The 66,577-nt window shown below is 41.8% G+C and overlaps 2 long non-coding RNA genes across 2 annotated transcripts; both read right to left on the bottom strand.

Annotated features, from left to right (window-relative positions):
- Nucleotides 1-21,838: 21,838 nt before the first annotated feature.
- On the bottom strand, nucleotides 21,839-53,803 carry LOC123583280. Its single transcript, XR_006704817.1, has 3 exons — nucleotides 53,756-53,803; nucleotides 24,074-24,362; nucleotides 21,839-22,472 (listed from the first exon to the last, which is right to left on the bottom strand). It is a non-coding gene; the product is annotated as an uncharacterized LOC123583280 (long non-coding RNA).
- An 18-nt stretch (nucleotides 53,804-53,821) lies between these two features.
- On the bottom strand, nucleotides 53,822-60,589 carry LOC123583282. The gene is made up of 4 exons (XR_006704818.1): nucleotides 60,459-60,589; nucleotides 59,240-59,369; nucleotides 56,550-56,737; nucleotides 53,822-53,868 (listed from the first exon to the last, which is right to left on the bottom strand). It is a non-coding gene; the product is annotated as an uncharacterized LOC123583282 (long non-coding RNA).
- Between the last annotated feature and the right edge of the window lie 5,988 nt (nucleotides 60,590-66,577).

Below are 66,577 nucleotides of genomic sequence, written 5' to 3' on the forward strand. Positions count from 1 at the left end.
GTTGCCTCTCCCACTAGATGGTTCAGTGAGCTATGCTGTATGGCATCATTATTACCTTTGTGTTTGCTAAATTTCCTTTAGGTCTTTGTTTTTCCTTTGTTAGTAAAGACAGTTCCCAAAATGCCAAATGAATTTCCCATTCACACTGGGCTCTGTGGGGGTTAATGTGGCAGAGAAAATGAGACAGGGGTAAATGGAAACCAAGGGAACAATTCACAAGGGTTCAAAATTAATCTGATTAAACCTGAAAGAATTTTTCATGGTAGTAATTCTTTTATACCTCTCATAATAAATATGTCTAAGACTTCACTAAGTTATAATTATGTTTTAACATTTATAAATGTTTGTGCTGGGAGAACTAGACAGCAACATGCAGAAGGTTGAAACTAGACCACTTTCTCACACCATTCACAAAAATAAACTCAAAATGGATAAAGGACCTGAATGTGAGACAGGAAACCATCAAAACCCTAGAGGAGAAAGCAGGAAAAGACCTCTCTGACCTCAATCGTAGCAATTTCTTACTTGACACATCCCCAAAGGCAAGGGAATTAAAAGCAAAAATGAACTATTGGGACCTCATCAAGATAAAAAGCTTCTGCACAGCAAAGGAAACAACCAACAAAACTAAAAGGCAACCAACGGAATGGGAAAAGATATTTGCAAATGACATATCGGACAAAGGGCTAGTATCCAAAATCTATAAAGAGCTCACCAAACTCCACACCCGAAAAACAAATAATCCAGTGAAGAAATGGGCAGAAAACATGAATAGACACTTCTGTAAAGAAGACATCTGGATGGCCAACAGGCACATGAAAAGATGCTCAACGTCGCTCCTCATCAGGGAAATACAAATCAAAACCACACTGAGATATCACCTCATGCCAGTCAGAGTGGCCAAAATGAACAAATCAGGAGACTATAGATGCTGGAGAGGATGTGGAGAAATGGGAACCCTCTTGCACTGTTGGTGGGAATGCAAACTGGTGCAGTCACTCTGGAAAACAGTGTGGAGGTTCCTCCAAAAATTAAAAATAGACCTACCCTATGACCCAGCAGTAGCACTGCTAGGAATTTATCCAAGGGATACAGGAGTACTGATGCATAGGGGCACTTGTACCCCAATGTTTATAGCAACACTCTCAACAATTGCCAAATTATGGAAAGAGTCTAAATGTCCATCAACTGATGAATGGATTAAAAAAAATTGTGGTTTATATACACAATGGAGTACTACACAGCAATGAGAAAGAATGAAATATGGCCCTTTGTAGCAACGTGGATGGAACTGGAGAGTGTGATGCTAAGTGAAATAAGCCATACAGAGAAAGACAGATACCATATGTTTTCACTCTTATGTGGATCCCGAGAAACTTAACAGAAACCCATGGGAGAGGGGAAGAAAAAAAAAAAAAGAGGTTAGAGTGGGAGAGAGCCAAAGCATAAGAGACTCTTAAAAACTGAGAACAGGGGTGCCTGGGTGGCGCAGTCAGTTAAGCGTCCGACTTCAGCCAGGTCACGATCTCGCGGTCCGTGAGTTCGAGCCCCGCGTCAGGCTCTGGGCTGATGGCTCAAAGCCTGGAGCCTGTTTCCGATTCTGTGTCTCCCTCTCTCTCTGCCCCTCCCCCGTTCATGCTCTGTCTCTCTCTGTCCCCCAAAAAATAAATAAACATTGAAAAAAAAATTTAAAAAAAAAACTGAGAACAAACTGAGGATTGATGGGGGGTGGGAGGGAGGAGAGGGTGGGTGATGGCTATTGAAGAGGGCATCTTTTGGGATGAGTACTGGGTGTTGTATGGAAACCAATTTGACAATAAATTTCATATATTAAAAAATAAAAATAAAATAAAATAAAATTTCTAAATGTTTAATTATTTTGAGAGAGAGAAAGAGAGAGAACGAAGCAGGGTAGGGGCAGAGAGAGAGGGAGACAGAATCTGAGCACAGAATCCAATGTGGGGCTCAAACTCATGGACCATGAGATCATGTCCTGAGCCGAAGTCAGACGCTTAACTGACAGAGACACCCAGGCGCCCCTAGAATTATGTTTTAAATTGTTAAGTTCCAAGTAACTGATTAAAATTTTAAAATAATATTTGTTTAATAATTTTTATGCATCAAGCTCTGCTATTCAGGGAACACCATCCCAGGGTCCTCCCTGGATTGCTCACATCTGCATATAGAGACCCATAACGCTATGGAATCTTAAGGAGAGGCTTTCTGGACCTGAAATGCTCACCAACATCAGGGAATAGATGTACATCAAGGAAGAAAGGCTTCACAAAATTCCACATGGGCTAACTTCTTCATTCTGCAACTTCTTTCACAAAGCCCCTCTCAGTTCAGACTATTCTCATTCCAACAATTCTCATATCAGAAGAAGCATGGAGAAGAGTGGGATATAAGCTTTCCTGCTTATCCTGGAGAAGGAGGACTAGAAGAGTTTCTTTATGTTATTTTTGTGGGCCCTCGGGCCATCAAAGTAAATGGTATGCTCTTTCCATTGGTATTTGAAAGCTTCTACCTGACAAGGCCCTTGTAATTATTGGCACCACAAATTCTGTTCAGAACTGTGTAACCTTCCTATTGTTCAGGTTTGTTGCCTAGTGTGATACCAAAATTACATTGACACTGAAGAGCAAACATGGGAAGAATCTCAGCACCCAAAGGGGATCATGAAATAAATCAAAAGCATTTTCCAAAGTTTATCAGAAACCATGGGGAAAAGGGGTTCCAAGACCTAAACAGTTAGAGACAAAGAACAAAATAAAGTTAAACTGAATTTATAACAGAGCTTTCCATGTTCTAACACACATTGTAAATATCTTAGAACCAACCATGATCACCAGACTTTTAAATTTTTTATTTTATTTTATTTTATTTTATTTTATTTTATTTTATTTTATTTTATTTTATTTTATTTTATTTTATTTTATTTTATAGGAGAGAATGAGTGGGTGAGAGGAGCAGAGGGGGAGAGAGAATCCCAAACAGGCTCCACACTCAGTGTGGGGCTCAACACACAGCTCGATTCTACCACCCTGGGATCATAACCTGAGCCGAAACCAAGAATCAGATGCTCAGCCTACTGAGCCATCCAGGCGCCGCAGCAGACTTTTTAAACTTTTCTTAACACAGACGACCTACTCTTTCCCCTCAACAGAGCATCCAGTACTACCAGTGTTTCTGCAATAGTATTCCTCTAAGATATAAGAGGATTAGTGGTCTTTAAACCATTATCAGGAGAACAAAAAGGAAAAGAAATGAAAGTCAAAGGGACAAAAGGTTTTATTTACTTTTACCTCCTCTGAATGGCCTTACTGACATTTTAATTATTCTTTTTTTTTTTTAATTTTTTTTTTCAACGTTTATTTATTTTTGGGACAGAGAGAGACAGAGCATGAACGGGGGAGGGGCAGAGAGAGAGGGAGACACAGAATTGGAAACAGGCTCCAGGCTTTGAGCCATCAGCCCAGAGCCTGACGCGGGGCTCGAACTCACGGACCGTGAGATCGTGACCTGGCTGAAGTCAGACGCTTAACCGACTGCGCCACCCAGGCGCCCCGACATTTTAATTATTCTTTTTAAAGCCTTAACCCATAACTAATGACTAATGTGAATTAGAAAAACTTACCTAATCCTTTTCTCTCTCCATAGAGGACCTGGTGGAACCTTCTGTTCCCATAATACTAATCTTCTGAGATAACAGGGAATTAAAGACCTTTGAAGTTCACTACATAGGAAAAGAAATGAAATGCAAACCAATAGGTGCTATGGTTCTATGCTATGGTTTTAACCCCCCTGGATGGTTGACTGTCTAGGTAGCCTTTTGCAAAGCCTTCTTAACCATAGTTGTTATGCATTAGTGTGCGGTGGGATTAAACATTCCATCACACCGCCAGTTTTCAGAGAATTCATTAGGATACCTAAGATACTCATAAATGCATTTTCCAACTTCCCTTAAATCATGTCCCCACTTGACTACTGGTCACATGGAAACCCCTGAGATAGTCCACTGAGTAAAAAAACAAGGTGGTTCTTGTCAGGATATACTGAACTGGCTAAAGAGCGGACTCCCAAGGAGAGTGGCCAGAGTGCAAAGTAAAATGCCCTGTTGATTCAGGCTGATGTCAGAATTCTAAAAGAACCAGGGGCATCTGGGTGCCTCAGTCGGCTAGGCATCCAACTCTTGGTTTCAGCTCAGGTCATGATCTCATGGTTGGTGAGATCCAGCCCCCAGTCAGGCTCTGTGCTGACAGAGTGGAGCCTGCTTGGGATTTTCAATCTCTCGCTCTCTCTCACTCTCTCTCTCTCTCTCCCTCTAGCCCCCCACACATGCTCTCTTTCCCTCAAAATAAAGAAACAAACAAAAAAAAATTCTAGAAGAACCAGCCCAGTGGGAGGACAGGTTTCAAGCACTATCTGACTCTATAAGTCAGGTGGGAACTGTGGCAATATTTACAGTGAAGAGCCTGCAGAAAGAAGGCTTCTGCCACCAGTCAAGGGTCTGGAACTAAGGAGGCAGCTCTTGACAGGAGAGCACTGGTAAGAGATTTGAATCTCTAGGGTTCTGGTCCTGGTGCCAGTCCTAGAAGACAACTAGAGTTAAAAATAGGAAACCCAGACAATCAATGAGATATAGAACAGAAATTAGTATCACATATAATTGGTAGAATATTCTGATTTATATACTTATTGATGTTTAGCACACTCAGTGTACTGGGTCAGATGAAAATATGTCCTACCATTCATCAATCAAACATTTCTCAGCATGGACTCTGTACCAGGTAATAAGGATTCAAAGACACACCCCAGTCCCAGGGAGCCTCCAGCCTCATGGACTCACTAGATATGGCCACTCATCTGCCTCCATGCACAGCAAGACCACAGGCATTATGGGAGAAAGTGTCTCTCACACTGGGAGCTTTATCTTCTCATGGAGTCTTTGCTCATACCCTCTTATATCCTCCCTCCCTCCTTTTTTCCTCTTCTTGTCTCCTTTTCTCCCTTTCAGATATTCCATATCCCTTGACCTATTTCAGTACATGGCTCACTCACATTTGATTACAGCACATGTGTTCTCTGTTTTCAACAATATGTGCTGAACTGGAACATTCTAGAGATCATTATCTGGGCGTAATCTGGCTTGGATATTATTAGTGGACCTTCACATATTTTTACTTAGTAAACTTTCAGACTATTGGAGAATGTTCACACAGGAGATCCTGATAGAGTCTCCAGAGCTCTATCTCAGAGAAATCAGGAGCATCTGAATTTGTGATGATGCACAATTAGTGAGAACAAAAAGATGCATTCTAAGGTTGTTCACTTTTAAAATGATTCCATATTTGCATAGAATTATCTTCCCAAATAACAAGATCTGTTAGCAAAAGTCTATAGCACAGTAACTCTTTTTAATTTTGAGAGACACAGGGAGAGCACAAGCAGGGAGGGGCAGAGAGAGAGGAAGAATCTCAAGGAGGCACTGTCAGCACAGATCCCAATGCAGGGCTCCAACCCCATGAGACCATGACCTGAGTCAAAATCAAGAGTAGTCAGACGTTTCACCAACTGAGCCATCCAGGTGCCCCTGTAGCACAGTAAGTTCTAATTTGAGGCAATAAGTTGGCTCTCAGGAATGTTGCCAGAAACTTCCCCATCCCCACATTTTTGAGACTAAGAAAGAGATGCTCAATCATCAGAAAACCAGTTCTCTTTCTCAGCTCACCTCCCCTGTAACACACACACACACACACACACACACACACACACACACACACACACACCAAAAAGCCTCCTTTAAGTTTAGATGAGGTTAAGAAAGAGCAGCTGAGGGGCACAGTGCATGCCCCTGCACAGTGCACCTTTGCAGAAACTGCCGCAGTTCCCAGCAACTGGATCTCACGTTGCAACTCAAGGTAAATTTGAAATTACAGACTGGATACAATTACGTCATATTCTCCCTATTCTGAGTCCTTAGGTGGAAAGAGCACAGAGACAGTGCTCAGAAATTTTTCAGTAAGAAAATTAAAAGATAAATGCAAGGCAGAATATTTTTCTGAGATCTTACTTTTTCTTTCTTCTCTTATATTTTCCTCATTCCCCTCATTCCAACAGGAAGCCAGATGTTTTGTATTTCCTTGGCTTGGGGATATCTGTAGTCTTTTAAAGAGGGATGTATTTGAAGTCATACTTAATTTTATTGGGTTGTTTTTCTTTTTTGAGAAACCCGAATTCAGTGTAAAGTATTAGTCTCAGCATGCCTAGGTGACTCAACGGTTTAGTGTCCAACTGTTGATTTCAGCTCAGGTAATGATCCCAGGATCATGGGATCGAGTCCCTTGTCAGGCTCCTCAGTAAGTGTGGAACCTGCTTAAAATTCTCTCTCTCTCTCTCTCTCTCTCTCTCTCTCTCTCTCCCCCTCTGCCCCTCTCCCCACTCTCTCTCTCAAATAATTTTAAAAAATAAATTCAAAAAAGTAGTAGTCTCTTAGAAAGTATGGGAATGTTGAGCTTGGGGAGAGACCATAAGAGCAAGGTTGGAGGGAAGGAATGATCACCTGGGGGAAGCAGCATGGGTGAACCTAGGAAGGCTGACCCCAGGCACAAATAATCCTCACCTCCAGGAAAATCCCTGTGTTCTCAAACTATTGTGGGTACCCTCTGGTCTGAGGAGAGGGAGCCAGGAGCAGGTCCAGCTGGACAAGCAGCAACATGGAGCCCAGGTCACCATAAGGCTGGCCATTTCCTGCTCAAAAATAAAGAGAGACAAGGCAGGAGTCTAGGTTGCTGATCTCATTGTGCTCTGCAGAGAGGTGCTCTCCTATTATTGCATTTTCTTTTTTAAGAAGAGATCAAGGCTCAATGTGCAAAATATTCTCATCAAAGATACAAATTCAAGCATGGTTTGTTATTATTATTTGTTTTTAATGCTCATCTCCACAACCACAGACTACACCTCAACTCTTGCTTGCTAGAGGTCCCACTCTCCACATTGTCTTCATTACTTCAAATTTCTTTGGTTTCCTTTTCCCTTAAGGATGATGTTCTCTCCAGCACCAGCACATGACTGCAGCTTGGCCTGGCCACGTGAATCACCACCCATCCCTGGAAGGCAAATTCTCCCCTCAACCCTGACTTACACTAGTCTTTTCTATCCAAAACCTTGGTACCCAGCTTCCATTAGGAAACAAGTATTTCTTTGGGTGCCTGGATAGCTCAGTCCATTAGCTGAAGTTAGCTGGAGTCCAACTTCAGCTCAGGTCATGATCTTGTGGTTCATGGGCCCAAGCCCCATGTCAGGCTCTGTGCTGACAGCTCAGAGCCTGGAGCCTGTTTCAGATTCTGTGTCTCCCTCTCTCTCTGCCCCTCCCCCACTCATGCTCTGTCTCTGTCTCTCAAAAATAAATAAATGTTTTTAAATTTTTTTTAATAAAAAAGGAAATAAGTACTCCTTTTATTTGCCTACATTTGGAGGCCTGATGCCAACAAAATAAGATTTTCCCCATTCCTACCCTGTAGGATTTCTTACATTTACCTACAAAGGTAATGTAGGTAATGCCTCCTCCACAAGAGGTAGCCTGTGGCTCAGTCCACCTTCCAAGTCCAAAGGATAGGAAAAATCAAAAGAAAAAAGGGAGAGTGTTTTTCACACCTTTGAAAATTATCTGGAGAGAGTAAATTCTCTAGAAACTCCCTGGGTCTTTCCATTTTATGTTCAGTGCATCTCTTCTCCTTTTGTCTATAATGAAACTCTCTTGACCTAAATGCTATGCTCCAGACACTATCCCTCTCAGCCTTAAAGATTTACTTCTGTTTGATACGTCATATTCTATCATCAGAATTATAGAAACTGCCACAGGCCAGTTTCTACAGGATGATAAGTACAATTTATTTTTTTCCAGCTTTGAGGCATAACTGGCTCACAAAAACCTGCACATAATTAATGCAGATCATTTGGTACATGTGGACATAATGTATATAATCAAGTTACCATCACACAATCAAGGTGTGATTTATCAAGGTAATAAACATATTCATCACCACATCCAAAAGTTTCTTTGTGTCCCTTTGTTGTTGTTACTGTTGTTTTGCGATAAAACTTAACCTGAGAGATCTATCCTCTTAACAAAATTTTAAGTGCACTGTACCTGTTAACTGTATGCACTATGTTATACAGAAAATTTCTGAACTTGTTCATCTTGTATGACTAACTTTATGCACATTGAGCAACTCCCCATATTTTCCCTCCCTCATCTACCATCCTTTCATTTACTTCTATACATATGACTATTTTAAATACTTCATATATAAGAAATCATACAGTATTTTCCCTCTGTGGCTCATTTATTTCACTTACAAAGTTTTAAAGGTCCATTCACAGTGTCACAAGTGGCAGGATTTCCTCTTTAAGGCTGAATAATATTCAATTATATGTATACACCACATTTTCTTTATTCATTCATCTGTCGGTGAACATTTGGGTCATTTCCATATCTTGGCTATTGTAAATAATGCTACAACGAACAGGGAGTCCAGATATCTCTCTAGGATCTTGACTCCAATTCTTTTGTATATATATCCAGAAGCAGAACTGCTGGACAATATGGTAATTCTATTTTTAATTTTTTGAAGAAGAGCTTCCACACTGTTTTCCACAGTGGCTATATAATTTGCATTCCCACCATCAGTACAGAAGCGTTCTCTTTTCTCCACACCCTCACCACACTGTTTATCTCTTATCTTTTTGAGAAGAGTCATTCTAAGAGGTGTGAAGTTATATCTCAATATCTTTTAACAGGTGGTAAGTGGTTTTGTTTGCATTTCCTGATGATTAATAATGTTGAGCATCTTTTCATGTACTTTTTGGCCATCTGTATGTCTTTTTTGGATAGATGTATATTCAAGTCTTTTGCCACTTTAAAATTGGATTATTTTTTTGCTAGTGAGTTATAGGAGTTCCTTATATATTTTTGAAATTAACCTCTTATCAGATATATGGAAAAGAAAAGTAAAATTATTTGTTTGCCAATGACATGATCTGATATGTAACAAACCCTGAAGACCACACACCCCCACCCCCACCCCCACACACAATGGATACAACTAATAAACAAATTCTTTAAAATCACAGGACTGGGGTGCCTGGGTGGCGCAGTCGGTTAAGCGTCCGACTTCAGCCAGGTCACGATCTCGCAGTCCGTGAGTTCGAGCCCCGCGTCAGGCTCTGGGCTGATGGCTCAGAGCCTGGAGCCTGTTTCTGATTCTGTGTCTCCCTCTCTCTCTGCCCCTCCCCCGTTCATGCTCTGTCTCTCTCTGTCCCAAAAATAAATAAACGTTGAAAAAAAAATTTTAAAAAAATAAAATAAAATCACAGGACACAAATTCAACATATAAAAATCACTTGCATTTCTATACACCAACAGCAAACTATCTGAAAAGGAAATTAAGAAAACAATCCCATTTATAATAGCACTAAAGAGAATAAAATGCTTAGGAATAAACCTAATCAAAGAGGTAGAAGATTTATATACTAAAAACTATAAAACGTTGATGATAGAAATTAAAGCATAAACAAATAAATGGAAAGACATTCTGTGTTTGTGGATTAGAAGAATCAATATTGTTAAAATGTCCATATTACCCAAATCAATCTACAGTTTCAATGCAATTTTTATCAAAATCCCAAAGACAATTTTTATAGACACAGAGGAAAAAAATCCTGAAATTCATATGGAACCACAAAAGACCTCCAAATGGCCAAAGTGATTTTGATCAAGAAGAACAAAGCTGGAGGTATCACACTTCCTGATTTCAAAATATATTACAAAGCTACAGTAATTTAAATGGTATGGTATTGGCATAAAAATAACTATGATTTAGTCTCCACTTACTTTGTGAGCTTCAAACCAAATTCCATTTCTTTCCCCATTTTTCTCATCATCATAGATTTATAAATAATTCCATTCCCTTTCTCCACTGGCACCATCACCATGAATTTACCATACTCCAGATACCCAGGGCCTGGATGAGGATAACTGGCCAATAAGCTTATGTCTCTGGAAACTCAGTGTAGTGTGTGCACATGTGTGTGCACATGTGCCTGTGTATGTGTGTATGTGTGTGTGTTTGTGTGTAGTTTGAGGTAAGACCAGATCTCTAATTGGATGGGGAGATGAAGAAATTGACTTCAGTAAGTATGTGTGGAAGTCTTCCCTGTGTCAAACACAGATCTAGGTGCAGGAGATATGTGGATAAATATGCATGGACTTTCTCCTGATGATCTCTCAATTAAATCAAAGATGAGAATCTGGACATGACAGACATAAAGACTGTACTTTCCATAGAATAATGGACGTACCTGTTAGTTATGTCTCTCTGTTCCATCATCCTATCTGAAAGAAAATTCTTTTTTTTTTTTCATAAGCATTGAAGGGTGAAAATATGTCAGATCTGGCAATAAGTTTAGTGTTGCTGCCTAAAAGAGCTTATGTCTTGCTTACTTTTTCATAGCTGTGATGTTAACTGTATCACACAATGGGATATTTGTATATATAGCTTTATTTCTCATATAGTCACAGAACTTGTGAGGCAAGGAAACCTGGATTGGGCCCCCGTTCATTCAGTTCCTTGCCTGTTGCAGTGTTTGGAAGACTTGATCTCTCTAATGGACCCTCAGTAGCTAATACAGGTTCTCTGCATGCTCCAGGGTGGCTCTGAAGGTGAAAGCACCTTGCTTGAGGTCATACAACTTAAAAGTATCAGGGATTTTAATGAAACTTTTATTTTTGAGAGAGAAAACGAGTAGGGGAGGGGCAGAGAGAGAGAGGGGGCAGAGGATCTCAAGTGGGCTCTTCACTAACAGCAGTGAGTCCAATGCAGAGGTAGAACCCAGGAACTGTGATATCACGACCTGAGCTGAAGTCAGACACTTAACTGACTGAGCCACATTTTAATGAAACTTTTGATGATAATTGTCATCATACAAGACTTGTGCTTTCTTCCTAACATCAAACTGCCTTCTTAAGAAAATGGTAGGAGACCGGGAGAGGAGCCAAGATGGCGAAAGAGCATGGAAGTTTTTTGTGTCTCTCGGGTCCATGAAATAGAGCCAGACCAACACTAAACCGCCTGCACACCTAGAAAACTGATCTGAGGATTAACACAACAGTCTGCACAACCTGAACCACAGAATTCAGCAGGTACACAGCACAAAGAAGTGAATTTGGGGAGAAAGAAGCCACAGAGGGCAGGGAGCCACATTTGTGTGCAGTGAGACGACGGAGATGGGGGGAGAATACGGGAAAAAGCACCCCAAAAAACCGCTGGAGGGAAAGTGGAAAACTGAAAATAGCTGCAGGGACTGAACTAAAAAGGGAGAAAGGAGAGGGTTTAAATTCCATTAAGACTATAAACAGGGGGAGCGCAGAGCCTGAAACTCCACAGCTCAATACCTGGTAGTGCTCTGGTGGGAAGGGTGAATCCCCAGGAGCAGAGTGGAGTCCAGGGTTCTTCAGGCCACAAGTGGAAAGGCAGTTGCCTTGCCGGGAGGACACCTGGTAGAGGCTGTGTGGGTCCCCCAAAGGTAAGGCTCCAGTGGACCCGGGAGAACAACCACATTCGCTGGTGCTGGAACAAGGTCATTAAGGGTGAAGCCTGGTGCCAGATGCATGTTGTGATTTTCCATAATCCCTGAAACGCTGCTGCTACACCATCTCACGAACTTTTTCTGGGGCGGGCTGGCACCAGGCCTCAGTCTCTATGCATCAGCAGCAGCCCGGTCCCGCAAACATTCCTGGGTGCGGCCGGCAACAGACCATTTCTCAGTGAGACCCTCCCACAGAAGCGCAGGACAGGTCAAAACCGCAGTCCCTCAGAAGTAAGGGTTCGGGAAAAACAGCCACATCTAAAACAAAATTCAGGAGGAAGGTGCTGCCTGGGGCTGGGTTGCGGACTGTGTAAAAGCTTGGAGTGGATGGAAGCCGAAGACAAAGGACAGGTGCACGATTGCTGATTGGGGAGATCAGGTCTGATAGGAGACAGGGGGTAACTGGGTGACGCCATGGTCAACGCTTCCGCGCATGCGCATACACACCTACACGCGCCTCAAGAATCCACACCAGTAAGCTAAGCAGTGCTATCTACTGGAGAAAGGAGCTGTTACACTAAAGCCTGCCCAACTGGGCCAACCTCACTCTTCAGGAACACAAGTCTCTCCACCTGCTTAGTTTATGGAATATAAAGCATTTCACAGTTTGACTTCTAGCAGAAAACGAAGTAATTTCAACTGTATTTCAGTCTGTTAGACCGTTCATCTATTCAATTTTCTTTTTATTTTTTCTTTTTCCTTTTTCTTTTCCTGAATATAAAAAGAGAAAAAATTCATTTTTATTTTCAATTTTTATTAAAAATATTTTAATTTTTTTCTACTGTATTTTTTACTTTTCTGTAAATTTTTTCAAATTCTATTTTACCTCCAAAATTTCATTTTAGTCTACTTCAGTGTTTTCATTTTTTCAAATTTTCAAATGATTTCTTTTTTTTTTTCTTTACCATTTCTCTCTAACTATCAAGCCCCTTTCAACACCCAGGCCAAAACACACCTAGGATCTAGCATCATTTATTCGATTTTGTGTGTATGTATTTGTTTTTAATTTTAATATTTTTTTAATTTTAATTTTTTCTACCTCATTAATTCCTTTTCTCCCTTCAAAATGACGAAACAAAGGAATTCACACCAAAAGAAAGAGCAGAGAGAAATGACAGCCAGGGACTTAACCAACAGAGATACAAGCAAGATGTCTGAACCAGAATTTAGAATCACAATAATAAGAATACTAGCTGGAGTCGAAAATGGATTAGAATCCCTTTCTGCGGAGATAAAAGAAGTAAAATCTAGTCAGGATGAAATTAAAAATGCTATAACTGAGCTGCAATCTCGAATGGATGTGTGGTGGCAAGGATGGCAGAGGCAGAACAGAGAATCAGAGATATAGAGAACAAATTTATGGAGAAAAATGAAGCAGAAAAAAAGAGGGAAATTAAAGCAAAAGAGCATGATTTAAGAATTAGAGAAATCAGTGACTCATTAAAAAGAAACAACATCAGAATCATAGGGGTCCCACAAGAGGAAGAGAGAGAAATAGGGGTAAAAAGGTTATGTCAGCAAATCACGGTGGAAAACTTTCCTAACCTGGGGAAAGACACAGACATCAAAATCCAGGAAGCACAGAGGACTCCCATTAGATTCAACAAAAACCGACCATCAACAAGGCATATCAGAGTCAAATTCACAAAATACTCAGGCAAGGAGAGAATCATGAAAGCAGCAAGGGGAAAAAAGTCCTTAACCTACAAGGAAAGACAGATCAGGTTTGCAGCAGACCTATCCACAGAAACTTGGCAGGTCAGAAAGGAGTGGCAGGATATATTCAATGTGCTGAATCAGAAAAATATGCAGCCACTAATTCTTTATCCAACAAGGCTGTCATTCAACATAGAAGGAGAGATAAAAGTTTCCCAGACAAACAAAAATTAAAGTAGTTTGTGACCACTAAACCAGCCCTGCAAGAAATTTTAAGGGGGACTCTCTGAGGGGAGAAAAGATGGGGGGAAAAAAAACAAATAAAGACCAAAGCAACAAAGACTAGAAAAGACCAGAGAACACCACCAGAAACTCCAACTCTACAAGCATCATAATGGCAATAAATTCATATCTTTCAGTACTCACTCTAAACGTCAATGGATTCAATGTTCCAATCAAAAGACATAAGGTAACAGAATGGATAAGAAAACAAGACCCATCTATATTCTGTTTACAAGATACCCACTTTAGACCTAAAGACACCTTCAGATTGAAAGTAAGGGGATGAAGAACCATCTATCATGCTAATGATCAACAAAAGAAAGCCAGAGTACCCATACTTACATCAGACAATCTAGACTTTAAAATAAAGACTGTATCAAGAGATGAAGGAGGGCCTTATATCTTGGTCTATCCACCAAGAAGGCCTAACAATTGTAAACATTTATGCGTCAAATGTGGCAGCACCCAAATACATAAAGCAAGTAATCACAAACATAAAGAAACTCATTGATAGTAATTCCATAATAGTAGGGGACTTCAACACCCCACTGACAGCAATGGACAGACCATCTAATCAAAAAATCAACAAGGAAACAAGGGCTTTGAATGACACAGATGGACTTAACAGATATATTCAGAAAAATTCATCCTAAAGCAACAGAATATACATTCTTCTCCAGTGCACATGGATCGTTCTCCAGAATAGACCACATACTAGGGACAAAAAGAGCACTCAACAAGTACAAAAACATCGAGATCATACCATGCATATTTTCAGACCACAACACTATGAAACTCGAAATCAAAAATTTGGAAAGGTAACAAATACCTGGAGACTAAAGAACATCCTAGTAAAGAATGAATGGGCTAACCAAGAAGTTAAAGATGAAATTAAAAAGTTCATGGAGGCCAGTGAAAATGATAACACCACAACCCGAAACCTTTGGGATGCAGGAAAGGCGGTCATAAGAGGAAAGTATATAGCAATCCAGGCCTTCCTAAAGAAGGAAGAAAGATCTCAGATACAAACCTAACCTTACTCCTTAAAGAACTGGAACAAGAATAGCAAATAAAACCCAGAACCAGCAGAAGACAGGAAATAATAAAGATTAGAGCAGAAATTAATGCTATGGAAACCAAAAAAAAAAAAAAAAACCAAAACAAAACAAAACAAAAAAACCAGTAGAGCAGATCAATGAAACCAGAAGCTGGTTCTTTGAAAGAATTAACAAAATTGATAAACCACTAGCCAGTTTGATCAAAAAGAAAAAGGAAAGGACCCAAATAAATAAAATCAAGAATTAAAGAGGAGAGATCACAACAAACACAGAAGAAATAAAAACAACAATAAGAGAATATTATGAGCAATTATATGCCAATAAAATGAGCAATCTGGAAGAAATGGACAAATTCCTAGAAACATATAAACTACCAAACCTGAAACAGGAAGAAATAGAAAATTTGAACAGACCCATAACCGGTAAAGAAATCGAACTGGGAATCAAAAATCTCCCAAAAAATAAAAGTCCAGGCCCTGATGGCTTTCCGGGGGAATTCTAGCAAACATTTAAGAAAGAGTTAACATGTATTCTCTTGAAGCTGTTCCAAAAAATAGAAATGGAAGGAAAACTTCCAAACTCTTTCTATGAAGCCAGCATTACCTTGATTCCAAAACGAGACAGAGACTCCCCTAAAAAGGAGAATTATAGACCAATTCCCCTGATGAACATGGACACAAAAATCCTCAACAAGATTTTAGCCAACTGGATCCAACAATACATTGAAAAACTAATTCACCACAACCAAGTGGGATTTATACCTGGGATGCAGGGTTGGTCCAATATCTGCAAAACAATCATTGTGATTCATCACATCAATAAGAGAAAGGACAAGAACCATATGATCCTCTCAATAGATGCAGAGAAAGCATTTGACAAAACACAGCATCCTTTCTTGATAAAAACCTTCAAGAAAGTAGGGATAGAAGGATCATACCTCGAGATCATAAAAGCCATATATGACAGACCCAACGCTAATATCATTCTCAATGGGGAAAAACGGAGAGCTTTCCCCCTAAGGTCAGGGACAAGATAGGGATGTCCACTCCCATCACTGTCATTCAACATAGTATTAGAAGTCTTAGCCTCTGCAATCAGACAACACAAAGAAATAAAAGGCATCCAAATCGGCCAGGAGGAAGTCAAACTTTCACTCTTTGCAGATGACATGACACACTACATGGAAAACCCTAAAGATTCCACCAGAAAACTGCTAGAACTGATTCATGAATTCAGCAAAGTTGCAGGATATAAAATCAATGCACAGAAATTGGTTGCATTCCTATACGCCAACAATGAAGCAACAGAAACAGAAATCAAGGAATCGATCCCATTTACAACTGCACCAAAAGCCATAAAATACCTAGGAATCAATCTAACCAAAGAGGTGAAAAATCTATGCACTGAAAACTATAGAAAGCTGATGAAAGAAATTGAACAAGACACGAAAAAATGGAAAAAGTTTCCATGCTCCTGGATAGGAAGAACAAATATTGTTAAAATGTCGATACTACGCAAAGCAATCTACATATTCAATGCAATCCGTATCAAAAAGACATCAGCATTCTTCACAGAGCTAGAACAAACAATCCTAACATTTGAATGGAACCAGAAAAGACCCGAATAGCCAAAGCAATCTTGAAAAAGAAAACCAAAGCAGGAGGCATCACAATCCAGGACTTCAAGCTGTACTACAAAGCTGTAATCAACAAGACAGTATGCTACTGGCACAAAAACAAACACTCAGATCAATGGAACAGAATAGAGAACCCAGAAATGGACCCACAAATGTATGGCCACCTAATCTTTGACAAAGCAGGAAAGAATATCCAATGGAATAAAGACAGTCTCTTCAGCAAATGGTGCTGGAGAAACTGGACAGCGACATGCCGAAGAATGAACCTGGACCACTTTCTTACACCAGACACAAAAATAAACTCAAAATGGATGAAAGACCTCAATGTAAGACAGGAAGCCATCAAAACCCCAAGGAGAAAGCAGGCAAAAACCTCTTTGACCTTGGCTGCAGCAACTTCTTACTCAACACGTCTCCAGAGGCAAGGGAAACAAAAGCAAAAATGAACTACTGGGACCTCATCAAAATAAAAAGCTTCTGCATAGTGAAGGAAACAATCAGAAAAACTAAAAGGCAACTGACAGAATGGGAGAAGATATTTGCAAATGACATATCAGATAAAGGGTTAGTATCCAAAATCTACAAAGAACTGATCAAACTCAACACCCAAAAAACAAATAATCCAGTGAAGAAATGGACAAAAGACATGAATAGACAATTCACCAAAGAAGACATCCAGATGGCCAACCGACACATGAAAAAATGTTCAATGTCACTCATCATCAGGGAAATACAAATCAAAACCACAATGAGATACCACCTTACAACTGTCAGAATGGCTAACATTAACAACTCAGGCAACAACAGATGTTGGCAAGAATGCGGAGAAAGAGGACCTCTTCTGCATTGCTAGTGGGAATGCAAGCTGGTGCAGCCACTCTGTTAAACAGTATGGAGGTTCCTCAAAAAACTAAAAATAGAACTACCCTACGACCCAGCAATTGCACTACTAGGCATTTATCCAAGGGATACAGGTGTGCCGTTTCGAAGGGACACATGCACCCCCATGTTTATAGCAGCACTATCAACAATAGCCAAAGTATGGAAAGAGCCCAAATGCCCATCAATGGATGAATGGATAAATAAGATGTGGTATACACACACACACACACACAATGGAGTATTACTCAGCAATCAAAAAGAATGAAATCTTGCCATTTGCAATTATGTGGGTGGAACTGGAGGATATTATGCTAAGTGAAATTAGTCAGAGAAAGACAAATAACATATAACTTCACTCATGAGGACTTTAAGACACGGAACAGATGAACATAAGGGAAGGGAAACAAAAATAATATAAAAACAGGGAGGGGGACACGACATAAGAGACTCTTAAATATGGAGAACAAACAGAGGGTTACTGGAGGGGTTGTGGGAGGGGGAATGGGTTAAATGGGTAAGGGGCATTAAGGAATCTACTCCTGAAATCATTGTTGCATTGTATGGTAATTTGGATGTAAATTTAAAAAATAAAATTAAAAAAAGAAAAGAAAAGAAAATGGTAGGAGACCAAGGGAGAAGCCCATGATGATTCTTCTTAGAGAAAAACATTTTTGTATCAAAATAGGGATTCCCTGTATGATGTGTATTACCAATCAGCCTTCTGAAAGACAACAAAAAGAAAATTGCAGTTACCCAGGGGGTGATGCATTTTTCTTGAAGTGTTCTTGGGGAGAAGAATTGGATTGGCCTCATAAAAAGCAGTCAAAAAATCCTCTGAGCAACTCTAGAATTCCAAACATTCTTCCTCTATAAGTATCACCCACCTGGAGGAGGAGTCCAAAAGTCTAGCTGAGTGTGCAGTCCCCAATGCAGCAAGAAGTGGGTTTTGGTGAGTCTGTAAAGAAACCTCAGAATGTCTGATTTAAGGAGCCAATATTTTAAATAACATCTTCATTTCTTTTCCTTATTAGAGAAGTAACACATTTTCAATACAGAAACATTAGGAAATTTAAGAAAATCACAAATCTTAAAAAAACAAAAACAAGTTAGCTGTAATCTCACCAGTTGAAGATATTCTTCATATTCACAAATGTCCAACTATTATTTTGTTTCTGGTTAAATTTAAAACTAAAATGTGTGATAGGATACATACTATTTTATGTTCTGCTTTTTTTCTTCTTTTCTTCTTTTGGTGTTCTTTGTTGTTGTGTTCTTTTGTTTGTTTGTTGCTTAACAATATATAGGGAATATTTTCCCATTCCTATAAGCTTTCTCCTAGGGTGTTTTTTATAGTGGCAGCATTGTTTTCCATCCTAGATTCCCTTCATTTATTTTTTTCCATAGTTTGTTTATTTAACTAATCTCTACACCTAACATGAGGAACAAACTCATGACCGAGGTCAAGAACCACCAGCTCAACCGACTGAGCCAGCCAGGCGCCCCGCCATCACTTTTTATCCTTTCTCTTATTGCGGAGTACTTCAGTTATTTTCCCTACTCAGGACAACAGCCTGAGAACTGAGAACTGTGTTTGAAATTTTGCCTCAGTGGTGGCGGCCTTCCCCCTGCCACAGCTGTTTCAAGTGCATCTGATTACCAGGGTGGGGACCTGTTCTCCTTAAAATTCTTGTAAAGACTTTTTCTTTTTAATTTGGAGACAGGTTTACTGTGTTTGACACTTATTAGAAGGCTAAGTAAAATTCTATTATCAGAGGTTTTCCTTTAGAAAATAAGCATATTCCTTCATGGAGAACAAAATCCCATAGTTTAGCATTGTAAATCAAAACTTTCCAAACTATTCCCACGCATTATTCCCAGCAATTGTTCATATTGTCATACAGCTACAATTTCCAATGTCTTTCATTCCTTGTGTAGGTTCCTATTTTCACCTGCTGTCATTTTTTCTCTATCTGAAAGACTTCTTTCAGGCAATGAACTCTTTTAGCTTTGGTATGTCTGAAAAAGTCATTATTTAGGGGGGTGTCACCTGGATGGCTCAGTCAGTTAAGCGTGTGACTCTTGGTTTCAGCTCCATTCATGATCTCATGGTTCATGAGTTCGAGCCCCACTTGAGGCTCTGGGCTGACAGCATGGAGCCTGCTTGGGATTCTTTCTTTCCCTCTCTCTCTCTGCCCCTCCACTACTCATTCTCTCTCTCTCTCTCTCTCTCTCTCTCAAAATAAATAAACCTTAAGGAAAAGTCACCGTTTGGGGGGGGTCCCTGGGTGGCTCAGTCAGTAAAGCGTGTGACTTTGGCTCAGGTCATGATCTCATGGTTTGTGGGTTCAAGCCCCATGTTGGGCTCTGTGCTGACAGCTCAGAGCCTGGAGCTGCTTCAAATTCTCTGTGTCTCCCTCTCTCTCTGCCCCTCCCCCTGATCACTCTCTGTCTCTCTCTCTCAGAAATAAACATTTGGGGCGCCTGGGTGGCGCAGTCGGTTAAGCGTCCGACTTCAGCCAGGTCACGATCTCGCGGTCCGTGAGTTCAAGCCCCGCGTCGGGCTCTGGGCTGATGGCTCAGAGCCTGGAGCCTGTTTCCGATTCTGTGTCTCCCTCTCTCTCTGCCCCTCCCCCGTTCATGCTCTGTCTCTCTCTGTCCCAAAAATAAATAAACGTTGAAAAAAAAATTTTTTAAAGAAATAAATAAACATTTAAAAAAATGTTTTTAAGTCACTATTTGGGGCTCCTGCATGACTCAGTCCATTGAGCACCAGGTCTTGATCTCAGGGTTGTTAGTTCAAGCTCCATACCCATGAAGCCTACTTAAAAAAAAAAAAAAAAGTATTTGTTTAATAAGTCTAATAACAGAGACACATCTCATAAGTTTATCAATATAAAGGGTACAAATAAAATGTCATAACAGAAATAAGATGTAAAAACAGATGCTGCAAATATTAAATAGCTTATGAATAGCTTTGTGTTGATATATATATTTAAAAATTTTTTATTTACATACAGTATAACTTTAGTTCCGGGTATACAATCACTTCATACATCATCCGGTTATGCTGATATATTTAAATACTTTAGATGAAATGGATAAATTCCTAGATAAAAATACAACCTGATAAAGCTATCTCAAGAAGAAATAGAGGGCCACCTGGGTGGCTCAGTTAAGCATCCAACTCTTGATTTACGCTCAGGTCATGACCTCACAGTTCATGAGTTTGAGCCCCGTGTCAGGGTCTACACTGACAGTGTGGGGCCTGCTTGGGATTCTCTCTCTACCCCCCTCTCTCTGCCTCAAACTCGCTCTCTCTCTCTGTCTCTCAAAATAAATAAATAAACTTCAAAAAAAAAAAAAAAGAATAGAAAACTCAGTATCTACATAACAATATAAAGAGATTGAAACATAAGTTAAAAAACAGTCACATAGGGGCGCCTGGGTGGCTCAGTCGGTTAAGCGTCCGACTTCAGCTCAGGTCACGATCTCACGGTCTGTGAGTTGGAGCCCCGCGTCGGGCTCTGGGCTGATGGCTCAGAGCCTGGAGCCTGCTTCCGATTCTGTGTCTCCCTCTCTCTCTGCCCCTCCCCCGTTCATGCTCTGTCTCTCTCTGTCTCAAAAATAAATAAACGTTAAAAAAAATTAAAAAAAAAAAAAAACAGTCACATAGAAAATGCCAGCACCAGACAGCCTTACAGATGAGTTCTGTAAATAGTAAAATAACACACAATTCCAATTATAGGAAATAGAAAAAGAAGGAATACTCTTCAACTCATTTCTGAATGCTAACATACAACCTGGATACTAAAATCAGACAAGATAATACAAATAATAATAATAATACATACATACATACACACATACCAATTTCATTCATGACCATAAATGCAAAATAAAATCCTTAAATATTAGCAAAGTAAATTCATTTATGTATAAAAAGACAGTTTAGCATAACCAAAATGGATTTATCTCAAAGCTGGTTTAATAGTCTAAAATCAACTAATGCAATTCACCCAGAATTAATCAAGAAAAGAAGGCAGAAGTGAAAAAGAACAAAGGTGGGGCACCTGGGTGGCTCAGTCCATTGAACATCTGACTCTTGATTTCTGCTCAGGTCATGATTTTGTGGTTTGTGGGATAGAGCCTGGAATCAGGCTCTTCCCTGACAATGCAGATCCTGCTTGAGATTCTCTCTCTCCTCTCTCTTTGCCCCTACCCCGTTCTCTTTTTCTCTTTCTCTCTCATAATAAATAAATAAATTTTAAAAGAAAAAGAAGAAGAGCAAAGGCTTTTATTTGGGGTCTCAGAGTTACAATGTGGGATTAGATTTAAGGGTAACCAGAAAAGTGCCCCCTCAGGTGGGGAAAGCTGGAGGTTTTTTATGAGAAAGAAGGAAGGGGTAATTACATGCTTTAGATAAGAGAAGGAAGAAAAAAACAGGTAATTTGGTGCTAATTGATTGAACCGCTTCTGATTACTATCTTACTGATTATTTTATTGGTGCTATCAAATGAAACGGTCACTGGTATGTATTAATTAACTTTCCTGTCCTCATATGATCCTAATGCCAGTTGCTCATTTGAAATTTTATGAGGAACTGCTTGTAAAACCATTGTGGCTTCTGGCCCAGTCCAAGAGTTCATTAGTTGACAAGAAAAATAGAGCTTCAAAATGGAGTTGCTTATGTCCAGAAATTTTATTCAATTCCACTCCATTAACTGATTAGGATGGAAATAGTATATGACTGTGTCATCAGATGAAGAAAAATTATTCAACAAAATTCACAATCCATTTACAGGTGGAAACAGAGAGCAGAAGGGAAGGGAACTTTCCCATTCTGAAAACAGAATCTGCAAAAAATCCTTAGCACCAGCAGGACCTATTACAATAGCCCATTAAAGATTTATTGAAAGCTCTCTTATAGCAAGCAATAGGCTACGTGCTAAAGGTCACAAACGAAGACAATACAATCACAGCTCCTGGAATTATGGGGGGAAATGAAAATAAGAGTATCCAGTTTTGTCAGCCTTATTCCAGGACAGTAAAATCTCCAGACCAGTTTCTTTCATGGGTACCCAGCCTGTCAGTCCGTGGATGGCTGCCCTAGAGTCAGGTGCCTTCCTTTGATTTAAAGCCTTGACACGATTTTGGTGGAGTCACAGGGTAGAGAAGAAAGTCACCTACAGATTCTCCCTCTTGTGGGTAGAAAAACTGCCTTCAGAAATGGATTGTGTAGGGGCACCTGGATGGCTCCAAGGATAAAGCATGCAACTCTTGATCTCAGGGGTCTTTGGGCATGGTGCGCACTTTTAAATTTTTTTTTTTTCAACATTTTTTTATTTATTTTTGGGACAGAGAGAGACAGAGCATGAACGGGGGAGGGGCAGAGAGAGAGGGAGACACAGAATCGGAAGCAGGCTCCAGGCTCTGAGCCATCAGCCCAGAGCCCGACGTGGGGCTCGAACTCACGAACCGCGAGATCGTGACCTGGCTGAAGTCGGACGCTTAACCGACTGCGCCACCCAGGCGCCCCTGGTGCGCACTTTTAAAAAAAGAAAAACAAAGAAAAGAAATGAAGTGTGTATACAATGGATTACAAGATTAAACAAACTGGGGCGCCTGGGTGACTCGGTTTGTTGGGCATCTGACTTCGCGTCAGGTCATGACCCTGACGGGGTCAGGTCATGATTTGTGGGTTCCAGCCCCCCTTTGGGGGTGCTGACAGCTTAGAGCCTGAAGCCTGCTTCGGATTCTGTGTCTCCCTCTCTCTGCCCCTCTCCTACTTGCTCTCTGTCTCTCTGTCAAAAATAAATGAACATTAAAAATTTTTTTAAAAATGAAACAAACTCTTTTCCAGTACAGTGAAACTGTAAAGCTTATAGCATAAGTAGCTGCTCTGTACTTAATCTTTTCTTTCCTTCATATCTACAGTGCTGGAATGTAAATCTGAAGGTGGTAAATTCAGTACTAAAGAGCATGAGAGCATGAAAGTTATGATAAAATTCAGAAATCTGTTCTTTGAAAGTTAGACTGTAATCATATCGGCTGAATTTTCTGCTTCTTCACCTGTTATCCCCCAGCCGTGTGTTGGTAACCACAAAACTTCCAACCCATCAACCCAGGAAAAATTTCTGGTCTCTGCTTGGCCAACGGATTCAGGTGGCGCAGCGCCCCCTGCGGGCCAATGAGGTGGCCGCGAGCACCTGCCAGAGTCCCTGCTTCACCACTTCTCTCCTCCAGGTAGCGGCTCCTTCCAGTGCTGTTTCCCAGCTTCAGGGCTTTGTTTCTGGAAAGGCAGCGGGCTTCCCCCGTTGGATGTTGTCCCTAATCCCCTCCGCAGGAGCCTGCTGGGGAGAAGGGAGCTGAAGGTGGGGAAGAAAGACCCTGTGAGCCGGACCACTCAGGGCTGCCTAGGGCCAGTGCCACTGCGAGTTGTTACCAGAGCACCTTGTGGGCAAATCTGCCCGGCCAGCCGGGCCTGTGTAGCCAGTCAGTGAGAGCAAGGCTTTTCCACAGTAGATGCCCATTACCCAGGCTCTCCCCAACTCCTCCACCCCCATTTTGTCTTTCACCAAAAAAAATTGACACCGTGGCCGGCATGTCCAGTGGAGTGGTGATTTGGGGGCAGAGGCTGGGAGAGAGATGCAAGAAGTGCACATGAATGGTTACAATGAGAGATCCCTATACGAGGGGAGAAGCATTACAGGGAAGTCTTTGGCCAGGGCCTCAAACGTTTGGAGGTGTGGGGTGCAAGTCACTTAGCTTCCTGTGTGAGGTGCAGGAGTCATCTAGCCATCCAGGTGAACAGGTGCCCCGTCCTCACAGCCTGCAGGGATGGGCCTAAGGTGGTAATAGCAGTGCAGGGGTCTGGTTCCTATGCGGCAAAGCACACTAACATCGTGAGTACCTTTGTGACCGTTGTGCACACAGCAGCTGTTGGTAGAGGGCAGAGGTGGAATTCTGCAGAAATATGCCAACGTGGCCACATCCTCATGAATGAAGGTGTTGATCGTCTTGCATTTACCCCTGTGCATCAGCCACCATCACCTCACCATCACCTCACAGTATCGGTGGTGTCCTCCAGGGACCCAGGACCTGGTGTTGTCTGTATGTTTTGTAGAGGAGAGCAGGCCTGGGGTGAAGAGTTTGCTCCAGGAAGAGAAGGTGGAGGAAGGTCCACATCAGATTCACGCTCCCTGTGAAAACAGGTCAAGAAGAGTGGGGTCAGAGAGTGGGCCATGGTCCCCTTCCTCCTAAGTACCTATTTCTAAGAATTCCTTGCCCCAAATACTTAATGTCATAAATTCTCTTCTCCTGACCTATCTACACTCACTCTTCTTGTACTCACAGCAACTACTGTCCTCACATCCTCCTTCTACCTCACATCCCTTCATTTCTCTGGGTAAGAGACAAGGAGAGAGAAGGACTTGTCAATAAAGGAGATGCCTACCACCTACTCATCCCTGTATGGGACTGTCATACAAGGTTATTTTTCCCAACCCCAAAGTAGATTCTTGCTCCTTAATTGAGCAGTCCAGTTAACCTAAAATTTTATATCTCTAAAGTGTTTGCATCTTTCAGCCAAATGATTCCTAGCCTGTGAGGGAAGTGTGTGTCCCTGCTAGCTCAGAACGGAATTGACAAACCATATGCCTTGCATCATAAAAAATGTTTACACTTCCTGAAATACACACACACACACACACACACACACACACACACACTTCTTTAAATATATATGCCTGTTTTATTTTTTTAATGTTTATTTATTTTGAGAAAGAGAGAGTGTGTGCAGGGTGTGAAAGGGCAGAGAGAGAGTGAGAGAGAATCCCAAGCAGGCTCCACACTGTCAGCCACAGAGCCCAGCTCAGGACTCCATCCAAGGGATCATGAGGTCATGACCTAAGCTGAAACCAAGAGTTGGACGCTTAACCTACTGAGCCACCCAGGCACCCCTACACATGCCTGTTTTAAACGCTATTGAAGGGGCGCCTGGGTGGCGCAGTCGGTTAAGCGTCCGACTTCAGCCAGGTCACGATCTCGCGGTCCGTGAGTTCGAGCCCCACGTCGGGCTCTGGGCTGATGGCTCAGAGCCTGGAGCCTGTTTCCGATTCTGTGTCTCCCTCTCTCTCTGCCCCTCCCCCATTCATGCTCTGTCTCTCTCTGTCCCAAAAAATAAATAAACGTTGAAAAAAAAAAAACATTAAACGCTATTGAAAAGAAAATGTGGGGCATCTGAGTGGCTCAGTCAGTTAAGCAACCAACTCTTAAGTTTCTGTTCAGGTCAGAATCTCATGGTTTGTGAGTTCAAGCCCCACATCAGTCTCTGAGCTGACAGTGTGGAACCTTTGGGATTCTCTCTCTCCCTCTCTCAAAATAAATAAAATAAACTTAAAAAAAAAGAAAGTGTGAGCATTTCAATTCTAAGGGAGTAGACTTCATGTTTCCCCCACATATTTCTTTGCCTCAAAATAAGGATCCCCAACTCTTCCTTGGATAGGGTCCATCATCAGGAAACTTTCCAACTGATGTTCAGGGTTTCTGAGCACTGCCTGGGTGTCAGGTTCCTGTCTCTGAGTCTAATATTCTAACTCCTTTTTTTCATAGCTGGGAGTCCCAGGGAAGAGTTTTTGCCAAGCAGATGACATCCACAGAAATAGATATGTCCCTCTCAAGAGTGGATATGCCTAGCAAAAATGGAACCTCCATCGCCTCTCTCCTCTAATCCTGAAGAAATGACATTGTAGATATTTTCTTCCCAGACCTCAGGATGAAGGCCACATGGAAAAAGTCTGTAATGATCTTAAACACATTGCCTAGATGGACTAATTTCACGTTTACTACTTCACATCTAGAATGTTTACCAGCATCAGACAGAGTGCCGATGACATCGCAAGCATGAAGAGAGGAACCTGCCATTTGGTGCCTGTCACAAGCTTGCTATGGGAGGTAGGCAAATCACCTCATCCTCCACTTGTTAGCTCTAAAATGAAGGTTATAGACTAAAGATTTTCCACTCTGCCATTCTTTCACTCCCTAATTGAGCATTACTTGTGTGCATTAGCCCACATGGGATTTGTGTGTGTGTGCATGTTCGTATATGTTCAGGTAAGGAGAAATATTTTGTTTGCAAATCGGGTTTCCATTTGAGAACTGTTCATCTAATTAAGGCCAACTGTTCTTAAAAGTGATTGTTAGTTAATTCAGGCAAAAAAAAAATATTAGTCACTTTTATGTAAAGATTGCATTGTTTTTGTCTCCACAGTTAAAACGGTGAGTGTTCTCATTACAGAAGAAGTTGCCTGAGACTTGGGTCTGCATTTCAGTAAGGCAAAGGATTGAATTAGTACATATGACTTCCCAGAACTCCAAAACTAGCTAGCTTAGGGACCTTGCTAATAAAGGTGGCAGGAGGTGCACATACAGTCAATCAACAAGTTATAGTGTAAGTAGGTTTCATGGCTCTTAATAGGTTTCCCAGGCAGATGGGTCTCAAAAGCCTTTTGTGCAATTAGGCAACAGGACAAAAGCAATTAGGCAATCTGACAAACTTGAGTTGAGATGGAATGCCTAGATTTCAACATCCTTTAACTTCTATCTACTTTATCATGGCCAAGAACAGAGCACTTCCTCTTTTTGAACTTTACTTTGCTCAGTTACTTTTGTTTAAGTTGCACAACAGTTCTTATTTACAGCTCTCACAATTTGGTGTGTTCGTGGCCCTGCATATCTGGCCATTGGGCTTAAAGTGTCCAATCTTCTGGTGTGTTCCACTTGGCTAAATAGTATGTACAGGGTCTCATTATTCAGAAGTAGTAGAGCTTTGACTCAAACCAGTGTCCTTTATCTGACCTTAACTTTCTGAAGAGGATATGCACCAGGCAGCAGGACAAGGAAATGTTTAGAGATTTGTTCTCCATGAAAACACTTGTCTTCATATTGAGAAGAAAGTTGCCTTTGTAGCGTGAGACTAACCTAGCCCTCTGAAGACACCCAAGAGGAAAAAGTACATTACCTAAAATTAGTAGCTGTGATTAATGGCAGTCACTGGACAACATTTAGCTTCATCAACAAAAATTTATAAGGAGATTTAGTTCAAGGTAAATATGTTTGCAGGACGCCTGGGTGGCTCAGTTAGTTGAGCATCTGACTCTTGGCTCAGGTCATGACCTTGCATTTTGTGAGTTCAAGCCCCATATCAGGCTCTGCGCCACCAGTACAGAGATTCTTTCTCTCTCTCTTTCTCTCTCTCTCTTCCCCTCCCCTGCTTGCTCTCTCTCTCTCAAAAAAATAAACATTAACAGGAAGTAAGGTTAATATGTTTGCTTATCTGCCTCATGTCTCTGTCCCAGAAGAGGGAGGGAGGACACAGAGAGTAGGGCACCTGCATTTGTTTCCCAAGATACTCTTCTCTCCTTGACCAGACCCCAGGCCCTCAGCACTTCCCATTCCCCACACCTGTCTCCATCTCTCCTCATCCCTCCAAACACTTACAGGAGCAACTTATTCCATGAGGTCCTCCTGCCTGGTCACACATCCATTTCTATCTCCCCCTTCTTTTTTCCCTCCAACTCACTTCCCTGGCCTTGCAGTTTCTCTCAGAGATCTCTACAGATTAGATAGACCCATCCATTTAGGGATTGCCACATAGTACTAATAGATCCTCAGAGCAAGAAAACATGTTTTTAAATAACCAGTTCTATCATTAATTTTTTTTTTAATGAGCTTGACATATCACTCTACCTTTGCTGCTCCTCAGCTGGAAACTGAGAGATTTAGTACAAATGTCTTTAGGAGTTCTTTTCAGCTCAGACTTTATTTAGAAATTAAATACTCCAGGGGCACCTGGATGGTCATGATCCCAGGGTTGTGGGATCAAGCCCTACATCAGGCTCCACACTGAGTGTGGAGCCTGCTTAAGATCCTCTCTCTTCCTCTGCCCTTCTCCCCTGCTGGTGCGCTCACTCTCGCTCTCTCTCTCTCGCTCTCTCTCTGTCAAAGAAGAAAAAGAAGAGGGAGGGGGAGAGGGAGAGAGGGGGAGAGGGGGAGAGGGAGAGGGAGAGGGAGAAAGAGAAGGAGAAGGGTGCCTGGGTGGCTCAGTCTCTTGATTTTGGCTCAGGTCATGATCTCACAGTTCATGAGATTAAGCTGACAGCACAGGGCCTGCTTGGGATTCTTTCTCTCCCTTTCTCTCTGCCTTCCTCTTTCTCTCTCTGAAAATGAGTAAATAAACTTAAAAAAAAAAAAAAAGAAAGAGGGGCGCCTGTGTGGCTCAGTCAGTTGAGCTTCTGACTTCGGCTCAGGTCATGATCTCACGAGTTCAAGCCCCGCTTCGGGCTCCAGGCTCTGTGCTGACAGCTCGGAGCCTGGAGCCTGCTTTGGATTCTGTGTCTCCTTCTCTCTCTGCCCCTCCCAAACTTGTGCCCTGTCTCTCTCTGTCTCTCAAAAAATAAATAAATGTAAAAAATTTTTTTAAGTAAGAAAAGAAATTGAATACTCTGATTAAGGAGTCTGGTGTGTGTGTGTGTGTGCGCGCACACACGTAGGAGAAGGCATATGGGAAATTTGGTAGATGTGTACTATTTGTCTATGTAAATCTGATTTTCCAGAATCATTATGAATTTGTGCAGAAAAGGTATGATTATTTGAAACAAGATTATTCTTATATACAGATCACATCATTATTTTAAGATGATGCAAACCATTTTTAAGCTGATTTTATTACAGAGAAGATGCCAAGGTCTGTCACTCAGAACTGTCATTTAATTGAACAAGAGAAAACATCAGCACAAAAGACTACAGGATGTTGCCAAACCTCTGAGACCAGCCAGCGAATGCACCGGAGATGCCTCTCAGTCAGCAGACGTGAATGTAGTAGTTTCTGTCCTCAGCTGTCTCTCATAAAGTCTCTTCCCTTCACCTACCTTTGGTCTAATAGGCAATGAAGAGACCCAGAACACTACACCCAGGAGGAAACTTTGACAGGTACTATATATCCTAACATATCTTGGCTTCATTCATCATTTATATACAGCATAATTTCCCATTAAGCATTGGAAATGAAGGAACCCAACAACATATGGGTATTCCATTCTAGACATTTTTATCAAGCCTTACAACAATGCTGTCCTGTCGGTAATCCCCTCCTTCACTTTTCTAGAGATGATACTGACTTTTACCTTTTTTTACCTTTTACCTTTTACCCTTTCTTACCTTTTTACCTTTTACCTGCTTGACCTACCATCAAATTTATTATGTCTGTATCATAAAGAATTTTACTGTTTTCCTGGTAGAAAAGAAAGAGTGAGCTCCTGTCTGAGGTCATGAGGTTGGTGAATAGCAAAGCTATGAGTCAAACTCTAATCTTTTTCCCCCCAAGTTTTTACTTAAATTCCAACTAGTTAACATACAGTGCAATTAGTTTCATATGTAGTATCACTTACATACAACACCCAGTGCTCATCACAGCGAGTGACTTCCTTAATACCCACCCCTTATTTCCCCCATCCCCCTACCCACCTCCCCTTTGGTAACCCTCAGTTTGTTCTCCGTAGTTAAGAGTCTGTTTCTTGGTTTGCCTCTCTTCCCCCACACTGTGTTCATTTGTTTTCTTTTATAAAGAAAAAGTGGTATATATATATATATATATATATATATATATATATACACACATATATATATATACACACACACATATATACACACACATATATATGTATATATACATATATGCATACATATATGTATATATACATATACACATATATATACATACATATATACATATATATACATATACGCAATGGAATATCTCTCAGCCATATAAAAGAATGAAATCTTGCCACGTGCACCAACGTGGATGAAGCCAGAGTGTACTATGCTAAGCGAAATAAGTCAATCAGAGAAAGACAAATACCATATAATTTCACTCATATGTGGAATTCAGGAAACAAATTCTAAACTTTTTAAAAAGCCTACGTACTTTAATAGACAACCAAGCTTGTCCCTCTTACGGATGTGAGATGAGTAGACAGAGATGGAAGAAGGAATGATGCTTTGTGCAGGAAATTATCTTGGCTTCGGAGGAAGAACAGGGTAAGAAGCCAAGTCTCCCTCTGAAGGAAAAGCCTCATTTCCTAAAAATTTCAGCAGTAATGAAATAAGTGGATTAGCACAAACTGAGAAATTCAAGCAAGTAGAGTATCGACTTACACAAGCCCACCTGCTTATCTCAGGGCTCTCTAGACATCAGGCACCCGGCCACAGCTCCATTCCACCTATACTACTAATTAACATTATCCATTTTATGAACTCATGCTTTTACACAACTTGGCCCTAAGCAATAGTATACATGAAATTATGTGTATATAATTATTAGTATATCATGAAAGTGTGTGTTAATTACATAATACATGACAGTGAATACTTTTATATTTACCTACTAACATCAATCAGCTCATTTCCCATCTGTTGTACACATTTCAATGTGTACACATACAGTACAGCCATATCCAGAGTTGTCATTTTAAAAACTCCACCTTGAGGGGTGCCCGGGTGGCTCAGATGGTTAAGCGTCCAATTTTGGCTCAGGTCATGAACTCACAGTTTGTGGGTTCGAGCCCCATGTTGGGCTCTGTGCTGACAGCTCAGAGCCTGGAGCCTGCTTCGGATTCTGTGTCTTCCTCTCTCTGCCCTTACCCCACTAGTGTTCTGTCTCTATCTCTCAAAAATGAATAAAAATGTTAAAAATTTTTAAAAATACATACATACATACATACATAAATACATAAACAAATAATAAATAAATACCTTGAAAAATGCTTACAGAGAAGAGTAAAGGACCCAAGGACAGTAGAAAATAATGAAGCCCCAGGTCAATAGTTTGGCCATATTTATCAAATTCTATACAAAAGAGATACTAAATCATGCACGTCCTGATTTGTAACCATTAGGAAAAGGTGCTCTAATTGTTTGCAGAGACACTTCCTCAGATTCACCACTGAACTGATACAAGATGTAATTCTTGTGATCACCTATGTCTCTTTGCTCTGATTTTATGAGTGAAGCAAGATGTTAAAAGGTGATTTCCTCTATTTCAGTTTGGGTAAGTGTCTCTGAGAGATAAGGCCTCATCCGTAGGAGTTGCCGTCCATCTATGCAGGACTCACTCAAAAAGACATGAAACCCTGAGTCCCAGTTCGAATGCCTTTGGGAGTAAGGAAAACAAACGAGCATGTTCTCTCTCATTGTAAGCATCACAGAAGGGTCACAGCAGTACTGGATACCACATTGCTACCCTGATAAATAGGATTGATGTTCCTTAGTAAGATCACCTTTTACCTTGTAATGTTTTCTGCTACATATTTTACACACACACGCACACACACACATTTTACCATATTAAATTTCCCCTGCAAACCTGTTATGTGTATATTATTGCTATCAATGTTTTCCAGATTAGATGACATAGGCATGATAAGTAACTGACCAACTCTTTCTTTTTAAGTTTATTTATTTATTTTGAGAGAGAGAGAGAGAAAGAGAGAGAGAGAGAGAGAGAGAGAGAGAGAGAGAGAGAGAGAACAAGAGCTGGGGAGGGCAAAGAGAGGGAGAGAAAGGGAATCTCAAGCACACTCAGTGCTGGCAGCACAGAGCCAGACACAGGGCTCAAACCCACAAACTATGAGATCATGACCTGAGTCGAAACCAAGAATCAGGCACTTAACTGACTGAGCCACCCAGGTGCCTCTGAGCAACTCTTATGATAAGTATTGTATAGAAGGAGTCAGGACTGGTACCTGGACAAGGCTGTTCAAAATCTACACTCTTCATCACTGTACTACAAAACCTGTATAGTAATTTCATTTACAGAACCTGTTTACATAATTAGTTCCCTGTGAGCCTTTAGATCTCAGTTAATGCCTCCATGCGCTCAATATGCAATGGGTCAACTTCACCTGAATACAATTTTTCAATTTCTTAGGAAAACACTAAGTATCATCCCTCTTCAGACAGGCCTCTCCATAATTCCATCTGAGCACTCTTTCTCCACTCTCGGGGTAAGGAAAGAACTTGTTATAGTCTAGGAAAAGAAGAAAGGCTTGGTCCTTTCATTTGTCATTCCAGAAACTTTATCAAAGGGGTCAATGCTTTTGTTCAATGGTGTCTGGAGGAGACATTTAAAAGCTTCTGTAGGGGCGCCTGGGTGGCGCAGTCGGTTAAGCGTCCGACTTCAGCCAGGTCACTATCTCCCGGTCTGTGAGTTCGAGCCCCGCGTCAGGCTCTGGGCTGATGGCTCAGAGCCTGGAGCCTGTTTCCGATTCTGTGTCTCCCTCTCTCTCTGCCCCTCCCCCGTTCATGCTCTGTCTCTCTCTGTCCCAAAAATAAATAAACGTTGAAAAAAAAAAATTTAAAAGCTTCTGTACAAGAAGGCAGGCCTGGGGCCACCTTGCTGACCAAAAGACCATGAAAAGCCTAGCAACCAAATGTCTTTTGAATCTAGGTTAATTACAATCTTATTCCATTCACTGTAATTAAATTAACCTACACCGTGTTATCGCTACAGTCCCTGTGGACAGGAGTGCTGTTTGAGCGCCCCGGGAACCCGAAGCACAGCATCCCAGGGTGGGAGCATAGCTTTCCGGAATAAACACCCAGCACCGCGTCACCACCGCCCTGGAAGAAGGCGGGATTTGGGGACAGAGCAGGGAACCCGCGCAGAAATGGGCCAGGCCGGAGCTTGGCGAGCGTCCAGCACTGGATTGCGCGGCGGCTTCTGCCCACTGCTGGCGGGAAGGCGCATTTACACCCGCGGTCGGGGAGACTCACCCAGGGCGGCCAGCACCCACCCGCTTTGCGGTCAAGGGCCTCAGCCATTGGAGACTCTGTGAGAGAGGCAGCGTGCTGGGGTCAATGAGGGGTGCGGATTCCGGGGAGGAAGCGTTAGAAGGAAGGATTGAAGTTCCCCACGGATAAAGAGGGGTTAGATCACCAGCACTCACCAGATAGGGAAAGGGGTTGTCTGCATCAGCTCCCCCCCCCTCCCCCGCCCAAATTAGGCCTCATGGATGACCAGAGTGCAGATGCAGTTGAGCGAGAAGCTGGTAAGAGCTGGCCTGGAGCCCAAATCAGTCCGTGACCTTGACATCTCAGCAATATTGTGTAGTAGCAGTTGGGCCTTTCATTGGGGAGCCTTATTTAGCAATCATGTCTTGAGTATGTATTTGCTAGACACTTATGTGCAGACTTTGTGGGAGTCATCTGAGAATACAGCAGGCCAAAAAGAGAGAGAGACAGAGAGTAAATATAAGAAGAATGTAAATTATGCAGACGGTTAAGGTGATAAGATCCATGGGATCTTATAGAAGAGAGGAAGAAAATAGAAGAGGAAGGAGAATGAAGGGCAGCTATGAATAGAATTTTTAAAGCTGTTTTTTTTAAGTTTATTTATTTTTTAGAGAGAGAGTGTGTGTGTGTGTGTGTGTGTGTGTGTGTAAGCAGGGGAGGGACAGAGACAGAGGGAGAGAGAATCCCAAGCAGGCTTCTTATGGACAACACGGAGCCCGATGCATGGCTCTAAATCACAAACTGTGAGATCATGACTTGAGCAGAAACCAAGAGTGGGAGGCTTCAACCAACTGAGCCACCCAGTCTTCCTGAATAGCATTTTTAAGTAGGGTAGTTAAGGGCCCTTGATAAGGTGACATTGAAGCACAGACTTAGAGGTGGTATGGTAGTTAGCCTTACATATATCTGGGGGAGAGGAGGTGATTTCTCAAAGAGAATATGTCTGTCTTTCACGAACAGCAAACAGACCAGACATTGGAGAAGAGTGAATTGAGAGGAAAGATAAATAGTAGGGGAATTGTTCTGAAAAGTAAGGGTGTGAGAGGAGAGATTGCTTAAGAGTGTAAGGACTTTTGTAAGGATTTTAGTTTTTACTCAAGAGTTAAATGAGGCATTAGAGGATTCTGAGCAGAGTTGTATGATCTGAGTTACATTCTGAAAGATTACTCAGGTTGCTGTGTATGAAGTTAAAGGTAGAAGCAGGGAGTCCAGGTCCCAGACTTGTGTAACGATCCTAGTGGGAAAAAAAAATGGTCTCTCAGACCAGGTGGTAGCAGTGGAGGCAGTGAGAGAGGGCTGAATGTGTTTTGAAGGTGAAAACAACTGACTTTACTGGCAGCTTGGAAGGGGGGACAAAAGAAAAAGAAAGGAATCAAGAACAACACCAAAGTTGTTGGCCTCAAAGTGGAAAGGATGATATTACCTTCGACTGAGAAGGGAGATGTTAATGGAGGAGCAGTTTTAGGGTAGGAGAAGAAGAGAAATCTCTCCCTTTGAGACATGGTAAGTTTAACATGTCTATTAAACATCCAGTGATGATGCCATGTGGACACTTGGATATATGAGTCTGAAGTTCAGGAGAGAGAGCTAGACTAAAGATATAAATCTAGGAATTTTAGAATATCAATGCCAATGGCATTTAAAGCCTTGAGACCATATAAGATAATAGACTGTGTAGATGACAAAGGGCACACACTGACCATGGGGCTTTCCAAAATCCAAGTACCAGGAAGAAGAGGCGGAACTTGTAGAGAGGCTGAGAACAGATGCCCTGTGCAGTCATGGAAGAGCCAGGAGACAGGAATGTCCTGGAGACAAGCCTGAAACTTGACATGACTATCTGCCTTGAGGGTACAAGGACTGATCTCACAGTGGTTTCTATCCTTGCCTCTGTCATAAGAAGCTGCATTCCCCAGATCAGCCTCACCAAGGAGGAGGAGTGATCAACTGTGATGCTGAGCAGAGAGAATCAACCGTGTCCGGAGAGGGAAGGTCTTACTTCACATCCATATCCCCAGTGGTAGAGTGGAGGAGTCTGGGGAGTTGATTACAAAGCTTGGCCTGGAAGGAGACAGTCTTGTCCAGGAGTGAGTGGGAAGAGGATCCACATGTGGGTCGTGTTTTCTGTCCCAAAAGAGGGAATGAAGAGACAGAGAGTAGGGCATCCGTGTCTCACTTCCCCTGGTTTACCAGTCCCTCCTTCCCCTGACCCCAAGACCCTCAGCACTTCACATTCCCTCCCTTTCTCCTGTCTCCTCACTCTAAGTACTCAGCTGAGGAGCTCACCTTGTCAGATCCTCCTTCTTCTTGCACACCCAGTCCCAGCTCCTGCCTCCTTCCTTCCCCCCATCCCACTACCTGGAGATTCTCTACAGGTTGCCCACAGACCCATCTCATTTGTTAAATTGCCACATAGTCCTAATGGAATCCTTGTATCAAGGAACCATTTATTTAATTCCCAGTTCTGTCAGCTAGACAAATTTTCTGTGTCAGAGAGACAAATCACCCCACCATTCTGGTCCCCAGTTGCTAAATGAAAGACTTGGAATGAAAGACCTAACAAATTCCTTCCAGCTCAGATTCTCTGTAGTTCTCTGAATCCCCAACAAAATAAAGGAGTAGGGGGGCGCCTGGGTGGCGCAGTCGGTTAAGCGTCTGACTTCAGCCAGGTCACGATCTCGCGGTCCGTGAGTTCGAGCCCCGCGTCAGGCTCTGGGCTGATGGCTCAGAGCCTGGAGCCTGTTTCCGATTCTGTGTCTCCCTCTCTCTCTGCCCCTCCCCCGTTCATGCTCTGTCTCTCTCTGTCCCAAAAATAAATAAACGTTGAAAAAAAAAAATTAAAAAAAAAACAAAACAAAATAAAGGAGTAGGTATGTGGGCATGTAGAAGAACATTACAGAAAATGCAATTGACATTTCTGAATTTTTCAACTATGTAAACCTGATTTTCTTAAATGATTATGCCTAAATCCAGAAAAAATAGACTAACCTGAAATAAAACCTATTCTATTATAAATACATATATGTATATATGTGATGTTTAATTTTATGTGTCAACTTGAGTGGGCCACAGGGTGCCTGGATGTGGGGGATAAGCTTAGGAATCCCCTGGGCTTACACCAATGGGTTACCAAGGCATAAAGAACTACAAAGTCAATAAAATGCTCACACCCGAGTTTGGGTAAACCAGATTGGCACTCCAAGAATAGGGGGGTGCAAAGACACCCGAGAATAGGGAGGCACAAAGGTGCCAGGAATAGGGAGGTACAAAGGCACCCCAAAATAGGGAGGGGCTGCTGAGCCCCCAAAAATAGAAAGGGAGAGGCAAAGGCCTGAAATAGAAACAGTGCAAAAGTGCCCAATATATAGGAATAACAAGATTAGATATTCAGGGTGAAAGCACCCCAAATTTAGTACTATAGCAGAAAGCTGCTTTCATAGGAGAATAGGGCCAGGTTAGGTAAATTGGTGAATTGGACTTTGGACCGCTGTGTTGCAGGCAAAGCAGGCCGGAGCTGAGATGGTTAACAAAAGAAAAGGTGTCTTGTTAACCCTGAGGTGATTCCCCCTATCTGTCTCATCCCCTAGGCTGGCAAAGATAAACAGGCACGGCACCTCCTGTCTGCTGTTAACTACCATCCACCCATCTGCCTGGCGCCTGGATTTTGTTTTATATTGCCCAAACCCCAAACACTGTATATCTTCAAAATCCCCTTTTCCCCCTCATGTCCTCAAGTTAATGTTCACAGTTTCTTTGTCTCTTTGTGTACACCCGCCACATTTGTAAGCCTTCTGATCTGAATAAATATGGGGCAAGGACCCTTATTCAGGGCTCTTGTCTTTTCCCAGACATTAGCCATCTCTCACTTCAATCCTGCATCCGCTCTTTTGCTAGACAAGAGAGATCTTTAGACTTAGAGTCTACGACACCTGGATATTCAATCAAACATTATTCTGGATATTTCTGTGAGGTTTAAGGTGAGACTAATATTTAAATTGATAGACTCAGTAAAGCAGAGTGCTCTCTCTAATGTGGGTGAGCCTCATCCAATTAGTTAAAGGTCTGAATAGAACAAAAACGTAGACCCTTCCCCCAAATGAAAGAGAATTCTCTGGCCTGATGGCCTTCAACTGGGACATCAGCTTTCTTCTGTCTTCTGACTCAAACTGAAACATCAGCTTTTCCTGGGCCTCAAGCCTGCCTGCCTTCAGACTGGAACTACGCCATTAGCTCTCCTGATCTTCAGCTTGCCGACTCACCCTGGAGATCTTGGAACTTGCCAGCCTTCATAATTGCATGAACCAATTCCTTATAATAAATCTCTTTACGTATATTCTATTGGCTCTGTTTCTCTGGAGAAACCTGACTAATGCAACATGTATATTTGTTATTGATGCTTTAAGATTATTAAGAAAAGCATTCACTATTACATTGAAGGCAACAAGCAAATCCCTACCCCTCAGAGCTGTTGTTCAGTTGAGCAAGAGAACTGAGCAAGAAAACAGTTCAACACAGAAGACTACAGAGTGATCTTACACCATCGAGACTGTCCAGGTGTGAAGTGTGGTAACTGGCTAACGCCCTGGGGGATACCCGGTTGGTTAGTCAACAAATATCAGTGAAGTAGTTCCTGCCCTTAGCTAACTCCAAGAAGGTTCAAACACTGCTCTAAGAAAAACAAAAAAGGACTAAAACTCATTAAACCCAAGAGGAAGCTTTGATGGGTGCTATATAGCCTAAATATCTCAGCATCATTCATGATTTGTATGCCTCGTGGAATGTTGGAAATAAACAAGGAAACCACCACCTCTTTGGTGCACCTATTTCATACAAGGCGATTGGGATTAAGCCTCACACAAATGCTGTCTGGGAGGTCACACTCTCAGCACTTCCTAGTGTTTTTACCTGTGTTCAGAATCTAGAGTAGCCCACCATCAGACTTAGTATGTCTGTGTATCTGGAAAGAATTTTACTGTTTCCCTGGCAGAAAAAGGAAGACAAGAGCCTTGTCTGAAGTCACGTGGTAGGTGAATAGCACAGCTGTGAGTCAAACTCTGATCTGTCTTTTTCAAAAGCCCATGCGCTTTAGCAGAAAACCAGGCTTGTCCCTCTTAAGGGAAAGGTATGAGGCAAGTAGAAGACTGAGACAGAGTAGGGCATGACACTCCATGCAGGAAGATACCCTGGGTTTGGAGGAAGAACATACCTTAACAGTAAAGAGGCCAACAATTCAAGGGAAAGACCCAGCTGCTAAATATATCAGCAGTAATGACTATTCTTGGAAAACAACACTGTTGGGAAACAAGTTCAAACTGAGAAGCCAGACAACTAGGGCGTTGACCCACATAAGCCTGTTTATCTCAGAGTTTCCCAGATGTCAGGCACCCAGCACCAGAGCTCCAGCCCATTCCTATTATTAATTAACATTTCCTTTTTCAACTCACTTTTTCACACAATGTTGTTCTAAGCAACAATACATATGAAACCAGAGATGTCGTGTATTGATTATTTATTTGCATTAGAGTGAACACATGACAATGAAGGCTTTAGCTATTTATGCATCCTGCCTTCCATCAATCACCTCACTTCCCACCAGTTGTTCACATTTCATACTTCTACCAACAGCTTTATTTCAAGCTTCAACTCAAAAATATGTACCTGGAAAACGTTTTCACAGAAGAATAAAAGACCTGGGGCACCTCGGCAGCTCAGTCGGTTAAGCATCCAAATCTTGATTTTGGCTCAGGTCATGATCTCACCTGAGATGAGATCAAGCCCCAACTCAGGCTCTGCACTGACAGCAGGGAACCTGCCTGAAATTATCTCTCTCTGCTCCACCCCAGCCCCTGCACAAGGTGTGCGCTCACACACACTCTCTCTCTCTCTCAAAATAAAGAAATACACTTTAAAAATAAAAGAATAAAAGACCCAAGGACAATAGAAAAAATGAAGCCCAAGGTCAAAGATTTTGTCATATTTATCCAATTCTGTTCAAAACCAAGCAGCCTCTATATTCTCATCATTCTGCAAGTGTTTCTAATTGCTCACAGAGCTGTTGCTCATATTCTTCATGGAGTTAATAAAAGAAGTAATTCTTATGACACTTTATTTCTATTTGCTCTGATTGCACAAGCAAAGTAGTATGTTAAAAGCTGATTCTTTGTGTCTCAGTTTTAGCAAGGGTCTCTAGCTGATGGTTACGCTGAAGTAACGATGGCCACCTACTTGACTACATTAAGGCAAACCAGAAATCCAAATTTTCTACATGAAAATTCTCATTTGGATATCTTACCACCAACTTCAAAAATCCTATTTTAAAAACAAGCAACAACAAAAAAAACCTATTGAATAGGCAAATCAGAGCAGCTCTTGAGCCAGATATACCCACTTTTACTACAGTGTGTGGGTTTTGCCTCCTGGTATAAACACTTGAGTGCAGCTCTTTATCCATTAAGACTGTAAGCATTAGGGGTGCCTGGGTGGCTCAGTTGGCTAAGCATCTGACCAGCTCAGGTCATGATCTCAGAGTTCATGGGTTCAAGCCCTGCTCTGGGCTCTGTGCTGACAGCTCAGAGCCTGGAGCATGCTTCAGTTCATGTGTCTCCCTTGCTCTCTGCCCCTCGTCCATTCACACTCTGTTTCTCTCTCTCAAAAATAAATAAACATTAAAAAAAAAAAGACCGTAAGCATTACTATCAGCATTACACAGACTATAAGCATTACAGCATTACACCACACTTAATTCACTTTTACATCCTCATCACCTATAAAAACGCTTCGCACACCAGGTATATGAATAAACTTTCTTAATAATCAGAGGAATTAAGGAATCCAACAGAACAAGATGACACAGCTGAGTGCTATTAGCTCTGCATTGAGTCCTGTCCAGGTCACAGTTTGTGTCCATATTTACATAAGGACATCAACGGTCACATGAATGCATTTTCAGATAACAAGAATATAGAAAACTAGTAAAAAATTATATGGATTCACTTTGTCATGATATTATACCAATTCAAGAGTCTGATTCCAATTTTTCTTACCTAAAAGCTGGACATCTATTGAACATCTATCTCTTAGCACTCAGACCTTCCCCACCTTTGTGCATTTTTCCACACCAACCCATCAGTCTAGAATGCTCATCCTTTCTGTATTACCCAGCAAACCCCTGCTCGTCCTCTTGGCCCTGCTCAGATGGAGCTTCCTCTTGGAAGCTTTACTGGATCAAAGAGGGAAAATAACTCCATCTCCTAAGCTCCCATAAAACCATGTTCATACAAGTATTATTACTTCTATCACATGTTTAGTTTCTCTAATTTCCCATAAGCTACTTAGAGGTCATGTATCTTAATATGCCCTGTGATTAACAGTTTCAGAAACAGAGAGCACAGTCCACAAATAGCTAGTCTCAATTAAAGATAAAATTCCCATTTTACATAATGAAATACAAGCACTGGAAATATAAATGACAGGTATGTAGAAAACAGCACATATGTGAAGTCATGCAAGATTCTAGAAACCTAGGTTAGTATCTTACACAACACTCATTCTCTTCCAGATTTCACAGGAAGACCTCTGTGTTTTTTCAGGTTGTTAGTTGACATAGACTAGAGGCAAAAATTAGGCCAAGGCTAAAAATTAGATAAAGCAATCCACTGCAAGTGGAGCACAGGAAAAAAAAACCAAGAAGAACTTAAAAGGCTTTAAACCTCTGCAGATTTATGAACAGCAAAGAATTCACAGCCTCGAGTTTCCAGCATCAGGAGGTGATGAGATGGAGAATGTTTGTGCGAAGAAAAAATGGGGATATTACTAAAAACAAAAAGTAACATGGGTTCCTCTTTGCAAATGGCCCTCCCTTGCTCTATTTTTTCTAAGTATTAAGCCTCTATGTAATGTGGCCCTTTGGTGGGCTGGAGTAGAATTAAAAAGAAGGGGAGTGGGTGAGACTGACCTGGCCTGTAGAATCTTGGAACATTTTATTGATGTCTGATGCCCAAAGTGCCTTCAGAGCTTGGATGAAGGCATCTTACCAAGATCAAAATGTAAATTTGGAACAAGAATTGTATAAGAAAAATAAGAGAGCTCTTCCCATAATACATTCCACTCCTCTCCTGGTTTTAGCCCCTAACACAGAGTTCGGGACATCTAATGCAGTCAGTAAAGAATCCCACTAACTCAGAAATGAAAAATCATTTCCATATTATAAATATTTTTTCTTATTATACACCTTTCTCTCCTCCTTCTTTTCTCTTTCTTAATCCCTTTCTTCGTATATTTCTTCTTCATTTTCTTTTCTCTTCTCCTCCTCCTCCTCCTTCTCCTCCTCCTCCTCCTCCTCCTCTTGCTTCTCCTCCTCCTTCTTCTTCTTCTTCATTTTCTAGACAACTTCTTGGGCTGGATAGCTGTGCTGGCCATTCCCAGTGATTCTCAAAAATACTGACATATCCTTCCAAAAAGTTCTCTCTTGAATTGGTCCTTGTTGCAAGATAATATATTAGAAACAGTATTTCTAGAAGGCATGGTGTTAGTGAGTTAATGATAAATCCAAGTTTCCTTCTTGGAATTCCTCTCCTGAGTCTGGACTAGAAACTGCTAAATTCATTCTTGAACAATGGGTTCCCTGACCCAGACCACTACGATAGGATAATTTTAAGATTTTCTTCAGTCATGAACTAAAAGCAAGAGGATGTCTATATCCTCTGATTGCCATAGCCATTCTGGCACCCATGTCAAAGTCCCAGTCCATCAAGAGAGACATGGGAGGGGTGCCTGGGTGGCTCAGTTGGTTAAGTGTCCAACTTCAGCTCATGTCATGATCTCTGGGTTCATGAATTAGAGCCCCACTTTGGGCTCCCTGCTATCAGTGCAGAACCCACTTTGGATCCTCTGTCTCCCTCTCTCTCTGCCCCTCCCCACCCCTCGCTCTCTCTCAAAACTAAATAAACATTTTTTAAAAAAGAGAGAGACATGGGAGATTCCCAGTTCCTGCCCAGTCCTTGGCTTTTCCTCTAAGAGCTTATCCATGAACTAGAATCCACACCCTACCCCTAAGAAGTTTCTACATGAACATGACTCATGTTCTAAGGATGTCAGGGTTCAATTCATGCTATCCCATGCAGAGACCAGCACTGCTCTGTGATGCCATGTGGACTGGTGGTCCTCTGTCATGTATCTGTAGAGAGCCCTGACTGGGCCCACCCCAGCCAGGGTTTAAAAAATCTATGATCCTGGGGCACTTGGCTGGCTTAGTCAGTAGAGCACATTGACCTTGATCTCAGGGTTGTGGGTTCGAGCCCATGTTGGGCATGGAGATTACTTTAAAAAAAATTTTTTTAAGTAAAAAAACACAAATTTTCAACAACAACAAATGACCTCTGGAACCATCATGCTCTCTTCAACATAGGTTTTTGCCGAAGCAGCCAGATCCAATTGTCAAATCTCTGCCCTGTAGCAGGATGCTTTGTAATTGGACTAGTTTCAATACCAGCAACAACAATGCTGCCCTTAAGCATGAGTTAATCAGTCAATCACAAAGCAAGGAGACCCATACCAATCCATGGGATTGCCTCATAGTTGGGACTTATGCATCAAGATGCAGATCTGACTTGTGCCTCTCCCTGCCTTAGGCTGAGAAACTGAGGCTTCCCCACTTGGTATCTGCCACCCAAGAGATAAATAAGCCCCGGAGAGTAAGGAGAAAACAAATGTGATTGGTTCTATCTGATTTGCTTGTCAGTTTTCTTTTTTAAATTAATAATAAAATTTACATTCAAAGGTATCTTGTGTTGTAAAAAGAAGGTGAAGGGAGGGAGGCAGGTAGGGAAGGAGGGAGGAAAATAAAACAATAAAATAGAAAAAAAGAAATATAAAAAGAAAGCAGCAAGAGACAGGAGACCAAGAACGGAAATGGAACACTTCGGGGCGCCTGGGTGACTCAGTCTGTTAGGCGCCCTGCTCTTGATTTCGGTTCAGGTCGTGATATCATGGTTCGTGAGTTCGGGCTCCACTCTGACAGTGTGAAGTCTGCTTGGGATTCTCTCTCTCTCTGCCCCTCCCCCACTTGCTCACTCTTGTTTCTATCTCTCTCTCTCTCAAAATAAATAAATAATTTTTTAAAAATTATTAAAAAAAAAAAAAAAAGGGAACACTTCAACATCCTCTGTCCTTCTGGTGGCCCAAGCAGAGGAAAGGGAGTGTGCCCTGAGCCTCACAGACAGCCATAGATAAGACACCATCACTTGGGCAAACACTGAGCAACTACTACAACCAGTAATACAGTGGGAGGCACTGGGAATAAGGGGACAAAGTCAAGATGGCTCCTACTGCTGCAGGGGAACCAACAATGACTGAGAATCTCAGACAAGTCACGCTGCAGGTGCTGTTCCCCTGGATGCATACACTATGAGCTGAGGTGAAACCTGTGTCTCGTCTCTCCTCTCCTCTCCTCTCCTCTCCTCTCCTGGAGCACAGGCACTGGGGAAAGCCCCTGAATAGTCCCTGGGTGGTTGGCCCTGATGACAGCAAGTGAGATCTGGGGATTTCTTTGGACTCATTTCACAAAGCACAGTGTGCGCCCATAATTTTGATAGTGACACTTGGGGTCACGACATGTGAGTAGAAGTCTGAGGGAAATAGGATGTGGGATTTGGTCCAGATCTTCTTCCATTAGTTGACTGTAGAATCTTAGTAGATATTCCCTTCCTTTCTTCACTTGTAAAATGGTTATAGAGCAAGGCAAGGGCCCTTACCACTGAGATGAATGCAAACAGTCTCATTAAGCGACTCACCTCAAAATAGCCATAGGCCCTAACTGACCAATTACAACCAGGCACAGTTCCTAAGATTACAAAAAAGGGGAAAAGTTCATACATCCCCATACTCCCTCTGCCTCACTACCGCCTCATCACAGACAGTCTCTCCTCTACTGTCCTGCTTACTGCTCCCTTGCAGTGTAGTCAGTAAATTTCTATCTCTTTTGTTCTTTATTTAAATTACTTTTTTTAATGTTTTTATTTATTTTTGAGAGAGCACAATCAGGGGAGGAGCAGAGAGAGGGGGACAGAAGATCCAAAGAAGGCTGTGCACTGACAGCAGAGAGCCCTATATGGGGCTTGAACTCACAAACTGTGAGATCCTGACCGGAGCCAAAGTCAGATGCTCAACCAACTGAGCCACCCAGGCATCCCTTCTATCTCTTTTGGTCTACTTTGGGCAAATTCTTTCACCATCCACACAACCAACACCCACCCAATTGGGACACCCAACAATGGTCTGTGTGCATGTAAATTTGGTTTACATGCATAATTAAATTAAATCAAATAATTTTATTTGGATGGTGCATTATAAACATGAGTCCCTGCATGTAAAAACTCAAATTTACATATTATATTATATTATATTATATTATATTATATTATATTATTATATTGTATTATTATATAAAATATACAGAACAACCTTTGCATTTGAGCAAGATAAAAGATTAACACAAAAGAGTGAGGGGTGATCTCAGTAGTAACAACTTCTGAGACCATCTGGGTTAGTGGATTTGCCAACAGCCTGGAGAGAACAATCCATCAGTAAGTATTAATCTAACAGTTTCACTCCTCAGATATCTCTAGAGCAGGAAGTCTTCCCTTTTTTTTTAATGTTTATTTATTTATTTTGAGAGGGAGAGAAGAAGAAGAAGGGAAAGGCATAGAGAAAGGAGAAAGAATCCCAAGCAGGCTCCACTGTCTGCATGGAGCCAGATGCAGGGCTCAAACTCATGAACTGGGGACCATGACCTGAGCAGAAATCTATAGTTGGCCGCTTAACAGACTGAGCCACCCAGGTGCCCCAGGAAGTCTTTTTCTTCCTGCCCTTAACTACCTCTAGCCCAATAGAAAGCAAAAGGGCAAAATATCTTTAACTCTAGGAGGATGTCCTGGGTGATGAGTTGTGATATATAGCTTAGACCCCCTCAGCATCCTTCATTTATCATCCCTATGGCTATCTAAGAAGGCACAGAAATATAGAAAGAAACCAGTAACACTTTTAAACACCTATTTTGTGTCAGGCATATACATACACACATATATCCTATATACATATAGAAAGAGATTTACTATATATTTGTTATATATTTGTAAATATATGATGCATATATTTGCTGTATAGCAAATCACTGAGTGACTTAAAACAGCAATTATTTATTAATTTTCATTATTATGTAAATTGCCTGAACTCAGCTAGGTTAGCTCATCTCTGGACAACTCTGGTGTCAACTGGGCTGGCTCTTGTGGTTGTCATTTAAGGTGACTTCACTCACATATTGAGTTCCCCCAGATGGGATGACTGGATGTTGGGCCTTTGTCTCCTCATGTTCATTCACCCTCTAAGACCCCCCTCTCCACATGGTTCTCTAGAAAGAGATGCTCGGAGCTCCATAAGAGTGAGCACAGAGGTCACAAGATCCAAACTTGGAAGATGTATGTGGCCACCTTCCATCAGTCAAAGCAGCTTAGAATGAATGTAAGAGAGGATTATACAAGGTCATATATGTAGTATGATAGACCAGGGGCCATTCTGTAATATTCTACTACAGAGCAAAAGCATAAATTCCTACCACAGCCCCAACCATGCATAGCTCACCAAGACCTCCCACCTCAGGTTCCATCAGGGTTTCTGTGATCACTGCAGCCTCCATCCCCAAATGGAGCAGGTTTATAAGCTCTTTCTGGCAGCCATTCTGGGCCTGCTGACTTTCCAAGTCAACACAGGGCTTATGCACCAAGGTGAGGAAATGGTGAAGGCTAGACTAGTCCCCTCACTAGAATGGCTGGACAATGAAACTCTTCTCCTCATGATCTCTTGACCTCCAGAGCCTCTCCATCCCTGTGGGCTCTCCAGTAATGAAGGGCTTTATAAAGACAGTTGGTTTTCATCTTTGTTGAGGGCAGAGCAACAAAAATACTTCCAATGCTTCCAAATTCTGCAATTTCCCAAATGCAATACAAGAAAAGGCAAAAATCACTTAATATGGGACTCTTTATGAATCAGGGGAACACAAGGATTATATATTAGTGATCAGCACATAGGCTTAAAGTCTTCTTAGGCATCTTAATAAATACTCAAAAGAACAAAAACAAAAATCCTCCTGGAATCCTACCTTATTTGACTCTTTAATGCAATAACTGCTCTTTTGCACATCTAGGAAAAGTCACTGATTGAGTGACCAAACCCAGATGTTTGGCTCAGCTCCAGTTAACATCCTCCTGCCCTTGCCTTGGATATTAGCCTGATCATGGGTAACCACATTTATAATTTAGCCTCAAAGAATAGTGGGGCAGAGAAGCAGCCGTAGGGATGATACAAATTCAATGTAAGACATGCCAGTGTGAAACAACTCCTTCCCCTCTGCCTAAGTATGCTACACTTGATAAAACTAGTACATGATATATCCAAAACCCTAATGAAAACACATTTACTCACATTACACATGAATAGGATGAGCTAACAAAGCATTTGAATGTGAAGTGTTTTTGTAGAGCTAATACTAATTATTTCTTTAATTAATTTACTTATTTTGAGAGAGAGAGAGCACATATGCATACTTGAGAGTGAGCGGGAGAAGGGCAGAGAGAGAGGGAGAGAAGCCCAAGCAAGCTCCTTGCTATCAGTCAGTGCAGAGTCTGATGCGGGGCCTGAACTCAAAAAACGTGAGATCATGACCTGAGCCCAAATCAAGAGTCGGATGCTTAACCGACTGAGCCACCCAGGCACCCAGAGATAATACCATTTAAATCAGGTAATCAGAAGTACTGCTTGACAACTATATATGTAGCTGATCACTAAAAAAAATGGCCCCCAAAACATACCAGTTTACTTAGTAGGTTCTAAAGACATGTGTTTCACAGGCAGGGATAATGACACAGGTCCTGGGGGATAAAAAGGGTGAGGACCACCAGAACGGAGACCCCCCCTCTCTCTCTTACATCCTAGAATGCATATTTTATTATGGCAACAACATTATTACCTAGAAAATAACCATGATAATACAGATAAGTTATCCTGAATGATTGTCCCTATTTTAGAGACAAAGAACCTGAGACAAGAAGAAAGAAAGGATTTACCCTAAAGAGACTGTGTACCCTCGATCCCTCTAAGAGACAGCCCAGAATAAATGGGAACATTCTGGCTTTGAGGGAAACACTCTTGGTTCTGTCACTACTGTCTTTTAACTATGTGGGCCTCTGTCTGCTCATGTTTAAAATGGAAATAATAGTATCTATTTTGTCGGATGTTTTGAGGGTCAATTTTGTTTTTGAGGGTCAATTTGTTGGATGTTTTAAATGAGTCAATTTAAGTACAGTGCTTATCCTATAGAAGTTGCATGAAAATGAGAGCCTACGATTTTGTCAAAAATTTTCTGTATGTGATTAGAAACTAAATTAGTTGCCCTTGTATCCAAGTTTATCTCACACATATAAACAGGTATTGCTTTCACTCTCTCCAGGATTAAAAGATCAGAATGTTGAAACAATAGTGCTGACTTCTATGTACAGAGACGTTACTGGGCTCTCATTACAAGGAAAACATTTTGCTGGTAATGTTGTTATATTCTGAGAAATAATACTTCCCAGAATTCCTTGGAGCCAATGATATACACGGGCATCTGGAAGATTGGGTGTTGCCAACCCACAGGTCCCTCCGCCCCACACTGCGCAGGATCCGATGCCAGGTCCTCGGAACACTGACAGTGTGCATAGGAGTGAGCTTGTCAGTAGCTAAATACACAGGGCTTGTTGCTGTTTTGTTCCAGGATATATATTCCAGCTTTATAGTCATAAACAAAGTGTACACCCTGAATAACAGATTGATTAAGGAAATGAATAAACAGCCATAGATCCAGGAGAATATTATTCAGCCATTAGCTAGAGTGAGGTACATCCTTTGCCAAATATATTGTTAGTGACCAAAAAAATAAGGTGCGGAACACTGTCTATAGGATGCTACTATATGTGAGGTAAAATGGGGGAGAGACACACAAACACACACAAACCTAAATGCACACCAATAAGTTTATGTATGCGTACAGGCTTATATATTATGTACACATAACATATGTGAAAAGACACAAAGAAAGTGAATACTTGCTGCTTTTAGAAAAGAAACTCGGGGGTGGGGAGTGTCACCTGGGTGGCTCAGTTGGCTGAGCAGCCGACTCTTGATTTCAGCTCAGGTCATAATCCCAGGGTCATGGAATGATGCCCCTCACTGGGCTCCATGAGGAGTGTGGGATCTGCTTGGGATTCTCTCTCTCTCCCCCTCTGCACCTCTCTCTCTCTCTCTAAAATAAAAAAAAAGAAAAGAAACTGGGAACTGGAACAGAAGAGCCAAGAGCTCTGCTGATATTCTCTTTCCAGCCCAGCTCCCCCTCCATCCTCACCCTGCTGTTGGAGGCTCATGGCACACAATGGATGCTCATTAGATGTGTCTGTTGCTGGCCTTCTCTCTTTGGAAAGTGTGACTGTCCCAAGGCAACAGGTAGAATGAGACAGAGCCTGGGGGCCAGTTCACAAAAGAAGGGTTAAAACTTTATGCTTTGGGGGTGCCTGGGTGGCTCAGTCAGTTAAGCGGCTGACTTCAGCTCAGGTCATGATCTCATAGTCTGTGAGTTCAAGCCCCGCGTCAGGCTCTGCGCTGACAGCTCAGAGCCTGGAGCCTGCTTCCAATTCTGTGTCTTCCTCTCTCTCTACCCCTCGCCTGCTTGCTCTCTGTCTCTTTCTCTCAAAAATAATAAACATTTAAAAAGTTTAAAAAATAATTAAAAAAAAAAACCTTTATGCTTTGGAAGCCAATCTGCTCTGAGATATTTAAATCCTATGTGTCTGTTTCTCCATCGTCTTCCACAGGGCTCAAAAAGCCTTTCTTTTTTTTTTTTTTTTTAATGTTTATTTATTTTTGAGAGAGAGAGAGAGTGGACGAGGAAGGATGGGGGTGGGGGTGGAGGGCAGAGAGAGAGGGAGACACAGAATCCAAAGCAGGCTCCAGGCTCTGAGCTGTCAGCACAAAGCCTGATGCGGGACTTGAACTCATGAACTGCGAGATCATGACCTGAGCCGAAGTTGGACGCTCAACCGACTAAGCCACCCAGGCATCCCTCAAAAAGCCTTTTAAAAGCTAAAGCTGGTCTCAGCCTTTGCTCACAGAACCAAGAGGAAAAGAAGTTCCCCTCTTGGCTGTTGGGGAGCAAGGCAATAGCGCCTCTGTGAGAGAAGGGGGTGCAGCCGCCAGAAGAGAGAAGCTGCCAGTGGGGATCAGGATCAGCGCCTGCAGGAGTGTTATTAGAGCAGTTCTTGAACAAACTAGCCCCAAGACTCAGAGAGCATCACCTTAGGGTGGGATCAAGGCTTCCTGAAGTAGATGCTTCCCCTGCTACCACCCCTCACACTATGCACCCAGCAAAGATTCTCCGGGTGAAAGGGGAGCCGAGAAAACTTGGAAAAGAGGCAAGTGTCAGCCTAGGATGTCACATCTGGCCAGAAAGGGCATTTACCCACAGAGGAGACAAAGTGAGTGGCCCTTCTCCTGTTGTCCACCCATGATTCCTCTTCCCAACCCCTGAACTTGAGGAGCCCGAGAAAGCTTGCAGGCAGGGGTCAGTGAGGTGTGCAGCTTCTGGGAAGCCGAGTGAAGGGGAGGACCACAGAAGGCAGTCCTACTTGGGCACGGTGGTGCTGAACTCCCCAAACCGCCCACAGTGGTCCTGGAGTCTAGCCCTCCAGATGAACCGGCTAGCTCTGCACACAGGCCTGCTCGGGGACCAGATTCTAGATCTGTAAGGATAGTCATGGGGCTAGGACCCCTGGAAGACCACACACTCAGTGACCTTGGGTTTTCAGAGGTAAGTTAGTTGTCCACTGCAGGATCCCAGCACCTTGCAGGTAGGGCACTGCATTTGTCATTTATCCTTCAGAAGCTCTAGTGAGTGAAGGTAATGATGGACTTGCAGACCTGGAGACGATTCCCCTGAGCTGCTTCCTCACCTGGCCATATCAACTAGACCCCCATGGTGAACTGGACCTCCAGGAGCTCTGATTCCACCATAGAAGTCCTAGGCCTGGGAGAAAATAGTCTGATCTAGCAGCAGAAGCAAAAGAATCCACATCAGAATCATGGTTTCTGAGAAAGACATGAAGGAAGCATCAGTCCCTGCCTGAGACACAGTGTCTTCCCCCTTTCCTCATCAGGAAATGTAGTGTTGCAAATTCCCTCCCCTCCACATTTTTCTACACTGCCTTTTCTTTTTTTTTTTTTTTTTTTAAACATGTTTTTAATGCTTTATTTTATTTTTGAGAGAGACATAGAAAGCACAAGTAGGTGAGGGGCAGAAAGAGAGAGAGAGAGAGAGAGAGAGAGAGAGAGAGAGAGAGAGAATGAATCCCAAGCAGGCTCTGCACTGCCAGCACAGAGCCCGATGCAGGGCTCAAACTCATGAACTATGAGATCATGACTGGAACCGAAAAAAAGAGTCCAACGCTTAACCCACTGAGACACCCAGGCACCCCTACCTACACTGCCTTTTCTGCACCATCTCAGAAACACACTTGGTCACACCCTCTTCTACTTGACCCATCTTGTTCCCAGTGAGAAAGGAGCCCCCTCAAAGTCAGCTGAAAGGAAGGTTTTTATAGGTGTGCTTTCCCCCTGCAGAATGTCCGTTCCTGAAGGGAACAGTCTACAACATCAGTCTCTGATGTCTCTGCCCGGAATGTTATCTGTCATATGGAAGGGACTCTATAAATGTTTACAGTATAACCAGTCTGGGATCAGTGGATCAAAGGACATCTTTTTGGCTTCAAACATATTGCAAACTGCCCTCCAAAACATTTGCACCTATTTACAACGCCATCTGCTATGCATAGAGTATAGATTTCACTGCAACCTATTTTATTAGGAGAAACTGTGTCTTAATGTGTTTTTTTAATGTTTATCTATTTTTGAAAGAGCACAAGTAGGGGAGGGACAGAGAAAGCAGGGAGGTGTGGTAGGGGACAGAGGATCTCAAGTGGCCTCTGCGCTGACAGCAGCAAACATGAAGCAGGGGCTCGAATTCAAACTGTGAGATCACAACCTGAGCCGAAGCCAGATGCTCAACCAATTGAGCCACCCAGGCGCCCCACTGTGTCCTAATATTTTGACATGTCTTTCTTTACTAGTGAGGTTAGATATCTTCTCCAACGTTCATTTTACTAATCATAATCCTCTATTGTGAATTGTCTCTTTATATCCCAGTAATCCTTTTCTCAAAGTTTGCCAAGACTATAGCTGAATTTCTTTCTCTCCCTACGCAAGAAGCCACAGGCCCAACCTTAAATGGAGGACTTTTCCTAAACTATGTAGATCCGTATCAGTGTGCCCCAGAAGGCAGCTTACAAACTAAGTTTGCTACAAGGCCTAGGGCAGTTAGGATTCTCTGCATTATGGACTCTTTTCTCGGGATGAGCTTCAGGTAAGAAATAATCTCCTGGGTGGCTCAGTCAGTTAGGCGCCCAACTTTAGTTCAGGTCATGATCTCACAGTTCATGGGTTAGAGCCCCACATCAGGCTCTCTGCTGTCAGCACGAATCCCACTTCGGATCCCCTGTCCCCCTCTGTCTCTGTCCCTCCCCTGCTTGTGATCTCTCAAAAATTAATAAATAAACTTAAAAAAAAAAAAAGAAATATAGTCTCACTGTTTTCAGCAGATACCTAAAACTTCTGGGAAAATGCAAGTATATGAAAATGGTCCTTCCTTCCTATCCTTTAAAACTTGCCAAGTCTGGGGGTGCCTGAGTGGCTCAGTTCATTGGACTTCTGACTTGGGCTCAGGTCATGTCCTCACGTTCACGAGTTCAAGCCCCACATCAGGCTCTGTGCTGACAGCTCAGAGCTTGGAGCCTGCTTCGGATTCATTCTCTCTCTCCTCTCTCTCTCTCTCTCTCTCTCTCTCTCTCTCTCTCTCTCCCTCAAAAATAAATAAGCATTAAAAAAATAAAAACAAAAAAGCAAAAACAAAACAAACAAAAACCTGCCAAGTCTGTTCTCTAGAACTGCTCCCCTTAAACCTCTAAATGGAGAGGGAAAGCAGAAGTGGGCTACAGGTGGTATTGACAGAGCATAGTTCAAGGACAAGTCCACACTGAGAACTTTTTAGCCAGCTGTGTGATCAGTTGGTTAAGTTGTTGTGATACAAATTTGAAATAAAAAGTCTTTTTCTTCAAAAAGTGTAGCCTGAGATTTTAGTCTATCCTTATACCTCCCTCATATGGACCTCCCTCTGTTTCCTCTCATTGACATTTACATAATGAACAAATATTATTTTACCAGGGTAACAATGACTTTCCACAGTACACACTAGATAGTGTTAGGGAAGATTTATAGCTACTATCTCATGCCAGACAATTGGTTTGGCCCAATCTCACCCACTCTTCAGACTTTGGAGCCTGCTCCAGTTTATTTCAAAGTCCTGTACTCCCAGTCCCCATTTTAGGCCAGGGCCATTTATCCCTTGATCTTGGAAGAAGCAGGTTCTTTCCATCTGAACTTAGGGCCCTCATGACTCAAAGAGAAACTGCTCTCCTCACTTGTCCATACAAAGCCAGCTCAAGAGTTTATCTGTATTTTGTTTGGAGAACATTTCTAAACTAATCTCTTTATGGCCAGCAATTCTAAACTCCTCCTGCCCCGAAGGCTTTCTCTCCCTTATCTGTACTCTAAAGAAACTCTTCTTAAAATTCATTAACTATAGGGCATCCAGAAGGCCAGCAACACATCTCTTTCAGGCGCTCATCCCATTTACTGAAAAATTATTTGATCAGGAATTATTAGGAATCACCTATTACTTTGTACTTGACTTTGCCTCAGTGCTGAAGATACAGCCAGAACTACCCTTGGGCCAAGACCCTTCCCTGGGCCTCACATTTAAGAAAGGCCCACAGGTAACTAACACTATTATTTTATATAAAATAATAAATTTATTACAGAACACAGAGGTGCTTCTGTGGCTTGAGGTCCAATGTGACCAATAACCTTAAACCTCTACACTTCTCTTGTCCAAGATCCTTAAAATAGGGCTATGTCTGAGTAATGACACTGCTTACAGATTGTGCCTCTGCCAGAATAGGAGACAAACACTGCTTCCAAGTTCTGGAAGAATCTGAGCAGCAGAAGCATGTCAGTGAAAGAAAACAGTGACTTGTCCAATTCTTCCCTTCAGGTGGCATGAATGAAGCACATTTTTATATTGTGATGTATCTTGGTGCCAAACATCTCTTTCCTTCTTTTGCTTCATGTTCCAAGGCACAGTTCTGAAGGTACTCACAAATTAGCACAATTTCCCCCAACAGTTGTACATGGCAACTGAGGCACGTTTTGCAACATTCAACAATTTCTTTACTCTTTTAAGTTTGTACATATGTAGTGTGACTCTTCTTATTAATTCTTTACAAGGCTCTATCTATCCAGATATTGCTGTAAGAAGTGGGAAAAATCGCAATAGAAGTTGCAGAACTTCATATAATAAAATGAAAGTAATCCATAACAGTGTGATCATCTTAATTTAACATATGCAACCCCATTTCAATGTTACAACATTGTAAAACTCACAACTCATTTCTTAAAGTATTGCTTTAAGAATGGTATTGACAACACTAACCACGATCACCTTGCAAAATATCTTCAAACAGAAATTAATTTTTAAAAACTAATAACTTACAGGGTACCTGGATGGCTCAGTCATTTAGCATTCAACTCTTAATCTCAGTTCAGGTCTTGACCTCAGGGCTGTGACTTCAAGCCCCATACTGCACTCCACACTGGGTGTAAAGCCTACTTAAAAAAAAAATTAAAAATTAAATAATATAAGTAAAAAGTAATAGCTTACAACGATCCAAGAAAGATTAGCTAATTGGATATCCATTACTGTCAGAGGAACATAAATTGTGTAAAAATCTAGACTGTAAAAACCACTGATATTGCTGAAATGGAGGCAAAAAAAATAAATAAATTTTCAGCTGTGCCTTTAGGCCAATCTATCTGCCTTCCTTCCTTCAAACAGAAGACATCCAACACATCATCGACTTGTATGCTGCTTTCAACAAGAGTGGTTGTATGGACACAATTGTATGGACGGTAGCTACTTCAGGTGGAAAGGATTTGCAGGACTACAGAAAGGAGACTTGAGGACGTGGGACCCTGGGCTCCTCATATGTTTCTGGGTCACTGATGCTATCAGCATCTGAGGGAAATGAGCAGAGGTTGGGAGATTTCAAGCAAGGGTGAGTCATGCATGTTTTGCCTCCTCCCAGCCCAGGAGCCCTTACATTCCCTTTCAGCCACCTGTGCTTTCAGCCATCAGCACTCTCTTTCCTTCCATGACCATCGCCTTTCCTTTCCCAAGACCTACTAACCAGGACAGGAACCATCTTTAGCTGGAACCATATCATATCAAGAGCTGGAATAAAGCTCGAGAATGGCTCCCTAGAGAGAACATCAGGATCAGAAAAAGGAACAATCGGATCATTTCCAAAAGCTATGAATCCCCAGTGAGGAGTCAGAGAGGGCTGTAAAGGAGCAGATGAAGGTGACTTTAAATGAGCTTGCAGTGAGGAAGGATGGAGTAAGAAAGGGCAGAGGGACGGAGCTGAGGACAGAGGGAGAGCTGAGGTAGCTGGACCCTGGCAACTGGAAGCCAGATTCAGGAGTAACTTAGGAAGGGAAGTGAGACCTTAGGAAGTGAAGTGAGACCTGGGGAAAGTTAAGAAGAACCATGCCAACCACAGGAGGGCACTGCGTCCCCATGGGCTAGCCTGGAATGTCTAGGACCAACAAAGTGAAGAAGTCAGACAAGGACAGCGAACCCCCTCTCCCTTGCTCCCAGCAGAAAGCATCTCTCCCTCTTCCTAACTCTTGGGTTTCTCATGCTGACACATCTATAGGAGAGGGACACACAGTCACCACCATGTCACACACCACCTGCGTGACAGATACATACACACACACTCACACATGTACACATGGTATCCTCCCTCTTCTGAGGATTACCTTGCTAACAGTGTTTCTGTGTAGCAAATGAGCGGAGAAGGCCTGCCTTCCTTTCCATAATGCACAATAGCACCTCTTGTCAGGCAAGGCCAATGCAGGTTGGAATTCTTTGCCTTTCCCTCAGCTTAAAAATATCAGGGCTTTGGGGCGCCTGGGTGGCGCAGTCGGTTAAGCATCCGACTTCAGCCAGGTCACGATCTCGCGGTCCGTGAGTTCGAGCCCCGCGTCGGGCTCTGGGCTGATGGCTCAGAGCCTGGAGCCTGTTTCCGATTCTGTGTCTCCCTCTCTCTCTGCCCCTCCCCTGTTCATGCTCTGTCTCTCTCTGTCCCAAAAATAAATAAACGTTGAAAAAAAAAATTAAAAAAAAAAAATATCAGGGCTTTAAGATATGGAAGCAGCCTTGGGGTACCTGGGTGGCTCAGTGGATTGGGCATCCAACTCTTGATTTTGGCTCAGGTCATAATATCATGGTTGTACAATCAAGCCCTGAGTCAGGCTCCACACTGAGAGAGTAGCCTCTTAAGATATTCTTTCTCTCTCTCTCTCTCTCTCTCTCTCTTTCTCTCTCTCTCTCTCCCCCCCTCTCCCTCTGCCCCTCTCCTCCTCTTGCACACATACTGTCTCTCTAAAATTAAAAAAAATGTTTAAAGGAAAAAACAGATATGGAAGCAGATTAAATGCCCATATATGGGTAAATGGATTAAAAAATAGTAATAATCCGGGGCAACTGGGTGGCTCAGTCAGTTAAGCATCCAACTTTGGCTCAGGTCATGATTTCATGGTTCATGGATTTGAGCCCCACATTGGGCTCTACACTGACAGTGTGGAGCCTTCTTGGGATTCTCTCTCTCTTATTCTCTCTCTCTCTCTCTGCCCCACCCCTACTTGCACTCTCTCTGTCTCAAAATAAATAAGTAAACTTAAAACAAAATAATCCACACAATGGGTTATTCAGCCATGAGAAAGGAGACTATTCTGACATTTGTGACAAAATGTATGGAACTTGAGCACATTATGCTAAGTGAGATAAGTCAGACAGAAAAGGACAAGTATTGTATGACATCACTTATAAGTGGAATCTAAAAAAGTCAAACTTGTAAAAACCAGAGAGTAAAATGGTGGTTACCAGGGGACAGGGGGTGAGGGAATAAGACTGATGTTGCTTAAGGGTACAAACTTGAAATGAGTAGTAAATAAGTCATAGAGATCTAATGCACAGTATAGTGAATATGATAATAATGTTGTACTACAATTATCAAAATTGCTAAGAGACTAAAATGTAATTATCCCAAATACTAAAGGGAAAGGATAATTATATAATGCGTTAAAGGTGCTAAATATAGCTATAAAGGCAATCGTATCACAATATATAAATATATCAAGTTAGCACATTGTATATCTTAAATTTACACAATGCTGTATGTCAAACATTCAATTTTTTAGTCAGGGCTTTTGTGATATCCTACCTGTCCTCATACTAAGCTCATATGTTCTTCTTGACACCAAACTTTGCCTTAGTAAGAAAGAAGGGTAGGAGATCAAAGAAGAAGTCAATCATGATTCATCTTAGAGAAAAATATTCTTGTATCAAAATATAGGTTCCCTTGTATCAAAACATAGGTTCCCTGGATGGTGTGTGTTACCAATCAGCCTTCTGAAAGACAACAAAGAGAAAATTGCCAGAGGGTGAAACCATTTTTTTTGAAGTGTTCTTGAGGAGAAAGAAGTGGATTGGCCTCATAAAAAGCAGTCAAAAATTCTCTGAGCAACTCTAGAATTCCAAACATTCTTCCTGTATAAGTATCACCCACCTGGAGGAGGAGTCCAAAAGTCTGGGTGAGTGTGCAGTCCCCACCATAGCAAGAAGAGGATTTTGGTGAGTCTGTAAAGAACCTCAGAATGTCTGATTTAAGGAGCCAATATTTTAAATAACACCTTCATTTTTTTCCTTACTAGGGAAGTAACACATATTCAATACAGAAATGTTATAAAACCAGAAAAAAAAACTACAAATCAAAAAAAAAAAAAAAAAGAAAAGAAAAGAAAAGAAAGAAAGAAACAGTCTATCTGTAATCTCATAAACCAAAGATAAACACTCTTCATCTTTATAAATTTCCAATCAGTATTTTTTCTGGTTATATTTAAAACTAAAATATGTCATAGAATACATAGTATTTTATGTTGTGCTTTTTTTGTTTCCCCTTAACAATATAAAGGGGATGTTTCCCCATTTCCATAAGCTTTCTCCTGGGGTGTATTTTATTAGTGGCAGCATTGTTTTCCTTCCTCAATTGGTGTCATCATTTATTTATTCTTTCTCTTATTGCTGAGTGCTTTGGATATTTTCCCTACTCAGGACAACAGCCTGAGAGCTGAGTTTGAAATTTTGCCTCAGTGGTGGCAGCTCCCCACAAGCTGTTTCAAGTGCATGCGATTACCAGGTTGGGGACCTGTTCTCCTTGAAGTTCTTGTTCTTTGTTTCATTTTAGAGTGGTGTTATAAGACAAAATTCAACCAAGTAAATCTGAATATCTGATTGGCTTTATTAATCAATGCATGAGAAAGCATCCTATCTAGTAAGTGGAGGGGAGCTCCTAGGAATTCTACAAAATGGAAAGTTTTCCTAGGAAGGAGGTGGGACAAGAAGTTATTAGCAGAAAAAAGAAAAGATTGTTTCAGGCCAGGACATTTTTTGAGGAAGCAGGGAGGGGAATGGCAGGGTTTTTATCATACAGGTTACCACACTAGTGCTGATCAGGACATTTCAGATTGACTGTTAAAAGATTGCATTCGTGGAACAGATTGAAACTAATTCGATCTTTCTCTGCTGTTGTCAGGGACAAATGACTCCATTTTGGATTTCTTTCTTTTTTAACAATGTTAACAACATACCTCACTTCTGGCAAAACAAAAATGCATGCTCTTCTAATCAATGGAAGGATATCTGGGCCAGCCTACACGGCTGTAGGTATCTTACAGACAAAAACAAAAAAAAAGACAAAACAAAAAAACCGAAAGAGGATGTACTGGCTTGACTTCACCCACTTCTAGTTTCATTCTTCTACAATTTTTCCCAAAGTGAGCATAAAAAAAAATGGATGACTGTTCCAGAATTTTCCTGTTTCCAGAATGTTGTAAAAATTGTCATTATTTTTCACTTCCTGCCCGATTGCAGAGATGACAGCACAGCTTGACTCAGTAAGTGGCATCCTGTGGCATAGAGATGTTGTTACAGGTTCAGACAGAAGGGAGTTCTCTGCGTTCTTTTCCTCCTGTGGGGAGGCTCTGCCTTAAGCCATGCACTTTCCATCACTCAGGTTTCCTTTAGGTTAATGACAAGGAGCCAGTGATGGAAACTCAGTTCCCTCAAAGGAATCTGGCCACCCCAGGTTGCAGTCCTAAATTGATGGTGTTTAAGAAAAAAAAAAAAAAAGGCCCAAAATAGAGTCATTTGCCCTCCACAACAGCCAAGAAAGACTCAATTAGTTTCACTCTATCCCAGGAACAGGACTTTTAAAGAGTCAATCTGAAATCTCCTGATCACTACTGCAGTAATCTGTAGGATGAAAACCCTGTGTTTCTGCCCCTCTCCCCCCAAAAGACTTCCTGGCCTGAAACAATCCTTTCTTTTCTTTTGCTAATAACTTCTTGTCCCAACCTTCTTATAAAGACCTTCTATTTTGTACAATTCCTAGGAGCTCCCCTCTATTTGCTAGAGAGCATGCTTTCTGATTCATGCATTGATTACTACAGCCAATTATGATGTAGCCTGGCCAGGTTTGAGGACCCAGAGGGGTTCCGCAGGACCAGCCAAGAGGATCCCCAGCTTCACACAGGATAGAAAGAAATCAAACATGAGTGAGCAGGCAGGAAGTAAAAGCAGAGTTTATTGAAGACATAGAGTGCAGACAGATACAGACAGAACATCTGGGACACTCAGAAAGGAAAGGATAGAAAGTTTTGTCTTTGTTTGCATTATGAGGTTTTTACTGACAATTGTGCTCTGGTGCACATGCCCTCTCAGGCATCCAGGAACTGGTCAGAACAAGGACAGGGGCCAGGTATCCATCATAAGTCACTTATTCCCTGGAGGCAGGGGGTTTAGGCACCCAGATGTCCAGTGCCAATGGTCTAGAATACACACATGTGGCCTCACCTGCTCATTCTTGCCTGGTCACTCCTTAGATGTTATCTACTCTGCTGGAAGACTCCAAAGAAATCATTAACTCCTTGTCCCTTATCAGGAAGACATACACTAAGGCACGCATAAGGTAGAGGTGCAGGTCCTAGCAAGAATAGAAACAAGAGAAGGAGAAAAATAAAACAGCTTTTTTTCATGGGGTCCTTTCAGTTTCCCCTATCTCAATGAGATCTTCTAATTTACTCAGTTGGATTTTTTTTCTTCAACAATGGAAGGTGAGTAACAAGAAGAGATTGCTTATAGCTCTAAGATACATAGAGACAAATCAGAAGGATGTCAGTCAACTAATACTGGACACGTATTGTAAATTGTGAGAAATAAGCCCACTGCCCTAGTCAAAGGAGGGACGCGGAGACTAGGAGCACAGTGAAGGGAGGCTTTAATCAACGTTCTCGTAAGAGCAGGTGTCTGATGGACAGGCACACTCCAGGTGGTTACGGCAGACAATTTATCTCCTAGCATGCAAGTCCCTCCCCTGGATCCTTATTGGCTGAGTACTACAGAGGTTACAGCCTTCACCCAGAAGTTGCCTATGCCCATGTGAAGCCAAAAAGTAGTCTGATTGGAACAAATCCTTAGGGCGATGCAAAGACTTCAGTTCTTTGACACATGCTCACTGCAAAGCCCGCGAAAAATAAGCCCTCAAAATGGATAAGAGAAGAACCAGGAAGTGAAGTGTCTAAGGGTTTGGGACTCCATTGTCAGGCTGGGCGGGGTGAGGGGGGCAGTGTTCATACATAGTTTCAATGCATAGTTTCATACATATTTTCAGTAAACCTACTGTTAACTAGACAGCACAGCTTTTCTTTTATTTGGTATTTGAAAGTGAATCATCTCAATTCCCACATAAATCATGTGATTTGTTTAAGTTTTTTTTTTTTTTTAATTTTTTTTTCAACGTTTTTTATTTATTTTTGGGACAGAGAGAGACAGAGTATGAACGGGGGAGGGGCAGAGAGAGAGGGAGACACAGAATCGGAAACAGGCTCCAGGCTCCGAGCCATCAGCCCAGAGCCTGACGCAGGGCTCGAACTCACGGACCGCGAGATCGTGACCTGGCTGAAGTCGGACGCTTAACCGACTGCGCCACCCAGGCGCCCCTGTTTAAGTATTTTTAATAGATGCCCCATCTCCACTGAAGTGAGCTTGTTTTGACAGAAGGTTTTCACCTTACCTTGTCAAATTACAAAATTATATTGTTCTTAAGAAATCTCATAGACAGGGTTGCCTGGCTGGCTCAGTTGGTGGAGCATGCTACTCTTGATCTCCAGGTTGTGAGCTCAAGCCCCACGTTAGGTGTAGGGATTACCTAAAAAATAATACAATCTTTAAAAAGAAAAGACAGAAAGAAATCTCATAAACATGTTTATGTAATCTTTTTAAACTTATTTATTTATTTATTTATTTATTTATTTATTTATTTATTTACTGAAAGGAGGGAGAGGAGCAGAAGAAGAGGGAGAGAGAAAAATCCCAAGCAGGCTCCAGGCCCAGCATGGAGCTGATGTGAGGCTCAATCTTATGACCATGAGATCAGGACCTGAGCTGAGATCAAGAGTTGGGTTCTTAATCGACTGAACCGCCCAGATGCCTTAAACTTGTTTTTAAGAGAATTTTTTTTATTTTTATTTTACTTATTTATTTTTGAGTAATCTCTACACCCAATGGGAGCTAGAACTCACAACCCTGAGATCAAGAGTCACATGCTTCTCTGAACCTGCCTGGTGTCCCTTCTGCACTTAATGGGGAAAGTTGCATAGGATTTTTGCAGACCAAGAAGCCCAGTTTTTAAGGCTACACCAGCCTCCTTGTGCAAAAATGAGGAAGAATATCTTGCAGGTGGAGGTCATTGATTAACATCAGTTTCTGGCATCAGCAGCAGCCTGACACTGAGACACTGATTGTTCCTACTTAAGTTCGTGTGTCTCCCTACTGTCCTACCCTACACATTCACTTGCTCCCTGCTTAGCGACTTGACAGAAATAAATGTCAATGTTGTATTAATCAAATGTGTGGATATATGTCCTGAATATTTTCTCTCAGTACTGCCTACATTTTGAAATCATGAACCAAAGATTTTACGTGTAACCTTAAGTTAGTACTCAAAATAAAACATGCATCCTTTCTTTTTGTAGTTTTTGACCTGCTGAATCCTTGAAAGCTCTAAGAACGATAAGAGCAACCTATTGTTACTCAGCATTGTCAATCTAATGAGTCTTTGTCACTCTAAGAGAATTTTCCTGGCCTCATCCTCCTCTCTTGGACAACCATCACCCTGAGACCAGGGTCATGTTTAATTGCATTTCAGTCACAAAGAAGTCCAGCTGGTAGAAATACACAATGTCCACCTGTTGAATATGTAGCTCGGTCCCCAAAATTATTAACAGGACCTACTAACCTAAAAGGGCACAAAATCCCTCTTTGGGAATATATTAATGTCTTTATAATTCCCTATTTCTACATTGTACCAAGTATAGCTTACAAAGCTCAGTCAAATGTCAGGTACCTAAACACCTAACATTAGAATGAGTTTGGTGATTTGGTTGATAATGACATTTTTCCCCTTAATTACAAGGGGGAAAAAAGGATAATGCATCTCACTTGATTCCCAGAGAAATCAACCTAAAATACACCAAGATTCCAAAAATGAACTTAGAACACAAGACACAGAATCAATAATCAAAAATAGAAGAGACATTCTTTGGCAGAAGGTGGGGCTGGTTTTAGAAATAGATGGGGCGGGGGGGGGGGGTGGCGCCTGGGTGGCTCAGTCAGTTGAGCAACCGACTCTGGCTCAGGTCATGATCTCATGGTTTGTGAGTTCGAGCCTCGCATTGGGCTCTGTGCTGAAAGCTCGGAGCCTGGAGCCTGCATCGGATTCTGTGTTTCCCGCTCTCTGCCCCTCCCCTGTTCATGCTCTGTCTCTCTCCATCTCAGAAATAAACCTTAAAAAAAAATTTCTTTTTTAAAGAAAAGAAATAGATAGAGGGTCATCTGGGTGGTTCCTCTGTCTCCCTCTCTCTCTGCCCCTTCCCCACATATGCTGTCGCTCTCTCTCTCTCTCTCTCTCCCTCCCTCAAAAATAAGGATTGGATAGTTCTCAAACTAGCTCCAAGTGTATATTTTAACTAAGAAGAGAAAAATCTTTCTATTGTAGCAGTTAATTATCCTCAGTAAGAGCCCATCATAACCAGGGACATTGCACACTGGGCACCAAGACTATGGCTTGGGATCTCTGTGTACCTTGCATCAGTGGATCAAGTGAGGACAAATCATTAAATCTGGGAAAGATATAGGGCACCTGGGTGGCTCAGTCCGTTGAGTGGCCAACTCTTGATTTTGGCTCAGGTCGTGACCCCAGGGCTGTGGGATCAAGCCCTGGGTCAGGCTCCAAGCTGATCCTGGAGCCTGTTTAAGATTCTCTCTCTCTCTCTCTCTCTCTCTCTCTCTATCTCTCTCTCTCTCTCTCTCCCCCTCCCTCCCTCCCTCTCTACCAACCGACTCTCTCTAAAAAATAAAATTTTTTAAAATCTTGGAAAGATAAAAGGCAAATATCAAAGATGGAAAAGTAGGGGTGTCTCGTGGCTCAGTCGGTTAAGTGTCTGACTTCAGCTCAGGTCATGATCTCGCAGTTCGAGGGATCGAACTGCTGACAGCTCAAAGCCTGGAGCCTGCTTCAGATTTTGTGTCCTGTCTCTGCCCCTCCCTTGCTTGTGTTCTCTCTCTCTCAAAAATAAATAAACATTTACCAAAAAAAAACTAAAAAGATGGAAAAGTAGTGCAGGTCATCAGCAGATGGCTCTACTAGCTCAATAAGTCAAATCAAAGTCATACAGGACTATAACCAAGAAGAATTAAGTATGACATGCTATTTAATCACAGTTCAGAACAGCTCCCCTAATTTCTGCTGAAGATACTTCAATAATATCACTTAACTTTGGAAGAAAGTAGAGGACTAATGGGAAGAGTGGATTGGTGTTTACTTCAGAAAAAAAGAAAAGACAGGGGCCACTATAGCTCCAAGGGAGAGAGGTAGAGGGGGAGTGAAGGGAGAAGGAAAGAAGGAGAGAGACAGAGAGAGAGAAGGAGGAAGGGAAGAAAGAGCAGGGAGACTGGTTTTCTAAAGGCATAGCTAAAGCAACAACTCAGAGGCAACATTCTGAAAGGATGGGTACCATTCTTCAGGATACAGTGTATTTGTTAAACCAGAGACCTCTAAATGATACTGTGTCTCTAACAGGACGAATACATGGTTCCAGCAACCAAAGAGTAGAAGCAGGAATGGCTCCACCTGTCACCACTCCCATTGACCCATTGAGAAATTTTGTACTTTCCTCTGTAACTCTGGGCTCGGTGGGGCCAAAGGTTCAGGTCCCCAAAGTGGATGCTCTTTTGCCAAGTGATACATCAAAGGTGACACTGAACTACAAACTACAGCTGCTGCCAGGACACTGGATTTCTTGGGTCCAGGGACCAGCAGATAAGAAGAGCGGTTACAAGGAGCACCTAGCTGGTTCAGTTAGTAGAGCGTGTGACCTCGGGGTTGTGAGTTCAGTCTCCACGTTGGATGTACAGATTACTTAAAAATAAAATCTTAAAGGGGCATCTGGGTGGTTCAGTTGGTTAAAGCATCCGAATCTTGATCTCACGGTTCGTGGGTTCAAGCTCCGTGTTGGGCTCGGAGCTGACAGCAGAGAGACTGCTTGTGATTCTCTCTCTCTCCTCTCTCTCTGCCCCTCCCCCACTCATGCCCCCCCTCAAAATAAATAAATAAACTTTAAAAAAATAAAAAATAAAACTGTAACCTATGATTTTTTTTAAAAATCCAAGACATGAAAAAACAACATGTATCAAAATTAGAAAAAAATTTCAGGAAAAAAGGTGACAAATTCAGGAAAAGTTACATAATAAAAGTAAAAATCATTTAAAAGATAAAGACTAATCTAGAAGACACAAATGCAAATAAACATAATAATAATAATAAAGAAAATAAACATAATAAAGAATAGTAAAGAATATTTTTAGAGGGGAAACTTTATACAAAGAAATGAAAGAGATAAAAAAATCATACTATTTGGGATCTTTGATGGCAGAATTTCTTTAATTTCCCAAGAAATTTGTTTCAGTTGCTTCATACCTTCATTGTTTCTCTCAACCTAATAGCCATTTCCCTCTTTCATAAACTTATGAAGAAAACCAGCTGAACATCATGCCTCTCTAACTGAATTATCCAAACCTTTCTCGGAGAACTTTTTTCCCTTTACTTACTTTGGGAGTGGGAGGTGGGGGGTATTTCTTTTTAATGTTGCCTAATTTCTCCACATTTATGTCTGTATTTTTAAAGGTAATCCAGAGTTTCTAACTCTGGAGTAGTATTTTCTAACTGGAAATACTACTCCATCCAAGGTATGCAACCAGAATTAATATAGCAGAATTAATAGATTAGTTATGAAACAGGCTCATCTATGCTTTGGGGGGGATTGTGACCCAGTCAAATGATTAGACTCAGATCCTCAACCCAGTCTACCCTGTTAAGTGTTTCCAAGCATGAAAACAAAGAGTGGTCACATTATCAACATCATCAACAAATATTGGTTAAGCATTTTCAATGAATAAAGAATTGTGTTCACTGTTTTAGATGTCTTAAGGACATCCTTAATCCATAAGAAGGGTGGTGTGGAGGTTTTCATTTTGTTTTGTTTTCATGAACAATACTTTGGATTAAGAACAAAGACAGATAAATTTATGTCTAAGTCAGCTTTGGAGATGTATTACTGAAGGAAGAGAACAATCCCAATTACGTCAGTGTCAGAATAAAGGAAACAACCTGTATGTTGGCAGTTAATAGGAAAAACAGGAGGGACATTCAGAGGTACCACCAAGTTCTCCTGTTCCCTATTTCAAAGTCTCTAGGGCTCAGTCATACTTTACCCCAAATATCCCCCCTTTCAAGTCTGTTTTTGAAATACAACATGAAATTATAATAAAAATTAAAATGTGATTATGTCCCTTCAAGTTCCCAAAATACATACAGTAACACATATGATAATAATATCATCAGCATACTGGGAGTTTACTTGGACCAGACATTATGTCATTAAACGCTCACCCCAATAACCCTGTGAGGTAGCAGCCATTACTATCTCACTTTTCTAGAATTCAAATTCAGACTGCCAGCTTCCAGATGGCAAGCATTTTATCCCTATGTTCTGTTACCTTCCTATGACAAAAATAATAAGGCCAATTTATGTTAAATCTAACCTATAGTGATGAGGATATTTTTATTTTGCTAATACTTGAGCCAACAATTTAAAGTGAAAGCAAACTGGGGCACCTGGGTGGCTCAGTTGGTGGAGCATCCAACTTCAGCTCAGGTCATGATCTCGTGGTTTGTGAGTTCGAGCCCTAAGTCAGGCTCTGTGCTGACAGCTCAGAGCCAGGAACCTGCTGCAGACTCTGCGTCTCCCTCTTTCTCGCTGCCCCTTGCCCGCTTGTGCTCACTCTCTTGTGCACTCTGTCTCAAAAATAAACCTCAAAAGTTTTTAAAAAGAAAATAAAGTAAAAGCAAACTGTCACAAGAGATGAGGCAAAGTGTGTCCCTGTGACTCAAAGTGACGGAGGAGGGAAGAAGGTGAACCCAAAAGAAAGGAGAGCAGTGACTGCTGGATTTACACCTGTCTTAAGCAACTCTCAAGACTCCTTCCAGAGCATTCAGATTATAAAGCCAAACTCGCCCTTATTAGAATCAAAGCTTAAGGGACGCCTGGGTGGCTCATTCGGTTAAGCGTCTGACTTCAGCCCAGGTCAGGATCTCACAGTCCGTGAGTTCGAGCCCCGTGTCGGACTCTGGGCTGATGGCTCAGAGCCTGGAGCCTGCTTCCGATTCTGTGTCTCCCTCTCTCTCTGACCCTCCCCCGTTCATGCTCTGTCTCTGTCTCAAAAGTAAAATAAACGTTAAAAAAAAAAAATTAAAAAAAAAAGAATCAAAGCTTAATAACCTAAATGCAAACCAGACAGTTCTGACTGATTTAGTTCCCATATTTTACCCCATAATTACCATATTTGGACTCTTGCAGTTGCAGCAAAGGCAAGAATTTCACCCATCCAGTCACCAAAGATCAAAACGTTAAGATATTCCATAGGTGACTAATGTTTGCTAACGCAATCAAGAGGGCACACAACACAGTGAGTCCGTTTTAATGCTACATGTTAAGTTAGCACTTCAGGACATTTAGCATATTGTTCTTAAGTAACTTGCTAACTTTCATTCCAAGTGCCAACAATATGCGATAG

The sequence above is a fragment of the Leopardus geoffroyi genome, chromosome B3 (assembly GCF_018350155.1).
Source record: "Leopardus geoffroyi isolate Oge1 chromosome B3, O.geoffroyi_Oge1_pat1.0, whole genome shotgun sequence".
In the NCBI taxonomy this organism is placed as follows: domain Eukaryota; kingdom Metazoa; phylum Chordata; class Mammalia; order Carnivora; family Felidae; genus Leopardus; species Leopardus geoffroyi.